Here is a 52,576-nt window from a genome sequence, read left to right on the forward strand (position 1 = left end):
GGCTTCGGGCAGCCCCCATGCCTCTGGACCCTGCGCCGCCGGAGCCTGGGAGGGGAAGTGCCCGACTGGGGTCTGGAATCAAGGGGGCTGCCTGAAGCCGGTAGCGCTCGGGCAGCTCGGCTCTTAAACAGAGCCGAAGAGTCCGGGGAGGAACAGAGCTGCCGCGGGAGGGGAAGTGCCCGGCCGGCATTTTCCTGGACATGTTCGGCTTTTTGGCAATTCCCCCCGGACGGGGGTTTGATTGCCGAAAAGCCGGACATGTCCGGGAAAAACCGGACATATGGTAACCCTAGCTAATATCAGGGTGTGCTCCTGCCCCCCTGCTTACACTATCTGCATAGAGCATGGGTGGGGGGGGGCACGACAGGGCTCAGGACGGAGGGAGCGTGCTGGCAGCAACTGCTGTCTCAACTTCCTGGTCTACTTAAAAAGGCAATGTACTTAGAGTGGTTCAGCATACTTAAAGGGACAATGCACATCTGCCTCTTACACACCCATAGGGTGTGTGTTTCTGTCTCTTGTTTGCCATGCTATCTCCCCTCCCTCCATTCATGCTGTCTTGTAGCGTATGAGGCTACAATAACAACAATGTGTTAACTCTTGACGGCTCAGCCAAGTTCTAGTTCATCATTTAGCAATAAGGTATTCCCTGGGAAATATCCCACCCTCTGACTCCATCACTTCAACCAATCATCATTGCTGTGTACAGTATTGAATTGTTTGTTTAAAACTTACACTGTGTATACATATATATATATAATATAGTCTTTTGTCTGGTGAAAAACATTTCCCTGGAACCTAGCGCCCCCCCCTCCCCATTTACATTAATTCTTATGGGGAAATTGGAGTCGCTTAATATCGTTTTGCTTAAAGTCACATTTTTCAGGAACAACTACAACGTTAAGTGAGGAGTTACTGTAATAGGGGGCCTGGAATCATTCATGGAGCGGTTATTTGCGGGGTGTGGAAAGTCAGGTAAATGTAGGAGTTATTGATGAAGTAACCCAGAGCAAGGTTGTAGGAAGGGCTTGAATTCTGAGATTTATGGAGCAAATCAGAATGGGGTCTTGATAACTTAGGAGGGTAACTGCTGCTGATTAGCTGAAGGAAGTGAACAGGGTAGCATATCTAGAAGTGTGACACCATTGGTGGCAGTGGCATTTTAAGTATCATGTCAGTCCTATTCTGTTCAGCATTGAATGACGTGATGTTTAAAATGCCAGCAGCAGCCCTGCAGCCCATCTGTGCTAGCAATATTGGGAGCCCTAACACTTTGGGAGCCAAACCACTGCTAGCAACAGTGAGAAATTTCCCTATTATAGAGAAGAGATGCAGGGCTTTACACAGCAGTTGCCATACTAGATCCATAGTCCATCTTGTCCATTGTCCTGTCTCCGACAATAGGTACTGCAGCACCAGGTACTGGTACCAGCACCAGGTACTGCAGAAGAAGATCAAGAAAAATGAAGGTTTCATCCTAATCCCTAATAGTTAAAGATTGATGTAAAACCTGAGGCATGAGGTTTTATATCCCTTCTGATATTCTGTTGGCATTAGCTATAACAATTCTGGATATTCTTGTTATCAATGTAAGTATCCAATCAATCTTTGGATCTTGGCCACAATGACATCTTGTAGTAGTGAGCTCCACGGTTTGATTACTTGTGTATGGGGACTGTTGTTCCCTTACTAAAACTCAGTGGGCGGTAGGGTGACCAGACAGCAAATTTGAAAAATCGGGACGGGGGTGGGGGGAAATAGGATCTTATATAAGAAAAAGACCCCAAAATCGAGACTGTCCCTATAAAATTGGGACATCTGGTCACCCTAGAGGTGAAGAAAGGGGAAGGGTCAATAGGAAATCAGGACCCTGAGACTGACCGTCCCTAGGAACAATGGGGATAGGCCAATGCTCCAGGTCAATTGGATTGACAGGGTGGGCAGGCTAGTCGGAGGCCGGGGGGTCCCATCCTCCATGTGAGCTGGAATTGCCTGGGTCAGACAGAGTGGGGCCGAGCTAAGGAGAGAGCAGGGGCCCAAACTGAGCTGGAGAGCAGAGCCGTGCCAGCCAGAGGGGCCAGAAAAGCAGCCCAGGAAGCAGGTCAGTGCTGGGAGCAGAGTCACAGAAGCAGCCCAGGGAGGAGAGCTGCAGCAACCAGAGCCAGAGGGGCCAGAGAAGCAGGCCAGGGAGCTGGAGGCAGAGCAGCAGCAGCACTGAGGGAGAGTGGAGGTGGAGCAGTCCAGAGACAGGTACAGTGAGCAGCTGGGGAGAGCGAGGGGGGACCCTGGGCAGTAGGCCCAGTGCAGGGAGATGCCCCCAGCCAAGAAGCCTTGCAGGACAGACTTGGATGGGGATCGTAACCCCAGCGGGTTGGGGGCAACATTGAGAAGAAGGGTCCTGCCACCTAAAGCCTGAGGGCATGTGTCCACCAAGTCTCTGACCCACAGCATCCCTGCAGGACAGCCAGGGCCTGAGGAAGCGGCCTGGGACTTGTGAGGAACAGACTTAACTTCCCTTACATTCCAGAGACTCTGCTTGTGGTTTCCGCATGCCACAGAGCAGGGTTATGAGTTTTCCTTTAACCTCTCTCATTTTTTCCTTATTTTTAAAAATTGATTGCTGTTTAATAAATTGTATTCGCTTTGAATTGTATGTAATGATCAGTGGGTCAGGGAAGCATCCAGTGCAGAGAGCGCACCCCAGAGTGGGGACACCCTAGCCCCTGCCCTAAGTGACCACAACAAGATTGGGGGTCAAGCCCCCCAGGAATCCTGGGCCCAGCCTTGTTGGTGTTATGAGGACTCTCCCACACAGAGGAGTGGAAGGGGAGCCCTTGAGATCAGGCAGGACTGAGGTAAAGGAAGTGGGAGCGAGGACTCAGATCCTTTCGCTAGCCCATTCCACCGGGGTAGTGTATAAGCCAGGAAAGTTCCCCACAATAGCAGGACCACTCCCACGCTTCCACTTGTTTAGTTAAAAGTTTTGAATATCTCCTTCTCCACAGATGCAGCCATCACCACCACAAGGATACCACAGTGCCTAGAGGTGGTCAGCAACTGGAATAAAAACATTTGATTCAAACTCAACCTGGGCAAAAATAAAGTGGTGTTTGAAAGAGGGAAAACTCTTTGAAGAACCAGCTGAGTCATTGTCCTCCCATTCCACCGAAAGCCTCTCGCCCAGTAGTGTTGTAGCTGGGTCCTAATTCACTGCATCATCTACAATGTACCAAGAAAGCTATGCTTCTCAGGGGCAATACAATTCAGAATGAAGCTCTGAGAGACCTGGAAACAAAGCATCATTGGTCCAAGGGGTTGGATTGTCAAACAAGTTTGCAGAGGAAATCAGGCTAATCCAGAATCTCAGTTTCAGGGCACATTCCAAAACCCTCTTTGACAAAGCTTCTCCAATAAAACCAGATTAATGGGGTGCAATGGGGTAGGGAGAAAAAAGGATGGAGGAGAGGGAGAGTAACAAAGAAATAGAAAGTATATATACCAAGCAGAGGAGCCTCCATCCTTTATATGGAAATGGAGAAGAACAGAATTGTATGACATCAATGTGGGGACCTTGCCCTGCAAACCAAATCTTAACTGGGAAGCAGTTAGCAGTTTTCTGCAGCAGTATCCATCATCATAATAACTAATAGGTAGGTGAACAGAAAGACAGGGAAATTACACAGAAACTGACAGAAGAATCTAGATCTTAAAAATGTGTTTATTAAGTGACATGGGCATGTTAAATGTCCCCGTGGATTTTGGTTAACAGGAATGTACTTAAAATGTCAGGGCTAGATGAAGTTTGATGGGGGCCCCCCTTTTTGCATATTCAGTTCCTCCCCTTTATTGTTTTGCCACCATCCGTGCCTGGTACCAAACACTCCACTGCTAAATTACCTTTATTTCAGTTCTGGTTTTTAAAAAAGTGATATACCAATTGTAAAGCTGAATTAAAGTTCAACAGACATTTTAATTTTGGCACATAACTGATAGTAAAACATAGTGGTGCTATGTCTTTAATTAGCTGAGTAATTGATATATATATATATTTGTGAGGGGGGCATCAAAATCAAAGGCCCTGGGCTGCAGCCCTTGTGTTAATCCGGTCCTGGGCCCAGATATATGTTTGTATACATATCCAGAAACTCCCAACCTGACACACTGTAAGGCTGATAAAAATTGACAAACAGCTAAGTCAAGCAGCCAAAATATAGTTAGAGAGCCAATTAATATATTTGTTTAGCTTCTTCTCTTGAAGTGTTGTAGTTCACATTTCATTTTTGAAAGGACACTGCTAAATTGAAGACAAGATGCATTAAAGGTGACTTGTATTCTTGGAAGAGCTGACTCACATGGAGGCTGAGTTGAATATCATACAACTCTGAATTCCCTGAAGTTTTAGGCAAACAAGTGGGATGCAATTCAATATTGTAGCAGTTTAGATAGTTTAGTGTCCTTTTTCCTTTGTAGAGAGACACCACTAGCTGTCACCTTCAGCCCCCAACTAAAACCTCTCCAGCGCATCATCAGAGATCTACAACCTATCCTGAAAGATGATCCTTTACTCTCACAGATCTTGGGAGACAGACCTGTCCTCGCTTACAGACAACCCCCCAACCTAAAGCAAATACTCACCAGCAACCACACATCACTGAACAAAACCACTAACCCAGGAACCTATCCTTGTAACAAACCCCGATGCCAACTCTGTCCACATATCTATTCAAGTGACATCATCATAGGACCTAATCACATCAGCCATACCATCAGGGGCTCGTTCACCTGCACATCTACCAATGTGATATATGCCATCATGTGCCAGCAATGCCCCTCTGCCATGTACATTGGCCAAACTGGACAGTCTCTACGCAAAAGAATTAATGGACACAAATCTGACATCAGGAATCAAAATACTCAAAAACCAGTGGGAGAACACTTTAACCTGTCTGGTCATTCAGTGACAGACCTGCGGGTGGCTATATTACAACAGAAAAACTTCAAAAACAGACTCCAAAGAGAGACTGCAGAGCTAGAATTGATATGCAAACTAGACACAATCAACTCCGGTTTGAATAAGGACTGGGAATGGCTGAGCCATTACAAACATTGACTCTATCTCCCCTTGTAAGTACTCTCACACTTCTTATCACACTGTCTGTACTCGGCTAGCTTGATTATCACTTCAAAAGTTTTTTTTCTCTTAATTAATTGGCCTCTCAGAGTTGGTAAGACAACTCCCACCTGTTTATGCTCTCTGTATGTGTGTATATATATCTCCTCATTATATGTTCCATTCTATATGCATCCGAAGAAGTGGGCTGTTGTCCACGAAAGCTTATGCTCTAATAAATTTGTTAGTCTCTAAGGTGCCACAAGTACTCCTGTTCTTCTTTTTGAAGATAATTATACTAAAAATTAAAAATGGCCAAAATCAAAACAATGTTTTGATTGACCTGGAGAGAATTTTTTTGGATTTCTAGTTCTTGAATATTGGAGAATGATTTTTTTATCCTCATTCAATAGCTCAAGTTTTCGCAGGATGAGAAAGTAGTTTCCCAACCAGCTCTAGAAATAAGTTTACTGTATCCAGACTGAAAAGTTCTGATGATGCTTCTTAATGATTAACATTCATTTCTTTTAATTTATAGGGGAGAGGCATGTTAATTGACTTCCATTTGGGTTGCATGAAAAATTAAATGGAAATAACACCCCCTGTCTCTTTTGTAGTACTGTACTTTTCATCAGTAGATCCCAAAGTACTTCACAATCTTTAATGTATATATCCTTACAACACCCCTGGGAAATCGGCTTCTCTCCTCTAAGATGGGGAAACTGAAGCTATGTGACTTGCACAGGGTCACATAGGAAGGTGCTAATAGAACAGAGAGTATAATCCTGGTCTTCCAAATCCTAGGCTAGTGCCCTAGCCACAGAATCACCATTCCTCTCTAATGAGATTTAGCTCTGGTCTATATTAGTTAGATCAATGGAATGCAGCTTACATCGACCTAACTCTAAATGTCTCTACTAAAATGCAGCTCCCACCACTGTAACTTGCCCACTACACCAACGTAATAACTCCACCTCAGAGAGGCATAGTGCTAAGTCAATGTAGTTAGGTCGATGCAGACACCTAACACTGCGTGACTTACATCAGCTGTTGCTGCCTTTCAGAAGCCGGCCCACAATGCCCCACACTGACAGTTAAATCGGTGCAAGTGCTCCTGGTGAGAACACACACTTCCGACAAAAGGAGTGTAGCATGGACATGCAAAAGTAGTTTAATTACTGCAGTGGCTGTAAGTTGGCGTAACTTAGGTTGACTTAATTTTGTAATTGAGACTTGCCATTAGTCACGTAGTACTAAAGCCAGAAGTGTACAAACACTTATTAACATAGCTGATTTCCTACTCTTTTCTAATAAGTATTTACCAGACTTCAGAGTTGAAGCAAAAGCCATACTTAATCCCCGTCCCCACTTCTACATTGTTGTGCTTGAACCAAATAAAGGTTATGTTACCATGAGTAAAATTGATCTGGTTGCTGTGTTGTTCCCAGACAATATTAACACAGATTCCTTCAGCTTATTGATGTCTTCCTGGGCGTAGTGACTCCTGAACATAACAGCCATACTGGGTCAGACCAATGGTCCATCTAGTCCAGTATCCAGTCTTCCTACAGTGACCAATCTAGTTCTTTTTTGAACCCTGTTATAGTCTTTGTCTTCACAACATCCTCTGTCAAGGAGTTCCACAGGTTGACTGTGTGTTGTGTGAAATACTTCCTTTTGTTTGTTTTAAACCTGCTGCCTATTAATTTAATTTGGTGGCCACTGGTACCATATGTTATGAGGAGGAGTAAATAACACTTCCTTATTTACTTTCTCCACACCAGTCATGATTTTATAGACCTCGATTATGCCCCCCAAGTTGTCTCTTTTCCAAGCTGAAAAGTCCCAGTCTTATTAATCGCTCCTTTATGGAAGCCATTCCATACCCCTAATCATTTTTGTTGCCCTTTTCTGAATCTTTTCCGATTCCAATATATTTTTTTGAGATGGGGCAACCACATCTGCACACAGTATTCAAGGTGTGGGTGTACCATGGATTTATATAGAGGCAATATGATATTTTCTGTCTCCTGGCATCTTCCCCGCCTATGGACTGTGTCTTCTTTCCTTTATGTAAGACAGAGGTGCCCCCACACACCATGAGAAGTTTTTACTGGTGGATTCAAACAGCATCTCTAGCCCCAATACTTTCAGGTTGAGTTCATATTTGATCAATATCCTGCAGCCCTGCTCAGTTCTGGATTTGTGATTCCCAAGGGCTTCTCATAGATGATTACTAAAATTGACTGGTCAAATAGCTTTAATACTATTCAAAAAAAAAAAAAAAAAAGATGTTCTTTCCCTTGTTGGTTTAACATTGATCAGCAAGGAAGTTTGTTTGGAGCACTGTTATTTTTAGTTTAGCACTTCAGTCAAGTTCATGTCACACTGAGGAAAAACAAGTCTTTCAGGACTGCAAATGTCTCACTTCCAGTCAGAGTTAGGAAAGCTGATCACTTTGTGACTCTTTTCTATGTTGACATAAAAGCATTGCAGCAGCCTTTGTACATAAATCTCAAAATCCCAACCTTTTTAATTACAGTGGAAAACATTTCTTTTGCTGCTGCTGAACTGTTCACTATGCTCTTTCAAAAGTGTCATTCATTACTAGTGAATTTGTTAACCCTAGATATGCTTGTCTCCCAAAATGCAATCAGTAATTCATGGTTTTTAATGTAACAAAACAATCTAGTTGGCACAGTGAAAGGATCCCAGTTTACAAACTACATCTGTCCACTGTCAATTCTAGATGCAACAAAATCCACTCCATTTCTGGATCCAGCCTTTAACTTCAATTCTAGATGCACCTAATTGCCGGTCAGTCTTTCTGAACTCATTCCAAAATATTCTGGACCTGACTGTGTGGTTAATGCAGCATGTTTCCTATATACTAAACTTGCTTTGAACATGAGGCAAACCTGCCTTTTTATCAAATGTAATAATCAGTCTGAATTACTTGGATTCTTTAATTTTGCTCATTGTATATTGCAGATTTTGTAAAAACTAGTTAAAGCCTAGCCACCATTAATCTTAATTAAGATTCCCTCTGATTACATCCCTTAACTACATCATTTTAGACTCTCACAGAGATTTGTAAGGGAGTATGCCTGACTCAGGAGCCAACTCAGTACCCTGTCACTAACCCCATTTACTCCAATTGAAAGACAGCCAGGAAACCAATTAACTGAATGAGGATTCATCTGAGGAGCTAATTTAGGGTGACCAAATAGCAAGTGTGAAAAATCAGGGGGGAGAATAGTTGCCTATATAGGCCAAAGCCCCTAATATCAGGCTGTCTGGTCACCTGGACTAAAGGGATGGAAGTATCCTCAGCAGCTAGACACAGACAGGAAGGATGTGTAGGAGGGAGAGTTGGGAGCCTGAAGGAAAGCAGAAGTAGGCAGGACTGTAACCTTCCCCAGAAGCAAATGGGGAGCTGGCAACTCACTGTAAATGTAAAGTACAAGAAGACAGTGGTGACTGAGGAGACCTGGAATGGTTGTAGTCTGCAGTTAAGGCCTGAGGTAACGCAGAAGACCACTCAGTGATAGGGAGACTAAGCTAATCTAACATATGCAAGGAACTGAGTGGTAGTGGCCTACTTTAACTCACATCTTATTAAAGCCCTGGTTAATTGTTTTTCATGCAGGGATTCTCAAACTGGGGGTTGGGACCCCTCAGGGGGTTGCGAGGTTATTACATGGTGGGGGGGGTGTGAGCTATCAGACTCCACCCCAAACCCTGCTTTGCCTCCAGCATTTATAATAGTGTTAAATATATATAAAAAAAGTGTTCTTAATTTATAAGGGGGGGGTCACACAGAGGCTTGCTATGTGAAAGGGGTCGCCAGTACAAAAGTTTGAGAACCACTGTGCTACAGTCCTCTTCTGACTCCTTGTTGGGGGACAAGTTGCTTCACCAACTTAGTTCCTTAAGGCCTGAAAGTCTCTAAGTACAGCAGAAAGGTGCTTCCTGTTCTGTCAGTGTCAGCCTCAATATATGTGAGAACAGCCTACAGGCCAAACACCAGCTGGAGATAGAGCAGGTGTGCTCCAGTTATTTTCCTTCCCCATGCAATCAGGTTGTATGCCAGGGCTGTGTATTTGTGCAGGACTCTGTGCATTGGTTCTGTGCTAGCTGAGAGCTCATTAAGACATGGGGAAGTTCTTTTTTTAATAAGAAACATGATATGTTTCAGGTGCAAATAAAAGTCCTTAGACTTTTCTGTGAAAGGGGAAGTGAGAAAAGAAAAGCATCTGTTTAGCTTTTTAGCTATTCCTCCTCTTTGAGTTTAACTGGACCAGTTTATATATAAATTTAAAAATCTTTTAGCCAGAACAGTATCACACTCTACTTATCCCTTAACACTAACACCTGATTTTAGGATTTGTCTACACAGGGTTTATTTTGCACTAATAGTGGATTTTTTAAATTAAAATGGCTTCTATCCACATGGCAATTTTTCTTCTGAGTTAACTGGCCATTTAGTGTGAAATGGATAATCCCCTTTGAAAATGGTTACGTTCATTTCCAAAGAGTGGAGGGAGGGGGACAGGGGAGCTTGTGTGGATGCATCTGTATTGATTAATTTTTCAATCCTCCTATTGCTATCCCACACTGTAATACTACACATTGGGACTGACCTGTCTGTTTATATGTACACCCTGCCCTCTATTGTTCTCTGGATCATAGTGACCAGATGTCACTTCCCTGGTGTGCAGCCAGGAACACTCATTTGCAGTTACTCACTACTGGAGCATTATAGCAGTGTTACAACAGCCACGTTTCATATATCTGCCACATGGCCACAATGAACCGTGTGGAGGCCATGGATTTCTTTGCTATGTGGGGATAGGAGACTATTTAGTCCTGCCTTAACAGCAACCACTGCAGTGCATAAATATGAGTATATAGCAAAGCAAATTACTAAAACAGAGTCACTCCCAGGACATCCCATAACAAAGGGACAGAGCTCTAGCAGAATTGTAAAATAAAAGGACAAATAGGACCACTGGTAATGTTCAACGTACCTGGCCTTAGAGGAGGTGCACTGGACTTTTGCTAGGGTGGATCCCAAAATGCTGTGGACAGTGCTGAAGGCATTAGGAGACCATAGTCCCTGACCAGGACTTTGAGAAGATTTGACCTGAAAGCCAAGATCTTTCCCACACAAATGCCTGAGATAGCCCAGCAGGAACAGGCAGCTCTGGTAACACAGGCAGACAGCCAATATTATAGCTTTGCCTGTATTATGTCCTATGTTATAATAAGACTGATCATGGAGTAGTTTCAACAAATTTCTTTCTTCTGGGTGTCAAATGCTGCCATTTTAGTTGGTGGTACACTAGAAGCCATTCTGATCTTGCACAGCTTCTAGCCCCTCCCCTTTTCTCCAGGCTCAAAATGGCATCTACACCAGGAAATTTTTGCTTTATGGGGATTATTACCTACAGCCATCATGGTGGCACCCACCCCCACCTTCCTTTGTTCCATGCTCCTCACACGCCATCTCCCTCCCAGCTGACTGTCATCTGCATGCGCACACGTCAAGCTAGTGGCACTGCTGTGGTTTTAAATAAAGAAACCTTGAAGTGCAGACATGTTTACTAAAATGTCAGTTAAAGGAAAAATAAATAATTCAATATAAAAAATACTTTGCTTCACAGTTTAACACTTTCACACAACTTAGCATTTTATTAAGTGTATTTCCCAAAGTAAGACACTGAAAATGCATAGAGATAGTAAGGCTGTTGGCAAGCTGTAATCAGACTCGAAACACTGTTAACCCCCTAGGTTCAGAACAATTACAGTAGAACTCTATGCACTTTGTGCATGCTTGCAGGTAATAAGCAAGAATTTAAGGCAAAGATAATGCTCTATTTTGGCACATTGCAAGGCAAAAGTCTACTTGGGGCTGTCTATAATAGATAGGGTGCCCTTCCAGTCCTGCAGCACTTCTTGGGGGGGGCAGGGGGAAGAGGCATTCTGGTGAATATCACTGCACAACTTTCTGGTCTGCCCATAGCCTTTTTAACAAGCCCCTTCTGTGCCTCTTGGTGACTTATCAGGGCAACATCCTCCAACATAAGATAAACTTGAAAAACTTGATGAGGTGCAGCAATTATTAACCTGCCCCATGGAAACACCCAGTCCTAATGCCCAAACCCGTTGCCCGCCCACCCACCCAGCCATCCGACCATCACACCAACAGCCTAGGATTAGAACAGTGTTACTACACAAAGGGGAAAATGAAGGTGGGAGGTGTCCTACCATTACCAAATTTTCCCAGACTGGCAAGAGGCTATGGAAGCATATTCCAAAATTGAGGGGAAAGTAATATTTTATTTTTGTGGCCATGGAGACTTGAATTACTACAATAAATATTGGTTCTTTTTCTCAGTTCCCATATCTGATGCCACACAGTCTCCAAGGACTAGTATCAGTTGCAGAATGCCTGACAAATCTCCAGAGCAGGAAAGGAAGACCAAGGATGAAATGTGTAGGGAACTCTTGTTGGCATCCCAGAAGGATAAAAAAAAACCCACACAGAGTGATGGAAGTTCTCCTTGCTGAAAGAAAGAAGGACAGAGACTTAGTCATGTCCAAACAGCTGAGAGCTAATGCAAAAATAGGCTTGATGGAGAACATGTTGCCATAGTGTTCGGGCCAAGCAACCCAACCCAGCTAGGTCCTGCAGCTCATAGAATCACAGAATATCAGGGTTGGAAGGGACCTCAGGAGGTCATCTAGTCCAACCCCCTGCTCAAAGCAGGACCAACCCCCAACTAAATGGAGAATAATGTGTATGGGGAGCAGCATTATTCTTCCCTTCTCCCTTCCACAGGATACTAAAAACAGTTAATACTGGGACTCTCCTTCACTCCTACAACCACAAATGATGGCTTCTTCCCACACCATTCTACACTCTGCAGCAAAGGCAACAGGCAGAAATCCCACACCTAGATGTGTGCGTGCCCAGTGCAGCACAAATGTGTGCGCTCAGCACTTGTAGGCATGTGTTTCACATCCTTATGGTACCATGTTGTGGTTGTGGCAATGGATAACAAGATTTGGCAGTTTTGTTCTATGTTTATTATTTGCACTGCTTGATGTTCATTAAGGATTTTTGACAAAAGTTCACTGAAGTTTCATAATTTACCACATATCCCACAAACCTAATAAAATGCCCTTCCCAAACATTGTTGTATAAATCACTTAAAAGCAAAATAAAACTTCTATTTCATTAAAGCCATGAACACAGAATAATGAAGCCATACAACAATGCATAATAAAACTACATTTCAGCTCCTAACCTCAAATTAGGAGCACAGGGCATCGCTGAGGATATGCTACAGTTTGCAGAGGCAGCCTCTCTGGCTGTTCATAACACTGTGAAAGTCTCAGTACCTTTCCCTTCCATCCCTCAGTGAGGCTCTTTCCCTTGCTGCCACAGCTGCTGGGCAGAATACAAGCAGTCATCACACGAGGCAGGTTGCTCAGCAGCTCTGTTAGGTAAAAACTTGTTAGTGTTGATTAATATGTTCAATTAGGTATTTTAATAATGTATTTTTGAAGTAATGTTAAGTAAATCACTGGCTTCAATAGAATTTAATATGGAGTATATGAACTATGACCCTTGGACTCTATCTTTATAAGCAAACTTGTTTACAACTTAGACACTGGAGTCCTCTGGCTCAAACCGGACTGAATCAGCTTTTCCTGCCAGAGCCAACCCCCAACATTCTATTCCCTCCAAACTTTTCCCGCCTTAGAGATTATATAAGATTTTGTTCAGCGCCTGCTCGGGGCTGCCCATTCCAGCGGCAGCGAGTGCACGGTTGGGTCTGCCCAACTCTCCAGAGCTAGAGAGAAGAGTACCATCTATCCCGCAGCAAGGTTAAGGAAGGAGAGGCCTGCCATCACCATCCCCGCGACAGCAAACCGAATCCATTTTACCTGTGGAGGATCCTGCTTTCTTGGTGTCCATCAGCCCAGAGGGTCTCCCCGCCTGCGACAAAATCCAGCAGTCATCGGGACTCCCCAGCGGTCCTCAAAGGCTTCAAATTAGCCGGAGGGTAGAAGATCCTGGGCCTCGCGTCCGTGCATAGTGTCCATTGCTCCTAAAGCATAGGAAAGGTTTCTGTATTGGGGTTTCATTTATTTTATTTTATTTTATTTTATTGAGTGCGAAGGGAGGTTTTGTGGGTCTGAGCTTCAAGCTCTTAGAGCCAGTCACTGAATCACTGTACAATCAAGTTTGTCTTTCTTCCCCACCACCCAGCATTTTCCCCAGTTTTCTGTACCTTTACCCTTAATAACACTTACCTTTGTTTGCACCGTATTACCTTGTCTTTTCTTCATTTGTATTACATCACACGGGGGAGGAATACCCTTATTGTAAGCTAAATCCACTGGTGACAGACAGGGAAGGGAGCCAAGTCTGCTTTTCTGAGAAAAGGGGCTTTCCTTTTCTATCTTTCCCCCTACCATTTCTCGAGTATTTTCTCTCTGAAGTGTTACCTTACTCCCCTTGGGGTAACAGCTCCCAGTCTTATCATAACAATGCCATCTCCCTCTCGCCCTTTCAAACAAACTCCAGTCATTCTGCAGTTGCTCAGGGTACAGTTGGACAGGTCCTTTCTCCTAACCAAGTACCCAGTAAATGGCTTCATAAGCCAGAAAAGCAGAGGGTCAGACAAATCCCCACAATGAGAGTAGGTATCACAACATCATTAGTGTCCATAGTGATGCTGGAAGCAAAAATTCCATTTTTCATTAATTACACAGGCACAGGTGTCAAATGAGTCTAGCATTATGGACATTTCCTGGACACCCCACATTAATGTTGCTAAACCTGAGTGATCAGCCAGGCCTTGGACCTTTTTCTGTTTATGAACTGAGGCCTGGTACAAGAGAAAGAATAGGCATAAGGGTCCCATCAATAGCCCCAGTACAATTCAGAAACCCCAGTCATGCAAATCCATCTATAATCTCCTGTGTATTGCCTAGGTTCATGAACTGTGCCATCAATATCTTCACCAGCACACATCACAACCACCATCCCAACAGTTGATCTACATACACAAAATTAGTTAGCTACTGAGCAGTAGCAATCAGGGATGGTGAATTTCCAGTGATGATGGCCATATGCTTCACGCTGAGGGGAGCTCTCATGTTAGCATGATGCCTCTGCAGCTTCAGAGTGAGCTCCATGCTGATCTCTAGGAAAGTGCCCTTTCTCATCCTGAAATTCTGTCTCCAGTACTGCCATCCCAGGATCACATCACTATCCTTAAAAAGCAACAAAGAGTCCTGTGGCACCTTATAGACTAACAGAAGTACTGGAGCATAAGCTTTCGTGGGTGAATACCCACTTCGTCAGACACATACTTCTGTTAGTCTATAAGGTGCCACAGGACTCTCTGTCACTTTTTACAGATCCAGACTAACACGGCTACCCCTCTGATACTTATCACTATCCTTGGCTACCAATCAGTGCTAGCTTTGCAAGCCCAGAAATAGCATGCAAATTAAGCTGCTTCAGGAAAAATTTGTCCATGAGTAGCTGCCCAACTTCATCTTCCTTCATCAAAATCAGCTCAGAAGCACAGTGGCTGATGTTCAAAGCACTTGGATGTGCACTTGCAAATAATACATAGACTCTGATGTGGATGTAAGTGCCAGTACAATGGTGCAAAGCAGTGTTTCCTCCATGCTGGCTAACAGCAGTTTGAAAATGGCACTGGCTTGCAAGAAACAATCATGGGGATGCCAGAAGAACCACCATGAAAATGTTAGTTTGACCCCAATTCCCAGAATGCCAGTGGCTTCTGGTAGGTATTTCCACCAGAGGAAAAACCCTGAATACAGAGATACCAGCAGTGGGACAAAGCATTGAGGAAACTTGCCCGGAATGCAGAGTGCTTTATTTTTTTCCAGCAAGTAAGTTCTATGTGTACACACTGATTCAGAGAGATTTAGGTAAAAAGCCAGCCATGTGATCAGTTATTTCCCCATAGTTATTCCACAACACTGTGTGCACAAACCTAATCTGGAAAAAAACGTGCCGAACAAAACATGTGTAGGCAAGCCTGTATGTAAGCAGATCATGATATTACATTTGTCAGTTACACAGAAAACAATGTTAGGGTTAAATTTGGTTCTCATTCTGCTCATAGGAAGTCAATGGCAAAACTCCCAGTGCTTTCAGGATAAAGCGCCTTGTCCCTTCCATTCCTTCCGCTGTCAAACTTATAGTTATTCTTGTTTTGATTAACAGATGGGATCTTTTAACTTTTGTTTCTATAGAAACAGGTTTGAATAGAGGAAGTATTTTGGAATTATATAGGATACTAATTTAGGTTTACAGACAGCAGGCAAACTGGATGTATGCCAAACACCCACAAGTCTCCTGGCCCTCATCATTATTTTTGGAGGGAGGCCCAAATTCAGGCAATCCAGTACCCTAAGCATACCATAATATGAAATATCTGTAGTCCCATCCCACAGCCTTGCACACATGCTTGGAGGCTAGCTCTGACTTGGAGTGTCATGGTCCTCTCCACTTCTCCCAGAGATGCAAGGGCAGCAGCTTAGTACCTCCATCTCCCCCACCACCAGGAGCAGAGGGCAACTCTACCTCTTAGAGCAGAGGTGGGAAAACTATGGCCCATGGGACTGTCCTGCTCAGCCTTTGAGCTCCCCGCCGGGGAAGCTAGCCCCTAGCCACGCCCCTGCTGTCCCCCCTCCCCTGCAGCCACTCTGGGCGGCGGGGTTGTGTGCTCCTGCCAAGCAGCACCGTGGCAGCATGTCTGGCTCCGGCTGGGTGGTGCAGCTGTCAGACATGCTGCTCTGAGCAGCATGGTAAAGGGGCCAGGGGGTTGGATAAGGGGCAAGGGGTCCTGGGGGGCAGTCAGTTGACAGGGAGCAGAGGGCAGTTGGATGGGGCGGAGGTTCTGGGGGTAGTGGTCAGGGGACGAGGAACAGGGGGGGTTGGATAGAGGGTGGGGGATGCCAGGGGGGTGGTTAGGGGAAAGGGACGAGGGGGTGGTTGGATGGGGTGGAGGTTCTGGGGGACAGTCAGGGGATGGGGAACATGGGGAGGGGGGTTGGATAAGCGTGGGAGTCTCAGGTGATGGGGGTGTGGATAGTTGTCAGGGGACGGGGAACGGGGGGGGTTGGACAGGCGTGGAGTCCCAGGGGCCTGTCAGGAGGTGAGGGTTTGGTCGGGGCAGTCAGGGAACTGGAAGCAGGGGAGGTTGGATAGGGGGTGAGATCCTGGGGGTGGTTAGAGGCTGGGGGTCCTGGGAGGGGGCGGTCAGGGGACAAGAAGCGGGGGGGTTGGATGGGTCAGTAGTTCTGAGGGGGGCAGTCAGGGAGAAGGAAGTGAGAGGGGTTGGATAGGGGGCAGGGGCCAGGCTGTTTGGGGAGGCACAGCCTTCCCTACCCGGCCCTCCATACAGTTTTGCAACCCCAATATGGCCCTCGGGCCAAAAAGTTTGCCCACCCCTGGCCTACACTTTAATCTGACACCAAGGCAGGCCCAGACCTCAAGGTCTTTGTTCAGGCCTGGCTTGTGCTGCCAAAATCTACCTGAAAGGAGCCCACTGCATAGAAGAAGGGGTCAGCAAGACTCCATGGCACCATCCTCCCCAGACCCTTTCAAGAACCCTGTGGGGCTGTGGTCATCACAGCGGAAGTAGGCAGATACAGAGTGGGCCAGAGGCAAGCAGTCTGTGTGCCCACAGAGGCCATGGGAAATCTAGCTTGGGACATGCATCCCCTAATTAGCCTAAATGAGTTTACCCATGGAAGGACATAGCAATCTAGCTCCAACATCTATTACCCTTACTGCAGGGCAAAACACACACACACACACTAGCCCCTTAAAGGAGGATGCCAGGAACAGCAATGGCTGGGATAGCTCTTATTAACATTGGACCTGCACTATCAGGGAGAAGTAGTGAGACTGGCACTCCATAGTGGCTGTAGAGGCAGAGGGCTTTTCACACAGATAAGCCAAGCTTCCTGCACATGCCCTGCCAGTGCTAAGGTTGGAGAGACAACACTTTCCCTGAGGCTGGAAGGGAGGCAAACCCCACATGCAACCCTGAGAATTACTCACAGCAATGGAGATTTTAATGGGGAGCATCTACATGGAGTTTCTCCTTCCTTAACTGCCTGGTAGGGCTGCTGGTCTATCTCCCCAGCCCAAGAAGAATAAATAGTACACCCAAAGTACACAGAAAACCAAACACCTTTGTCCCATCCCTTCCCCTTCCCCCAGGCCCTGCTCCTTCCTTGAGGTTTCACCTCCCTTGCTCGCTCTCCCCCACCCTCGCTCACTTGCTTATTTTCACCAGGCTGGGGCAGGGGTTTGGGGGGGCAGGAAGGAGTGAGGGCTCCAGCATGGCACCAGAAATGAGGGGTTTGGAGTATGGGAGGGGGATCCGGGCTGGGGCAGGTAGTTGAGATGCAGGAGTGGTGAGGGCTCTGGCTGGGGGCGGGTCCAGGCTCTGGTGTGGGGCCAAGGATAAGGGGCTTGGGGTGCAGGAGGAGGCTCCGGTCTGGGCCAGAGGGGTTCAGAGTGCAGGAAGTGGTGCAGGCTCTGGGAGGGAGTTTGGGTAATGAGGGGGCTCAGGACTGGGGCAGAGGGTTGGGGCACAGGAGGGGGTTCGGTCTCTGGGCGGCACTTACCTCAGGCAGTTCCCGGAAGCTGCCTGCATGTCCGGCTCCTAGGCAGAGGGGCAAAGGGGCTCTGTGCAATGCCCTTGCCTGCACCTCCACAGCTCCCACTGGCCATGGTTCCCAGCCAATGGGAGCTGTAGAGCCAGTGCTCGGGGAGGGGACAGCACACAAAGCCCCTTGGCCACCCTGTGCCTAGGAGCCAGATATGCCATCCACTTCTGGGAGCCATGTGGAGCCAGGGTAAGGAGGGAGCCTGCCTTAGCCCCATTGCACCAGCAACTGGACTTTTAGCAGCTTGGGCAGCAGTGCTGACTGGAGCCACCTGGGTCCCTTTTTGACCAGGCATTCCAGTCAAAAAAACAGATGTCTGGCAACCCTACTAGTAGTTCAGTGACCATGGAGACAAAGTAACAATTTGGGCTTGATCCAAAGGTCAGTAAGTGAAGACCATTTTTCCATTGACTTTCATAGATTCTAGGACTGGAAGGGACCTCGAGAGGTCATCGAGTCCAGTCCCCTGTCCTCATGGCAGGACCAAATATTGTCTAGACCATCCCTGATAGACATTTATCTAACCTACTCTTAAATATCTCCAGAGATGGAGATTTCACAAGCTCTCTAGGAAATTTATTCCAGTGTTTAACCACCCTGACAGGAACTTTTTCCTAATGTCCAACCTAAACCTCTCTTGCTGCAGTTTAAGCCCATTGCTTCTTGTTCTATCCTTAGAGGCTAAGATGAACAAGTTTTCTCCCTCCTCCTTATGACCTTTTAGATACCTGAAAACTGCTATCATGTCCCTTCTCAGTCTTCTCTTTTCCAAACTAAACAAACCCAATTCTTTCAGCCTTCTTTCATAGGTCATGTCCTCTAGACCTTGTTGCTCTTCTCTGGACCCTCTCCAATTTCTCCACATCTTTCATGAAATGCGGTGCCCAGAACTGGACACAATACTCCAGTTGAGGCTTAACCAGTGCAGAGTAGAGCAGAAGAATGATTTCTCGTGTCTTGCTCACAACACACCTGTTAATGCATCCCAGAATCATGTTTGCTTTTTTTGCAACAGCATCACACTGTTGACTCATATTTAGCTTGTGGTCCACTATAACCCCTAGATCCCTTTCTGCCGTACTCCTTCCTAGACAGTCTCTTCCCATTCTGTATGTGAGAAACATACAGGATTGTTCTTTCCTAAGTGGAGAACTTTGCATTTGTCTTTATTAAACTTCATCCTGTTTACCTCAGACCATTTCTCCAATTTGTCCAGATCATTTTGAATTATGACCCTATCCTCCAAAGCAGTTGCAATCTCTCCCAGTTTGGTATCATCTGCAAACTTAATAAGCGTACTTTCTATGCCAATATCTAAGTCGTTGATGAAGATATTGAACAGAGCTGGTCCCAAAACAGACCCCATTGTTCAGTGGTGTGTGGTTGCTGGCTAAAGCAAATACTCACCAGCAACCACACATCACTGAACAAAAACACTGACCCAGGAACCTATCCTTGTAACAAAGCCCGATGCCAACTCTGTCCACATATCCATTCAAGTGACATCATCATAGGACCTAATCACTTCAGCCATACCATCAGGGGCTCGTTCACCTGCACATCTACCAATGTGATATATGCCATCATGTGGCAGCAATGCCCCTCTGCCATGTACATTGGCCAAACCAGACAGTCTCTATGCAAAAGAATTAATGGACACAAATCTGACATCAGGAATCATAATACTCAAAAACCAGTGGGAGAACACTTTAACCTTTCTGGTCATTCAATGACAGACCTGCGGGTGGCTATTTTACAAGAGAAAAACTTCAAAAACAGACTCCAACGAGAGACTGCTGAACTGGAATTGATATGCAAACTAGATACAATCAATTTAGGATTGAATAAGGACTGGGAATGGCTGAGCCATTACAAACATTGAATCTATCTCCCCTTGTAAGTATTCTCACGCTTCTTATCAAACTGTCTGTACTAGGATATCTTGATTATCACTTCAAAAGTTTTTTTTTTCTCTTACTTAACTGGCCTCTCAGAGTTGGTAAGACAACTCCCACCTGTTCATGCTCTCTGTATGTGTGTATATATATCTCCTCAATATATGTTCCATTCTATATGCATCCAGAGAAGTGGGCTGTAGCCCACGAAAGCTTATGCTCTAATAAATTTGTTAGTCTCTAAGGTGCCACAAGTACTCCTGTTCTTTTTTTGGTAAGTTTGTGTTCTTTGTCGTCCAGCCACATTGTACCTGAAGGATGTAACTGGGAACCAGAGATCTCACAATCAGGTACACTGGGGAAATATGTCTAAGCAGCTGGGGGTTCTGGAGGGCTGTGACACTAGTTTCAGGGTCTAAGATGGCCAGACTGCAGGGTCCCATTGTCCAAGATGAGTGTCAGACACAGGGTCTGCCCGTGGGAGTGTGCCAGAGCTAGGAACAATGACCAATCACTTCCCAGACTCAAAGACGCTTAGAAGCACATGGGCCCGAGAGTTGGGTCCCTTTACAACAGACTTAGGCTTGTCCAGAAGAGAGGACAGGGCAAGGTTGTGACAGATGATTTGGGGCACTGGGCGGGACAGAAGCAGTAATCCTTCTAGGTTATATCCCACTTGTTCTAAAATTGATTCAGCTGAACAAGAATTTAGAACAGTGGGAGTCATATTTTAGATAAGGCAGAGGAGCAAAGACCACAGGGATCCAATTCTGCAGCCACTGAATACTAGTTCAGTGTAATTAACAGAATTTGAATATGTATGTCATCCACAGAACCAAACCTGAAAAGTGAGCATCTGCTGCTTCTCTCCTGTGGAGTTCATGAACTCTGTGGGAGAGGGCAGAGATCCCCCATCATCACCTCTGGAATTTCTCAACTCCACAGCAGGGAAGTCTGTGCTGCTTCTCTTCATAGAATTGCGGGAAGCCTGCAGGAGAGAAGCTCTCCTCCCGAGAAGCGGAGCCTTGTAGAAAACACACAAATATAAATCCCTTACCATGTCAAGTGTGGAAGTAGTGAAGCTGGGGATAGGTGAGTCTCTGGGGAGTGATGTATTTCGGGAATGAGGACTTTTAGGGATATGGGTGAGTTTGGGGGTAGCAGCTATGACAGGGTATTGGGGGGGCATAGAGGACTGGGAAGGGGGTAGCAGTGGCTGCAAGGGAGCCTTTGGGGGGACACAGAGGACTTTGGGAACCTACCTAGCAGTGGCTGTGAGAGGCGATGCAAAGGACTGTGGGAGTGGGAGCAGCAGTGGCAGGGGGCGGAGCGGGGTGTCTGGGAAGTGGAGCTCTTTGGGGGGCGGCTCTGGTTGCTGGGTGGGGGGCAGCGCTAGTGAAGGGGAACCTCGGAAGCGCCTTGATTGGCTGATCGCTTGAGCAAGGCCATGCCCATCCACCCCCGTTCCGAGCCGCTGGCGGTGTAGCGGGCAGGGGATATAACGAGGCGGGGCGCTCAGAAGCGCCTCTCGGTGAGGGAAAGGAAGTGCTTCCAGCCTCCTGCAAGGGGCGGGCGTTCTCACTCCCCCGGCGTTGGTTGGAGGCTGGGGGAAGTTTGTCTCCGCTGATGCTAGCCCGGCTCAGCTCGTAGCTGAGCAGCAGCAGCTCGCGTTGCTCCTGAGCCACCGGCCGCTTGCTCCAGGTAACTGCTCGGGCCCCTTTCCTCCGGCTCCCCGCGGGCCGGGCTGTGCCAGTCGCGTCCGACGGAGTCTGGCAGGGCTGCTGGCTGCCGCGCCTCTCCGGCTGCGCTGCGGTGGGAGGAGGGGTGGCTGGAGCGCACTCCCTAGGTTGCAGCGGGTCGGGGGCGGGGTGTCGTTTGTTCCCAGCCCGGGCTTTACTCCAGCCAGCCCCTCTTTGTTCGGTCGCCTGACCCGGGCGCCCTGCTTGGGTCCGGCAGAAGTTGGTCCAGTTAAAGGTCTTCCCTCGCCCACCTGGGTTCTCCATTGACTGGAACACAAGGGTGGTGGAGCCAGGGACCGAGCCCCATCCTGGGTAGCTGAGTCTGTTTGGCCGGGGCAGGCGGTGGTGAGTGAAATGGACGGTCTGTTTCGGTTTGTAAGCCTCCCTTGGTGGAACTCGCATGTTGTTGTAAAGGGCTGCGGGATAACACTTTTTGGTTCTTCGCTTGTCCTGGTAGAAACAAGAACCGCTCCAATGTGAAAAAGTAGCAATAGGGAGCTTTTTAATAACTGCCCCGGCTCCAGTTTCTGGGCCAACGGTTCGTGCTCTATCTCCCTGGTATTATTCTTACTTGGAAAAAACACTCTTTCTCCACAGCACTATGAAGTAGAAGCTATTTTAATGAAGTTGAAATTTACCAGGTTGTTCATCTGCTATTGTCCGAAAAAAATATTTCTGGAAACTTTGTTCTGTTTCAAATAGGAGTGCTTTTAGCCGTTTAACTAATGGGTCTCCAGGTTTGTTGTTGTTTCTAACACTGTTGGCAACTTGAATGAATGAATAAATCGGGTGAACCGTACAACAGTCAATCTTCTCCGCATATGAAACCTTGCAGAGGTATAACAGACTTTTTACATGAACTTTTTTTGATCTAAGGTTAAACAATAATAACCCCTTTATTTCTGGGATTTCTGCAAACATTGCTATCTACTTTGAGCCAGGCCTACATAATATTATTTAAGGGCTAAAACATCTTGACAATGGGCATGGGTTAGAGAACAGACTTCTTATTTTTAAGGAATAGCTTCCTGTTTTCTGTCAAGGTTGGTGAAACAGAGCAGAGTCTGAAGAAACAGATTTGAGGGCAACAGTTTAGAAGGTTCTAAGTGGCTTTCTGGGATCTAAGCCTGGTGAGTGGTTTCAAACCTTAACAGGCAGCTCAGTATAACACTGGCATCTTGCCCCCTTTTCAAGGCTGTTCTGAAAAGTAAATCTTTTTGCTGGAAGGCAGTAAGGTCAATGACTTTTAAAGAGCAGTATGAGTTACCTGTTTGGAGTATTTGCAATTCCAAACAGGTTTCTTAAATAGGGGGTTTCAGGTAGCTGATTTCAAGTTTGGCAAGAAATAACACAGAGGCTCTGTGGAACCAGAAAAGGGTTTTTAGCACTGTAGCTGTTGGATATTTTGTCATTGAGCTGAAACCTCTCTTGTCTTTAAAAGACGATAAACACTTTCTGCCTCTGTGAAGTAGGGAAAAAATGTACTAGTGATGGAAGTCAAGTTATAGTACAAAAATTTTTGTCAGAAGGTAAATATTTTGGAAATATATATGTTACTACTTAACTTTCTATCCTCTTTGGGAGTCTCCAGTGCCCTGTAAGGTTCACAACTCTTTCCCACTCTAACCTTTCTAGTGTCCTCAGATGTCAGATAATGAGGTGGTACCAGAAAGAATCTGTACCATCAGTGATGGGCTTCAGTTGCTTGGGGCACTTCCAGTTGAGTGATATGTAACACTCCTTTCCCTGAGGCTAAGCACATCTCAGAGAATTTTTCAATGCTCCATTAGCCTGGTTGAGGATAAGACAAAGATCAGAGGCCAAAAATCTGCTGTTTTTACACCAACTACTAACTTCAGTGAAGTAGACTGCTCAGTGGGACTAACTACATGAATAAAAATGTTCACCAGTTTGAGCAAAGGGCTTAGAATCTGCCCTGCTGATTTTACACTGGTATGCTGGAGCAAAATTCAGTTCTTAAAATCTTTCATCACAGGGGAGAATTTCCTACCTGTCTTTCAGACAAAGCTTTTAAAACCTTCCTCTTGCCACCCCTCCCCCCCAAAAAAGAAATCTAAAGGTTCTATTCGAACTGCAGCATGTCAGATTTCAGTAATTTAACTTCCTAGAACTGCTGCTGCTACTGAGGGCTTGTCTACACTGTGACTTGTCCAAAAATTTTGTCTTTCACAGGTACTTAAAGCCCCCCCATAAAAAAGTCCCCCCAAGACAAAAGTTTTGCTGATGCAAGTGGCAGTGTGAACGTGGCTTTGTTGGCAGGGCGACAAACCTAAAGCCGCGTTGGAAGTATTTTGTCCTCAAAATGCTGACAAAATATCGATAGAGAACATTTACACATGCTGACTTTTAGGGACAAGGCTGTGTCGACACAGCCTTGTTGCTAAAAGCTCCATTGTGTAGACAAGCCCATAGGAGAGGTAATTCCCCAGGAATTCAGCATGCCAATTAGCAGCATTGATGTAGTTTATCAGATACTTGTCAGCATTATTCAGTTCCAGGAAAGCTTACTGTGGTTTTTAACCTTATCACTAAAAATAGCATAAGGAAACTAATTGGGATCCTTAATTAAACAAACAAAAGTAAAAGTGAGGGAGAGGAAAATTGAAAGCAGAAAAAAGTATCTCCATACCCTTCAACAGAATATAGAGCCTTTCAGAATGCCAATAGCATCCAATGAGCCAGAGTTTTGCAAAACACATAAATGCTATCCTGGAAAAGTCTGGCTTGCTGACAATAAAATTTTCTAAAATTTCATTTAATCTATGATAATTGTTCACCTCTTTCATAAGGTTTTAGGCATTCTTCACTTATGCATGTGCAAGTATGCTGCAAATGTCTGTTAGGAGGGCAATAACAGTAAGGCAAGCACAGTTTTCCATATAGAGAAAACTGGAAGTTTTCACTTGCGTCTGATGAAGTGAGCATTCACCCACGAAAGCTTATGCTCCAATACTTCTGCTAGTCTTAAAGGTGCCACAGGACTCTGTTGCTTTTTACAGATTCAGACTAACACGGCTACCCCTCTGATACATGAAAGTTTTCAGATAACTTTTGTTTTGTTTTAAGTATGGTTTGCCTGTGGATGCTAAGAATGGGCCAACACAGATTTGCATGATCATGCGTTCAAAGAAATACTTTGGGACAGGTGGGTTACATAAAATGTCTAATTTCAAAGCTGTGTTTTCTTATTAAGTTAATGTAGGGTTACCATACGTCCGAATTTTCCCAGACATGTCCGGCTTTTTGGGCTCCAAATCCCCATCTGGGGGGAAATCCCAAAAAGCCGGACATGTCCGGGAGAATCGGGACATGCGGGGCCGGGGGCGGCGGGGCGGGGTGGCGGGGCCAGGGGGTGCTGAGCGGGCCGGGGGTGCTCGGCCTGGGGCCGGGCCCGGGGCCGGCACCCCAGGGCCCGAGCCGACCCAGGCTGGAGATGCCGGGGGGGGCCAGACTGGGCCGTGCCTCCTCCCCCCACACTCCCCTTACTTGCTTCAGGCTTCCCGTGAATCAAATGTTCGCGGGAAGCAGGGGAGGGGGTGGAGTTGGGGAGGGGGCGGGGCCCCATGGAGTGTCCTCCTTTTGGAGGATCAAAATATGGTAACCCTAGTTAATGAGACTTCTATTTCTTGCACTGTTTTTAACTGTCTTCAATTGGTGTATAAGAGGATGATAGACCTGTGTGAATAACTGATTTCTTCAGTTTGCTGGCAGTCCGAAAAGTCAAAAGAGAGAGTGGTTTGGGTTGAACTGAAATGTTTGGGCATTTTCAATAAATCAAAAAAAAAATCATTTCATTTAATCCAAAACAAAACATTTAGGTTTGGAGAATTTTAGCCTTTTTTTAAAATAAAAGCAAAATAAATGAAGAGCTGGATAAGATGGTGGTGGTGCTGGTACCTTGCCTCTCTCCTGTTTACCCAATAGCCTTGTGGTTAGGGCACTCCCCTGAGATATGGGATTCAAACTGCTCTGTAGCAGGGACTAGCCAATGGGCCCTACAGAAAAGGGTGAAATCCTGACTCCATTAAAGTCCATGGCAAAAAGTTTCATTCATTTTAATGAAGCCAGGATTTCACCCCAGATATCTGGATATGCACCTTATAAGAATCTAGATTTTGAGAGTGAGGGGCAATATTAATTTAAAGAAACTCATATTTGCTGCTTACCTCCCAGGTGCAAGAAGTATGGATTTGTATTTGACAGTTGTATCTTTTAGCATTGCTGCAATTAAAGTTGGAGGTACCTATGTGATGTTATTGACATAAACTGGGACCGTATAGATCATTGTTGCAACCAAGGTCCTGTAGTGGCACCCAAATCTTGTATAAAGGGGGTCAAATGGGGTGTCTAGGACAAGGTTATGGTTTACTGGTTATGATTATGCTGTCTATATGTGTGTATCAGTTTTGTAGTCGAAGTTATGAATATTGGCTCTATACTGTCTGTATGGCAAACTTATGCTATGCTTCTGGGTGACATCCCAGACAAGCTGAGATTAGCTCTGCCTAGCCTGCTTGATGGCCCATTAAGGACCATCAGCTATACAATGGACCCATTGAGGGAAGGCAGATACGCCTTGTAACTCAGCAAAGTATGCAGGGACTGGCCCATGTGACTCCAGACTCCATTTTGCTGTAATTTTCCACAGTAAGAACAAAGAGGTGTTCTTACACCTGGAAAAGACTATATAAGGCTGATGCCTCATCTCCATCTTGTCTTCAATCCTGCTTCATACCTCTGGAGGAACTTTGCTACAAGCTGAAGCTTTGAACAAAGGACTGAGGACCCATCCCAGCGGGGGATATATTCCAGAGACTTGATTTGAACCTGCAGTTTATTCCATCGCTGCTGCAAGCCTGAACCAAGAACTTTGCCATTACTGTATGTAATTGATTCCATTTAACCAATCCTAACTCTCATCTCTATCTTTTTCCTTTTACGAATAAACCTTTAGATTTTAGATTCTAAAGGATTGGCAGCAGCGTGATTTGTGGGTAATACCTGATTTGTATATTGACCTGGGTCTGGGGCTTGGTCCTTTGGGATCAGGGGAACCTTTTTTCTTTTACTGGGGTATTGGTTTTCATAACCATTTGTCCCCATAACGAGTGGCACTGGTGGGAGTACTGGGAAACTGGAGTGTCTAAGGAGATTGCTTGTGAGACTTGCGGTTAGCCAGTGGGGTGAGACCGAAGTCCTCCTAGTCTGGCTGGTTTGGTTTGCCTTAGAGGTGGAAAAAACCCCAGCCTTGGGCTGTAACTGCCCTATTTGAGCAATTTGTCCTGAGTTGGCACTCTCAGTTGGGTTCCGCCAGAACCGCATTGTCACAACCTACATTAGAAATTTTTTTGGAAGGAAAAAATCCCCACTGTTTCTACTGTTGGTGTAGCTCTACTGGTGCGAGCACTGGTGTAGAAAGGGGTCTTAAACACCATGTTAGGGTAGTCAATGTTTTAAACAATGTCCTCTAACTAGGCTTAAAAAAGAAGGCCTATCCAGCATTGTACTTAGGGCACCAGTGGCCACTGACATATTATCTAAACTAGCTCTCTCACTAGTGATATTTTAGCAGTAATTCCTTTTATATAGATAAGGACACTGTGTTGGTGTATATAATGGCCATTGCCTGACAGAAAGGGTCAATATTTATTTTTTAAAGCTTAACGCCTTGTCTTTGTTGCTAAAAAACGCATACCTTTTACCTTGCAGTAACTATTGTGTGAGAGAGATCCTGAAGTGAAAACCACAGTGAAAATGAGCCACTCTTCCTTATGATAAAACTAGGGCTGTCAAGCGATTAAAAAAATTTTTTTTTAAATCCTGCGATTAAACAATAATAGAATACTATTTATTTAAATATTCTGGGTGTTTTCTACATTTCAAATATATTGATTTCAATTGCAATACAAAATACAAAGTGTACAGTGCTCACTTTATGTTTTTATTACAAATATTTGTGCTATAAAAAAATATTATTTTTCAGTTCTCATACAAGTACTGTAGTGCAATCTCTTTATCATGAAAGTTGAACTTGCTGTTGTAGCTGGTGTTGCAAGATACTTACGTGCCAGATGCAATAAAGATTCATATGCCCCTTCATCTTCAACCACCATTCCAGAGGACATGTGTCCGTGCTGATGATGGGTTCTACTCGCTAACGATCCAAAGCAGTGCAGACCAGTGCATGTTCACATTCACCATCTGAGTCATATGCCACCAGCAGAAGGTTGATTTTCTTTTTTGATGGTTCGGGTTCTGTAGTTTCCGCATTGGAGTGTTGGTCTTTTAAGACTTCTGAAAGCATGTTTCACACCTCGTCCCTCTCAGATTTTGGAAGGCACTTCAGATTCTTAAACCTTGGGTTGAGTGCTGTAGCTATCTTTAGAAATCTCCTATTGGTACCTTCTTTGTGTTTTGTCAAATCTGCAGTGAAAGTGTTCTTAAAAAGGAACAATATGTGCTGTGTCATCATCCGAGACTGCTATAATATGAAATACATGTCAGAATGTGGGTAAAACAGAGCAGGAGACATACCCCAAGGAGTTCAGTCAAAATTTAATTAATGCATTATTTTTTTAACAAGCATCATCGGCATGGAAGCATGTCCTCTGGAATGGTGGCCGAAGCATAAAAAGGAAAACAAATGTTTAGCATATCTGGCATGTAAATACCTTGCAATGCCAGCTACAAAAGTGCCATGCAAATGCCTGTTCTCACTTGCAGGTGACATTGTAAATAAAAAGCCAGCAGCAGTGTCTCCCATAAATATAAACAACCTTGTTTGTCTTAGTGATTGGCTGAATAAAAAGTAGGACAGAGTGGACTTGTAGGCCCTAAAGTTTTACTTTGTTTTGTTTTTGAGTGCAGTTATGTAACCAAAAAAAAAATCTACATTTGTAAGTTGCACTTTCATGATAGAGATTGCATTATGGTACTTGTATGAGGTGAATTGAAAAATATTTCTTATTTTTACAGTGCAAATATTTGTAATAAAAATAATATAAAGTGAGCACTGTACACGTTATATTCTGTGTAATTAAAATCAATATATTTGAAAATGTAGAAAAACATCCAAAAATAGTTGTTAAATTTCAATTGATATTCTATTAACAGTGTGATTGAAACTGATTAATCATGATTAAGTTTTTTTTAATAGTGATTCATTTTTTGAGTTAATCTGTGATTAATCAGTAGCCCTACATAAAACAAAAGTGTCTTGTCTTCACTGTGGTTTTCACCTCAAAATAGCTCAGATACATTAGATAGGGCAAGGTAAAAAATAAATTTTTTTAAGCAGTGAAGACAAGGGCATGTTCTTCAGGAAAGGGCCTGTTCTCTATGACCTTGTCTCCACTAGTGTCTTGTTCTTAAATTTCCCACTGTTCTGGCAGGTGCAGCTCTACCAGCACAAACAGTAGTGTAGACAAGGCACTGGTAACTGCATATTAACTTTTGGTGTTGTCTAGACCCTGTTCTGAGCAGGATCAGATGATGCAATAGTTAAAATACCCACTGTCAGTCTGTTATTACTTTTGGCATAGCTGCTCTTGGTGGAGTTGCACTGATAGCTGCAGTAATGGAAAATTAAGAGGAAAATGTCTAGTGTAACTAGACGTTGATCCAATAAAATATATTACCTCACCCCCATCCCACCCTTGTCTCCTCCTTTTGGGTTGGACTAATCAGATGCTGTTCTACAGCTGCATCATAGAATACATTTTCCTGAACCAATCCTATAGTCCCAAGATTTATAAAACATGAGCTATCTCCCTCCTCCCCTATAACTGCCTTTTTAATATCTTAAAAAAACAGACTCAAGCATCTTTCCTGCCATGTAACACTTTTACACAGGTGCTTATAATGATTAAAACCATAAGCAGGGCTGGCTCCAGGCACCAGCTTAACAAGCAGGTGCTTGGGGCAGCCAAGGGAGAGGGGCAGCACCTGCGGCAATTTAGGGGCAGCAGGTCCCTCACTCCCTCTAGGAGCGAAGGACCTGCCACTGAACTGCTGCCACCGATCGCGGCTTTTTTTTTGCTTGGGGCGGCAGAAATGCTGGAGCCGGCCTTGACCATAAGCCCTTAGTAACAAACAGTTTTTAAAAAAAATTTCCTATACTTTTGGTGAGGACAATTTGAAGCTGCAGCAAAAGCAGCTTTGTTAGCCAGTGAATTAGGGATAAGGAAGGCTGTTAGCTGTCCAGAACATAGAAGAGAAAAGAGGTTTGTTTCTTTTCAAATTTTTGAACAAAAGCTTGTAAAAGTTGTATCCTTTTTTGTAAAGGAATAAAACTCTATTTTATAATCACTTGAAAAGACAAGCCCTTTATTTATAGGTGTTTTATTAAAACACGAGCATACAGAAACAGCCCAGGGTTAAAACCACAGACAACTAGTTTATCAAAGTAAATTATAGTAATAAGTTTTCCCCTATGCTTTTGCTAACATTGATTATTTTTTAGTGAGGACAATTTGAAGAAGCCTTTCTAAATTAGTGGATTAGGCTGGTCTTTCAAAGAGGTTTTCTTTTCTATCTGAAGACACATCCCTTCATTTAGCACTTTTGCATATGTGTTTCAACAAAAAATGAGCACACAGAAGCATCCGAGGGTTAAAACCACGGACAAACTGTTTCTAAAAGTAATTTATAGTGATAAAGTGTATATAATTCACTGAGTATCAATGGACTTCCTTTTGTTTTGTTTGTCCTCAGTACATAGTAGCGGTAGGCACTGAAGCTGTTTAACCTACTAAGTAACAGCAGCTTGAAACTGACATGATTGTTTCATTGTTACTACTCAGAAAGCTTTTGAGCAGTAATGGAAATTACCATTTTTTAGGGCTTATTTACACTTGGAAATTTCTGAAATAGCTATTCTAAAATAATTCCCCACATGGACCTTTATTATTCCAGAATAGCTATTTTGGTAAATTTCCAAGTCTACTTATCCTTACCAATGCTGCTGCTGTTTCACTGAGACATAAGCAGGAGCACCACAGCATTCTATCTGCAGACTCAGGAAGACAGGACTGCATTGGTTTATACTCTGTTTCTATCTGGAAGACTATCCTGGTAAATATATATGAATGACTCTAAGAGCTCCTTTATGCCAGTTGGCAAAGGACACGTGCAATACACTGTTGTCAGAATATTTAGCCAAATAGTATCTTGTAAGTTATCGTATAATTAGTTACATATGGGACATTAATATCATTCTGTGTTGTATGTATGGTTAGTGTGTAAAGGGTTATGTAAGTATGCTGGAAACATGTTACTAAAATATGACCAGACAAGGCAATCTGAGTGGATAAACAGGTTTATTCCACACAAAGGAATGTGGATTTGCCAGTGTCTCTGGTATACAAAGCTTGAACCTGGCAATGAAAGTATATGTGCATCTAAGGTAAACCAAGTAGTCAAACCAACAGAAAGAGCTAGTTCACAATGAGATGAAGACAGCATGCATGTGCTCACCAGCAGGGGAGAAGAACTTTTTTTTCTGGGGATACTCTTCAAAAGAATACATTTCAAAGGTTTACGGGACTATAAGAAGAAGGGGAGGGAAGCCCTTAGTTATCCATCACTTAAGGGACAAAAGAAGCCAGCGTTCTTGGAAACTGTGGAAGGTGAATCTTTCAGCTGTGTGAGTTGAAGATGCTGAGAACTGACTAGTGAGAAATTGCCTGAGACCAGGATAGTAAACTGTTACATTTTAAATGCTAGGAAGTATGTATTTTTTTTACTTTTTGTTTGTAAATATAGCTTTTTTCTCTTGCTTATTATCACTTAAATCTGGTCTTAAGTTTATTACTAATGTTTAGTTTTATTATTAACTATGTCAATGTTGTGTGTTAAATTGGAACGTGTCCTCCTCAGTGAGCCAGTAGGCTGGTCCAGGTATATCGTCTCTTTGGAGACAGTGGACTTCATAGTTTATGTGACTGTTCAGTGAGACAAAGTGGACACTACAGAAAGACCTCTCTGGGAGAACTTGGGAAATGGAGTTCACTGAATGTAACCTGAAAGGTAAGATTTAGACTGGCAGTGTCTCAAGGAGTTTTCTGACAAGGCAGACTGTTGTGGCATAGATTATAAATTGTCTATAAACAAGTTTAGTCTGGAAATTACTCCTGTGATGGTTAGAAACCTTCACCTAAAGTTCTGGAACAGCCTTCCAAGGGGAGCAGTAGGCCCAATAATCCTAATAGTATTCAAGACTGAGCTTGATAAGTTTATGAAGGGGATGCTAAATCAGACTACCTACAATGGCATGTAGCTGATCTGTGACTGTTAATAGCAAATATCTCTGACCATTGATGGGACACGTGAATGGGAGAGTTACTACAGAGAATTCTTTTCCAGATGTCTGGCTGTTGGGTGTTGCTGACATGCTTGGGTTCTAGCTGACTACCATATTGGGGGGCCAGGAAGGAATTCTCCTCTAGGTCAGATTGGCAGTGACACCCTGAGGGGTTTTTTGCCTTCCTCTGCAACATGTGGCAACAGTTAAAAGTAGAGTGAGTTGCAGAGAATCCATCATTTAAAGTCTTTAAATTCTGATTTGAGAACTTCAGTAACACAGCCAGATATTATAGGGCTATTACAGGAGAGGATCAGCGAGGCTCTGTGGCCTGCAATGTGCAGAAGATTAGACTAGATCATGATGGTACCTTCTAGCCGTTGAGTCGGAGTCTTTGAGAGCTGTCTTAAGCTATGTCTACACTATGCAACTTTTAGCGACACAGCTGTGTCACTAAAAGGTGCAGTGTAGCTGCTGTTTGTCAGCAGGAGAGACATCTCCCGCTGACAAAGCACAGTTCACACTGGCGCTTTTTGTCTGTAAAATTTTTATTGCTCAGGGGGAGAGGGAAGCTTCACACCCCTGAATGACAAATGTTTTTACTGACGAAAGTCCAGTGTAGACAGGAGAGGCACCAGGGTTTTTGGTACCCTAGGCAGGGGTCCTTCGGTGCTCTCAGTCGTCGTCGGCAGCAGTTCTGCGGCGGGGGGGTGTCGTTCCATGCTCCTGGTTTTCGGGGCACTTCGGTGGTGGGTCCCAGAGTGAGTGAAGGACCCGCTGCAGGATTGCCACCGGAGCACAGAAGGACCGCCCACTGCCGAATTGCCGCCAAGGGCAGCAAAATACTCCCCCCCCCCCCCCCCACACACACACATCCTAGGTGGTCGCCTAAATGGAAGCGCTGGCCCTGAGTGTAGACAAACCTTTGTTTCAGCTCCAGCAAAGCTCTCTAAGGCAAAGAGGTAACACAATGGGTTACAGTTTTGGGCTCCCAGAGGAGAGCATCACAATATATGGGCTAGAAATATAACTTTAATCCAAATTTAAGTTTGTTTGTTTGTTTTTGTTTTTAAAACTAATACTTAAATCCTGCCAAAATGGTGGTGTAGAGTCCCTTACTTACAAGGCACACTTATCTGCAATGGTGAATTGATATTTTAGGCCTGCTCTACACTACAAAGTTACGTTGATATAAGCTGCCTTGTGTCAACCTTCTTGTGCATGTGTCTCCACTTAAGATGGCTCATTACACCAACATAATAACACCACTTCAATGAGCAGTGCTGAGCCAAGATTGATATACGGCGTTTGACATTGCGTTACTATGTCGACCCTAACAATCCTCCAGTAGCAGCTTTCCCTTAATGCCCAACGACTGCTCTGGTCTTCATTGTGAAGCCCTTCCCATCCCTGCCCCCTTTTCAAGCCCTGCGACTTTCTGAAATTCCTTTTCCCGATTACCCGGCTTGGAGAGAGAACCTAGCACCTCTCTGTTGTTGCATAAAGCTGTGGGTGGCCATGCAAATGTAAACAAACTGGTGGCCTGCCAGTGGATTACCCTGACAGGCCGCAAGTTGCCCACCACTGATGTACATGCTCCAGCCTAGAGTAGACAAGAGATACTAGCTCCTGGGCCTGTGGGGAGAAAAGGCTGTGCAAGCACAGCTCTGAGCCAGCCATAGAAATGTGTATATCAAAGAGCAGAGATTCCAGCACCATCCTGCACAACACTGTTGATGCATCCGAGGGCCCCGAGTCACAGGCCCCTGCTGTGAACAGCAAGGAAGAGGATGGGGCGGGTGGGAGAAGGTGACCAGGGGATCCAGCTGTAGAGTGAGCCAGGATATTTTTGACTCCACTGCAGTCCAGCCACATGGCATAAGGGGCCACAGTGCTACCTCTACAACTCCGCCCCAACTTCACATTAAAGACGATCACAACTTCATATCACTGACCTGTGAAAGCCAAGATTGGTGTAGGTGTAGCTGAAGTGGACATGAATTCTTTCCCCTTCATAAATTCTGTTTCAGTAAGTTTTGAATATATTTGTTTTAAAATGTCAAGGTTTCTTGTAGGGATGTCAAGCGATTAAAATATTAATCATGCTAAACAATAATATTTTTGGATGTTTTCTACATTTTCAAATATATTGAATTGCAACACAGAATACAAAGTGTACAGTGCTCACTTTATATTTATTTTTATTACAAATATTTGCACTGTAAAAAACAAAAGAAATAGTATTTTTCACTTCACCTTATACAAGTACTGTAGTGCAATCTCTTTATCAGGAAAGTGCAACTTACAAATGTAGATTTTGTTTGTTTGTTACATAACTGCTCTCAAAAACAAAACCATGTAAAACTTTAGAGCCTACAAGTCCACTCAGTCCTACTTCTTGTTCAGCCAATTGCTAAGACAAACAAGTTTGTTTACATTTACAGGAGATGCTCCTGCCTGCTGCTTATTTATGTCACCTGAAAGTGAGCACAGGGACTCGCATGGCACTTTTGTAGCCGGTGTTGCAAGAATTTATGTGCCAGATATGCTAAACAATCATATGCCCCTTTATGCTTCAGCCACCATTCCAGTGGATCTGTATGCTTCCATGCTGATGATGCTCGTTAACAAATAATGAACTCCTTGCGGAGAACTATGGGTCTTCAGCTCTATTTTACCTGCATTCTGCCATATATTTCATGTTATAGCAGTCTCAGATGACCCAGCACATGTTTTGTTTTAAGAACAGTTTCACAGCAGATTTGACAAAACACAAAGAAGAGGGGGACCTCTTCTCCCTCATCCCCTGCAGAGGAATTCCAAAGAATTAAGAAATAGCTATGATGACTAATGCTAAATGCTTCGGTTTGATTTTTATTTTAAAAATCAGCCTGTGAAAACACAATGTCTTTTTGTTTAGATAGACATCTGCATAATAGGGTCAAGTGTGGTGGGTTTTCTTTAAATTATGAGACAGAAAACTCATTAGATGCTAAAGCTTCAAAAAAAAGTTTCTATTTGAATTGAACTTGTAAGTTTTTGAGGAAAATCTAAGGCCCTTTGTCCTGCAATGGAATGCCAGGGGACACACCTCTGTGCCTATGTGGAGACTAGTGACTTCCAAGTGGTCTGCCCTCACATCTCATTAAAGGACTGGGGCCTAAATCTGTAACCTAATAGTAACTGATATAATTCTAGTTATGACTAATATTTGTACTTCCCTAACAGAGATTGAAACCTCTGTAATTCAATACATTCACGTGTAATGAACTGCTTATCTCTCTAAAGTCATACCTAATTCATGGCCATTTACATCTGTATTGTGTAATGGAAAATGCTGAGCTGTATTAACATATCTCCTCTCTGTGGCAACACACATCCCATCAGATGACATTGCTGCTGTGGTTCACCAATTAGTTTTTTTTCCCCCTTCTGAAGAATAAATGTTCTACATAGTATGCTGCAACCAGCAGCAATGCAAGATTTCCACGGTATGTGTTGTGGTACACCAGTCTCCTCGGTGCAGGTTAGCATGCTAATGTGTAACGAGTTCAGAGGTGAGCTCTTGGGGCTCCAAATGCTGTGTTCAATGGGTTCTAGTCCTTGGTGGGTTCCTGTAAAAACTCAGTTTCCAGTGAAATAAATAAATTGTGCAAATACCGTAGGTACAACTTCTTCTGTGATTACAATAAATGACATAAAAACTCTAAGTCAGTCCAGTCCAGGGGTAATAAAACCAGAGTCTGACTGGAACACCTTCACATCAGTTTCTTGCCTGCATGTTGCAATCCTGTATACTTCAGCTGCTGGCCTTCTTCCAGCAACAGGCAAGTCTCTGCCAAGCTCAGAATCTCCCAGGTCCCAGCTCTCAGGCTATCCATTGTTTGGTCTTTCCTCAGGAGCCATCTTCCTGAGTGCTGTCTCTAGTCTGCTCTCCTGTGGGGTCTGGCAGTGTCCTGAGCCAGGTCTGTTCTGACCTCAGGATGTACTGATCTTTAATACAGTGCCCAGCCATGAGCCAGCAGTTTCATTACAATACCTTTGTATTTTTCTGCTGGTCTGAGAACACACTTTGTTTTGGTTCTTTATCGGTATTAACCGCTCACTGTGCCAATACCCCATAATTCTTAATATCCTCATGAAATGGTTTAAAAGTGACATGTAGAACAGAATGCTCTGTTTAATTAATCTCTTCTAAGGAAGAATTTTCATATGTTTTATCTCAGTTTGATTTAATCACTTATTTATTCTTGTAACCACTGGCAACAAAGCACCGGGAATCTTGGAACATCATGGAAGTGTGGTGCCTTTTGCTTGGACTGTTATAGGGTAAATACAGTGGTGAGAGACTTGTCTGCGCAGATCAACCACTGACATCCTTATTAGGTATTGACAGACAGCAACAATGTATAGACAGAGAAGTGTAATAAGTTGGTATTCTCTAAGGGCGGGTAAATGAAGCAAGTATTACTAAAGGGGATGTTCAGAGTTGTTAACCTTGTAAAAGTACAAACCTTGGAAGGAAGTGGGACATTGCCATGGATTGAGAGAAAGTGGTAGTCCCAGAGAATATTAATGAACAGTTCTTTCTGTCCCCAGACATATAAATCAGGTGAAATTAGTAAAGGAAATAACCATCTTAGGGCTTGGCTACACTTGCAAATTAGAGTGCATTAAAGCATCCCCGGGTGCCCTAACTCCTGAGGTGTCCACACTGGCAAGACACAGAGAGCGCCTGGTCTCTACAGCTGGAGCGCTCCTGGTAATTCACCTCCACGAGAAGCATAAAGCTTGCTGTGCCCTGGCTGAAATGCCCTGGGCATCAATGTGGATGAGGTGTTGCACTGTGATTGGCCTCTGGAAACGTCCCATAATCCCCTGAAGTCAAGTGGCCACTCGTCTCATTGTTTTGAAATCAGCTGCAGGCATGCAGATATCCCCTTTCAAAGAGCCGGCATGCTTATCTCCTCCAGGACAAAGCAAACCATTAGTGTGGAATGCTGCTATTGTGAGTGTGTGTGAGGGGAGGAGAGGGAAGGAGGTATGCTGCTGTCTTAACTTACAGGACAACATGTTGACACTCTCAGCTCCCCAAAACACTGTCTCTTTCCCCACATACACACAACACACTCCCTGTCACACGCCACACGCCCCCCATTTGAAAAGCACATTGCAGCCTTTTGCACACTAGGATAGCTACCACAATTCATTGCTCTTTATGGCATTGCAGAAGCTGCTAATGTGGCCACACCAGTGTGCTTGCAGCTGACAGTGCAGCGTTTTCCCTGCTGCCGTCTCTGAAGGCTGGTTTAACTCCTAGCACTCTACGTCTGCAAGTGTAGCCAAGCCCATAGACTGGTTTACAGGATGAGGTAAGGCCACTTGCTAACTTCAACTTGATACTCAAAGCAAGATGTGAGTTGGCAGGAAAGAGAGTCAAAAGCTAACTAAAGTTTTTAGAACATTTTTGCCATCTTAAAATTTATGGCCCAGATTCAGTTCCAGCAGAATTCAGGGAAAAGGCTGGCACCGTTAAGTGATTTGTCACATTGTACCCCCCTATATTTGGAGTTTGGACCCTTGCTCAAGATAGAGCAATCCTTAGGCTGCTTGCTGTTGTATTAAGCTGCCTAGGTCCCAAAGGACTATTCCAGCAGCTGAGAACAGTTTGAGTCCAGCAGGGCTCCACCCATGTACCCTACCTTTGGGACTTCATGGGGGAGAGATGTAGAGCCATTATACTAGTTTTACACCACCTCAGGAGTCTCCATGTATCTGGTAATCCCCAGTGTCTGGATCCAACACTTGACAGCCCCTTAGTGCTATCATGATATAATTAGCAATTAGGCCCTGTAATTGTAACCTAAAACTGGTCTTGGTGAAATTATATTGGTCTTTTGAGTCTTTATTTTAAAACTACTAGTGAAGTATTTTATTGAATGTTAAACTTACTTGCTTTTGGTTTTTATAGTGGGACAAAGGATCTAATCCTGAGGCTGAAGTAGTTATGGTACATTAAGTGGCATGATACTAAATCTCACTACTTAAACACTTTTTGTTTTACCTCACTTATGCTTATTATATTAGGATAACTTCAAAACTTTTACTACAAAAATATTTGCAATACTTGGTGACCAGTCATGAACAGAGACCTCAAGCAGAGAAGAGTAAATGAGATTTCTATTAAGTAGTGGTCCCCTCCATAGCCCCACTTTCCAAGATTGTGAAGAGGCCCTCTAGGAAAAGATTTTTGTGACGCACCTGATAGGTGCAGAAGGAGGAGCGCTGCTGGAAGTTAGACTGAAAGTTACATTTTAGTCGATCTATGTATTCTTTCAGGTGTTAAGTACCAACTATGCCCCCACTGGAGTTGATGCATCTACATTTGACCTTTTATTCTTTTTAAAAGAAGGTACCAATGTGAGATTTCTAAAGATAGCTAAAGCACTGGACTTAAGGTTTAAGAATCTGAAATGCCGTCCAAAATCTGAGAGGGACAAGGTGTGGAGCATGCTTTCAGAAGTCTTAAAAGAGCAACAATCCGATCCGGAAACTACAGAACCACCAAAAAAGAAAACCAACCTTCTGCTGGTGGCATCTGACTCAGATAATGAAAATGAACATGCATCGGTCCACACTGCTTTGGATTGTTACCAAGCAGAACCCATTATCAGCATGGACACATGTCCCCTGGAATGTTGGTTGAAGCATGAAGGGACATATGAATCTTTAGCGCATCTGGCATGTAAATATCTTGCAATGCTGGTTACAACAGTGCCATGCAAACACCTGCTCTCACTTACAGATGACATTGTAAACAAGAAGTGGGCAGCATTCTCTCCTGCAGATGTAAACAAACTTGTTTGTCTGAGCAATTGGCTGAAGTAGGACTGAGTGGACTTGTAGGCTCTGAAGTTTTTTTTATTTTATTTCTGAATGCAGTTACTTTTTTTGTACATAATTCTACATACGTAAGTTCAACTTTCATGATAAGGAGATTGCACTACAGTATTTGTATGAGGTGAATTGAAAAATACTACCTTTTGTTGTTACAGTGCAAATGCTTGTAATCAAAAATAAATATAAAGTGAGCACTGTACACTTTGTATTGTGTTGTAATTGAAATCAATATATTTGAAAATGTAGAATACATCCAAAAATATTTAAATAAATGGTATTCTTATTGTTTAACAATGCAATTAATCGCGTGATTAATTTTTTTTAATCGCTTGACACCCTACTAGGAATCTATTTTGAATGAAGTGTGTGGATATGACTTAAGACTTTGAACTGGTATAAGTGAAATTAAGGGTGCAATTCATGCCAGTTCCAAACACTAGAGCTTTTACATGGAGCATTAGCCTGTATGCATAGGCAGTGTGCAGAATGGCTATTGCCAATTGAAGAGTTCTTAAAAAATTGAAAACAAAATACAGCATCGCGTAAAGGTGACTGGAACTGTAAAAGGAGTCTTCTCAAACTGTGGGAAAGAAACTATTCAGCAAGCTATATTCTTTGTAAACTGGAGAATATGTTGAGGATATTAATAGTAACATTTAATTTTAAGGCTCTTTGGTTCTAGACACCTGTCAGTATTCCATGGTGAAAGGTGTTTACAATGGTCTGTTTTCATCTTTCTGAAGGGAAGGCAAACAGTTTTTTTTGGTAAAACTAACGCTCATGCAGCTCTATCAGTACTAGCCACACTGGGAGTGCTATTGTAGACTGGCCACTGGCATTTTTATCATAGCACCCTAAAGTCCTGCTCTGAGTAGGTGTGAAGCTCTTGAGCAGATAAATCGCTTTTTCTATCAACTGAAACTTGACACATGCCACTGTACTTAAATCATGTTCTTCTAGTCTTCTTGGAAGAACTGGTAATTCTTCCCTTCAAACATGTTCTACATTTCTAAGCAAACAAGCAGAAATGGTGGTTTGAGGGTAATCTGTAACAGGCTTCAGGTATTGGTTTCTGTAGTAAATAAAAATAATCCATACTCAGTTGACATTCTCTAGACCCTAAATTCATTTGTTACATAAGAGATACCATTATTGTTTTAATTAGACCACCCTTGTAAGTCTACTAGATGTAGGTATCTGGATATGCTTCTGGTATGAATTTGCCAAATTAAAAAGTTAAAACCAGATTAATGTATCACTGTCTTACTTTGTGAATTAGTCATTTTCTTTTTAATTACCGGATATTTAATCTACTACAAGTACTGTAATCGCTTATGAAGATAATGAAGTAATATGCCACCTCATTACAACAGTGCCTTATGTAATAATTTGCTGTTAAGTGGGGCCAAACAGTGCAGATGAGCTTCTGCAATTGAGACCATAAATTAGTAGTGTTGGTATACACTAAAGATCTATTTGGGTAACCCTCTTTTTAATCATGAAATGCTACCAAATGATTGTAACCAAATTTGTAAAACTTGGAAAAGCTACAGTAAGGTGCATGTGTTCAGTAAAGATTTTATGTGTGTTTGACTGGATTTTGAAGTCCTCAGTAGTAATCTGGAATTACTTGACTGGGGGCATCTGAACTATTTTAGAGATAACTATGACAAAACTGAAGAGCTTTGTAGGAAATGGGTGGAATGCTTTTTGCCTCCAGTATTGTAATGATGGTGTAGTAGAGTAGACTTGCCCTAAGTGAGTAAGAGAAGGTGGTCCCCTGGCCCCACCTGCACTAAAGGAAACTAGCATCTTTTTTTTTTGAGTAGTTCTACTGAATATCTATCTTAAGTACCAAGATTGATTTCAGTAGGGCTACTCAGTGAGCAAGTTACTACTCAATGAGGTGAGAGTGTCAGAACTTGAGCCAGTTGGGAAAGGGTGGGTGGGGTGGCGAGTGCTAAATATTCCTAATGAAAATAGGAAGATGCTCTGGATAATCTAGCTGCATAATGTCTGTGAGGATTTTAGTAGGGTAGGCGGTAAATATAATTTGGGATTTGTCTACAAAAAATCACTATGTTCTGAAATCATCTTTAAGAATCAGTTATACGTTGTCTTCAAATAACGTGGCTATACATGCTAGTTGGGGTATGTCCTAATACAGCCAAAACTTTTTTAAATAGGTGCCTAAATCAAAGCTCTTATGTCCATATTCAGGCATTGAAATAGATGGCCTGATTTCTCCCCCTCCTCCCCAAAAGTATTAAACATTCAACAGTTGCCACTGACAACCTAACAATGTCAGAGCTCTGCAGAAGGATCATTTTGGAAATGGAGTGTAAGCAAAAAGGGTCACAGGGTGGCCTCTCATGAAGTACTGCAGCATCTGCTCTCTAAAGGAAAACCAATTAAATAAGGAAGGTCCCAGAAAGGGACAGAAGAGAAAGGGAGAAAAATGCTGATGTCAGTGGACGATGCTGTGTGTTCAGCACTTTGCCAAATGAGTCCACTTAGATGCTTAAATGTGGACTTATACTTAGGCTTTAAACAAACTCCCCCTCCCCCCAAAAATTTGAGTTTTCCATGCTTACACTACAACTGGTGTAGACTAAGCAATAGTGGATTTGACTTATTGTTCTCAGTAGACAAGTTTTTATATGTGAGACGATTGCTAAAAACATCTTGTTCCTTTCCACCCCCGCACCCCATTCTTCCTCTTTTCCCATTGCCAACTTCCACACCACACTCATAGTCTGTTTTTTAGCTTGTTTCCTTCTTGGTATCAGCTTCCACAGTGTAATAGCAAATCACTTTTTTTTGTTTATCGTACAAGTAGACACCCACGGTTGGCCCGTACCACCTGACTTGGGCTCCGGGCTGTTTCATTGCTGTGCGGACTTCCGGGCTTGCTCTGCGCCCCCCCCCCCTTCCTCCCAGGGTCTTAGAGCCTAGGCTAGAGTGGGGGGGGGGTCCCATACCTTGGGCTCCAGCCCAAGCCCAGAAATCTACACAGTCACCATGAATAAATTGCAAACCTGTATTTAAGTTTTTAATTACAGCTGACATTTTCATGTCTTGTGCTGGAGGCGACAATCTTCTGAAAAGTGATTTCTAGCGGGAGAGAGACTTGAAGTGGGAGGCATTATGAAAGGCTCTAACTAGGGCTGGGCCTGAAGGCCACATCAGGGAATAGAAATTGTATGGGAGGCCATGAATGCTCACAAAATTGGGGTTGGGGTGTGGAATGGGATGAGGGCTCTGGGGGGGCTGGAAATGAGGATTTTGGGGTGTAGGAGGGTGCTCTTGGCTGGGATGGAGGGGGATCAGGGCTGGGGCAGGTGGCTGGGGTGTGCGGAGAGGCTCAGGGATGCAGGTGCTGAGCGACACTTACCTCAAGTGGCTCTGGGAAGCAGTGGCATGTCCCTTCTCCAGCACCTACACGTGGAGCGGCCCCCGACCCTGCTAGAGCACCGGAGCAGGGCCATGCAGCTGCTTCCAGGAGCTGTGTGGTGTGGCCCCTGACCCAGTAACCACTTCAGTTTAGCCCCATTACCTTAAAGGCATTTACTGAGTGTTTTGTATAGATTCCTACACTGTGTTCATCACCATAGTATCTGAATGCCTTCCAGCAGTGCATTGAGCAACAGGGCTAAGAACTATCACCTTTCTGTTCTCTCCTCCTTTCCCCAATGGAAGTGTGTGCATAATAGAAACATATATTTTATATCATGTGTGTTTTGATTTTGGAATTTGTGTGCACGTGTGCATAATATAAACATATTTAAAAACACATGTTGCTATATCTTAGTGAAGACAAGGTCAAATAAATGTGTCTTGCACTTATTGTGGAAGGTGGAAAAGTAGTGATGGTTCTTATTTCCTGTGAATATTCATTCCAAAGTCTTGGGCCAGCTCCCAAGAGAGCTCCAAAATTCAATAGATTACTTCTGTAACTACTGAATTTTTCAGTTTCTTACCAACACTTGATTGATTGAAATGGGTTAAGAACTTTAAATAGCTCTCCAAAAGGAGAGGAGGGGGGAACCTCTCTACCACATACTTTTTCAGTTTTAAACTATCATTGAAGCCTTCAAACATTATTTTGCATTTCCACTCTGTTAAAAGGAAATGCTTTCTAAAGAGTCACTCTTCCTGTCTTTTTGCTTTTATGCTGTTTTGGTCTTCTTTAAAGCAATTATCAATGTATATCTAATTTGCAAAATCTATTTAGGATTAACTGTCACAAACCAGTATTATGCACAAACTTCATCATCCTTGTATTGTATGTGTGGGCTCGTGGGACCCCCACTACGAGCCGGTTCTGAGAGCATGCGGAGTCAGTCGACGCTATGCCCGGCTCATGAGACAGCTCATGGTGTCTGACACTATCAGGTGGTCCAGAGACATTTATACGGAACACATCACAGGACACCGTCAATACTACATTGAGGGTATGGCTACACTTGCAGCTGTACAGCGCTGTGAGTTAAACCTGTCTTTGTATAGCTGAGTAGGGAAAGCGCTGCAGTCTGTCCACACAGACAGCTGCCAGCGCACTGTCGTGGCCACATTTGTGGCACTTGCAGTGGCATTGGGAGTGGTGCATTATGGGCAGCTATCCCACAGAGCACCTCTTCCCATTCTGGCACCGTGGGTTGTGGGAAGGGGGTAGGGGGTGTGGGGCATTCTGGGTCTTGTCCCAATGCCCCGTGATGCATTGCTTCGCATCCCAGCAATCCCTGTGTTTCCGTCCACATTTGGCGCCATCTTTCAACAGCTTCTGTGCAGCACGATCTGTGTTCCGTTTCGGTCTGCAGGTAATGGAGCCTGAACTGCTGAGGAGTATGCTGACGAGTCTCGCCAGCACGTCTCATTTGGCAGTCGAGCTATTCCTTAAGATCCCAAGTGACAGTGAGGAGTCCGATGATAGCGAGTCACATAATGCATACGACACAAAATTGCTTGTGGCATTCACGGACATGCTCAGCACCGTTGAACGCCGCTTTTGGGCTCGGGGAAACAAGCACTGAGTGTTAAAGCGCTGCCTCTGCAGAGTGCTGGGAGAGAGCTCTCCCAGCGCTCTTAAAAAATACACCTCCGCAAGGGGGCGTAGCTACCAGCGCTGAGAGCCTGGATCCCAGCGCTGGTGCACTGTCTACATTGGCGCTTTACAACACTGAAACTTGCTGCACGCAGGAGGGTGTTTTTTCACACCGCTGAGCAAGAAAGTTGCAGCACTATAAAGTGCCAGTATAGGCAAGCCCTTCTGTTACATTCTACATTGCTGTTAGTTGGACCAGAGACTAGACTATATCAAAACCTATACACAGGGCCGGCTCCAGGCACCAGCTTAGCAAGCAGGTGCTTGGGGCGGCCACTCCAGAGGGGAGCAGCACGTCCAGCTATTCGGTGGCAATTCAGCAGGTCCCTCACTCCCACTCGGAGCGAAGGACTCCTGCCAAAGTGCCGCAGATCGCGATTTTGGGTGTTTTTTTTGGGGGGGGGGGGGGGAAGCTGGCCCTGCCTATACAGCACTGAGAGTATTTGGGAAGAGCTGATCAGAAACAATAAGCTACATTGCTACAAACCCTATAGAGAAACTTGACACTCTATATGCTAATCAGAATGGCAGAGTTTCACACCTCTTTATACTCATGTGAATGACTGCACAAGTGCAAAGTAGTAGAGATTTGAGACCTTTGGGCTTCACTGAGTGGAGAAGGCAGTCTTATTTCTCTGATTGCCTTCATTCTACGAAGGGAACCATATAGAGCCCTTTTGCAGAAACTTGTGATAAGCAATAATGGATCCTGGGAAACTTTCTGTAGAAAAGTACCTTGAACAAAAGAGGAAGAAAAGTTGCCACCTCTACACTATACATTTATATCCATATAACTAAGTCGCTCAGGTGTGTAAAAAATCCTCGCCCCTGAGTGAAGCAGTTACACTAAGAGCTAGGTAGTGTAACAGCACTATGTCAATGGACAATCTTCTCTGAGCTACTGCTTCCCATGGAGGTGGATTAATATGTGGATGGGAGAAGCTCTCCTGTCAGCAGAGTAGCATCTTCACTGAAGCACTACATCAGTGTATCAGGGGGGTTGCCGTGTTAGTCTGAATCTGTAAAAGCAACAGAGGGTCCTGTGTCACTTACTTCGAAGTGAGGTTCTTACCCACGAAAGCTTATGCTCCCAATACTTCGGTTAGTCTTAAAAGTGCCACAGGACCCTCTGTTGCTTTTTACATCAGTGTAGCTGCACTGCTGCAGCATTTGAAGTGTAGACCTGCCCTAAGAAACTGATGTAAAGGGCTTTAATGTTATGGGAGTGATTGATAGCAGTTCTGTGGGTTAAAACTACTGCTTCCCTTCACCTTCCCTCCTCCCACCCTCTTTAGGAAGATGGGAAATCTCCTTTGTAATCCTACTCTACACAACTGTGGAGACCCTTGTGGATGAGTGGAACAGCTGTGTCACACCACCAGTGTAATGAAGAGCTGTAGACTTTATTTTTGTCTGTTTATAAAGCCAGCTCTTTGCTTTATGAACAGCTACTGTAGACACTAGATGGAAACTGAACCAAAGAGTCACCATCTTGTTTAATTTCCCTACTGCAGAATAGAGAGTTCTTAGCTAATTTGAGTTTGCAGAAAACTATTTTAACTGTTATATAGATGGTTGCACATCTGAGGAGGCATGGATGTGTGTCAGATGAGTTATTTAAATAAGAGTATGAAACTACTGCTGTTTAACTTCAGAGGACACAGTATAAGTGTGTACATGTAGTTGGAGTGAGCTATTTCTAGTCCAATTCCATGTCATTCTACTACCATGAAGGAAAATCTGACCCAGAGCACTTATTTCCTATAAAATTTTATATAATCACTCAACTGCAAATGCAGTGGGACTAATGAATTGTTGTGCAATTCATTTAGTTTGGAGGATGATGGAATCCTAGTAGTCAGCATGGAGAGTAGCATTGGTCCCTCAAACATTTTGTTTTTTGGCTACGTACAAGTGGCCTAATAAGAGCAAACTTTACTTGGTTATTCCCTCTGCTCCAGCACTCTACCTGACTGCTATCTATTTCCTCTCCCTTGATGCAGAATGAAACTTCTCTTGCTGCCTGGAGCTACCACTACTTTAATCTCTTCAATGTCACTTTGCAGTGTGAGTCTGCTGTCCTGTAGATTTGCTAACTCTCTAGTTTTGTTGTCACGTGCTGCTAATTTAAACATTTTTGACTATACATTGAAGAAACTACCCAGAATACATCACTGGGGGGGGGAGGAACGCGGGGGTCAAGACTGCTTCTGAGAATCATGATCTGGGCTGCAACTAGTAAGCATCCCCAAATGAAGACTGACAGGCATCACCAAGTAAGCTTAGAAGCCACAGTTTGAGAATCATAAATTAGAAGTTAAAATTTTAGCAGACTTATTAAAAATTCGTACTGAGCAGGTTACAGAAAAACAGGCTTAATGAAGTTCTTGGGTTATGGAAATCTCAAGCCTTGATCATTTGTCTCTGTTTAAAATTCAAAAACAAATTGTTAGAAGGTCTTCCAGAGTGCTCTCTAATAGTAGTTAGTAAAAAGTTTTAATGCTTTAGTTTCCAGATTGAAATATTGGCACGTGTTCTCACTGAAAATTATGGACTCCCATCACCATCCCTCCATATACATTGAGCATTTTGCTTCCTATTAAATAAAGCAGTGGTTCGCAAACTGTGGGTTGGGACCCCAAAGTGGATCATGACCCCATTTTAATGGGGTCACCAGGGCTGGTGTTAGACTTGCTGCAGCCTGGGGCCAAAGTCCAAGCCCCACCGCCCAGGGCTGAAGCTGAAGCCCATGTCCCATTGTCCAGGGCCAAAGACCAAGGTCGTCAGCCCTGGGTGGCGGAGCTCAGACTACACTCCCCTGACCCTTGGGCTTTGCCCCCTCCCCCCCCCCCGCACCTGAATGAAGTGCAATGAAGTTTGAGAACCCCTGAAATAAAGTACATGAAGCTAAAACCTGAATGTTCTTTAGAGTTAATTAAATGATGTATTTAAAAGTAGAAGTGGCTATTTAGTATGTTAGATGCAACATAATTGTTTATAGGCCTCCACGGTCTTATTTATTGAGTTTGCATTATTTTTCCCTTTCATGCTGTCTCAATATTGTTTACATGTAAGCCTGGAAGGGGAGGTAGAGAGAAGAAAGAAAAGGAAAAACAAAGTTTTTGACCAAATGTAGCTTTTAATTTTTTGCAAGCATATTTGTGAATACAAATAAAGTGCCACTCTTAAACTATTACCTGTTTAGTTGATAAAGGGTACGTCTTCACTACCCATCGTATCGGCGGGTAGCAATCGATTTATCCGGGATCGATATATCACGTCTCGTTAAGACGCGATATATCGATCCCCGAACGCGCTCACCGTCGACTCCGGAACTCCACCAGAGCGAGCGGCGGTAGCGCAGTCGACGGGGGAGCCACGGCCATCAATCCCGCGCCGTCTGGACTCCAGGTAATTTGATCCAAGATACTTCGACTTCAGCTACGCTATTCACGTAGCTGAAGTTGCGTATCTTGGATCATTCCCCTTCTCTTCCCCCCCCCCACCCCCCAGTGTAGACCAGCCCCCAGATTCCAGAGATTCTTGGCAAACTCTTCTGGGCAGTTATACATCTGCAGATGTCTCCAGATTCTGTCCATCTATATACAAGTCTCTTCAGTCAAATTTTCTATAAAAATATATAATGGAGAATGTTCACATGGGTAGGGGTTAAGATATTTTAATTAAGAGCTAATAGACATAAAATATGTACTGTACATTACAGGTGAATACACAGATATATACCATAGTGCTTTGAATTTATAACAAACTCAGATTTTCATTTATTTCGTTCTTAGCGTATTGGATATTTCATATGAAATCCATGTAGTTGTATCGAGAGAGAAATTAGGGCTATTCCTATATTTCTGACAACATTATACTTCTCTCAACACTCTGTAGTCCATGCTTATCTAGTAGCCAGCTCTCTAACAACTAAGTAAGCTGTCTTATGCATAGAGTGATATGAAAAACAGTTTCAAAAGTGCAATTTAAATACCTGTTTAAAAATAGACCACAAAAATAGCAATACCATGTCAATTAGAGAGCTGTCTTCAGGAACTCTCTGAAAGCTAGATGACTATGTAACACTAGATTATATTTTTCCCCTTCTCTTTTTCAGATCTTTCCTGAAAGAAGCTCTAGGGTCACATCACTACTCATTCTTCAGTATGTTTAAGGGTCTGTATCACAAGAATAAAATGCTGAATGTGCATGTGGGCTGCATTTCAAATGAGAGGATGAAATGTGAATAGTTTCCCCAGTAAATGAGTTGTAAATTGAAATGCCAACAAATCTTTGATGGAGTGTGTGTAAAATGTCCTTGTTAAATTCAGGTTGGAATATTTACTATACGTACTTAAGCTACTAACACTTCACATTCTCTGTATTGCACAAAACCCCAATTAGATGAAATAATTTAGTGAACCAATATGGGTGAACCAGTTCTGTCTAGGGGACAAAACAATTTTCTTCCTATTGCATTTTAAAATGCCAACATTTTTAAAACGTATTCAGTGGATCTAAGTAATCTATCTTAGACCAGCCATACCAGAATTAACACACTTCATCCAATAATGCAATAGAAAAGATGGTATGAGGGGAAAATTAACATTTGAATTGAAGCTTCAATACTAGAGCTGGTCATAAAATGGGAAAACAGTTCCATGAAAACTCAGACTATATCTAAACTTTCAAAAGCCTAAACTTTGACCACCCTATTCATTACATTTTCTAAATTTCAGGAAACTTTTAACTAAACCATTCACCATTAAAGCAAAGACTTTTAAAAGCCACTGGTAAAATGTAGAATTGAATTGCAGAATAACTGTACTTATTAGAAATGACTTATATTTTATTTTTGTTTTAGGGCTTTTCCTCCAGTGTCCAGTGCATATACGCACACTTTTGAGAAATGAGAACAGATGACTCTGAAGCTGTTGAAGTGGGTTTGAGATCATGAGTACAAAGAAGCTTTGTTTAGCCAAGTGAAGGTATCTGATGTCTGAAATGCTGAGAAGAAAATTTTGTTTTTGTCATATTTTACGCTACAGGCACCTCCTTGTGCTACTTCTGACTTTAGTGGCCTTTTCGGTTCTAAAAAATAACCAAAAGCCGGACTTCTTGAATCACAGACATCTAGAGCTGACTGGTGAAGATCCTACCACTAATATTAACTGCTCTAAGATACTGCAGGGTGATATAGAGGAAATTCAAAAAGTAAAGCTTGAGATGTTAACTGTGACATTTAAGAAACGCCCTAAGCTAACAGCAAGTGATTACATTAATATGACAACAGATTGTGCCTCTTTTACCAAGATGCGGAAATATATTATGGAACCTCTCAGTAAAGAAGAAGCTGGATTTCCAATTGCCTATTCAATAGTGGTATATCACAAAATAGACATGCTTGATAGACTTCTAAGATCAATCTATGCTCCTCAGAATTATTACTGCATTCATGTTGACAAAAAGTCTCCAGAATCTTTTCTGGCAGCAGTTAAGGGAATTGTGTCCTGTTTCAATAATGTCTTTATTGCCAGCCAATTGGAGAGTGTAGTGTATGCTTCGTGGAGCAGGGTACAGGCAGACCTCAACTGCATGAAAGATCTCTACAGGAGAAGTACAAACTGGAAATATTTGATAAATCTTTGTGGTATGGACTTTCCTATTAAGACCAACCAGGAAATGGTGGAGAAATTGAAAGCCCTAAAGGGTGAAAACAGCTTAGAAACTGAGAAAATGCCTTCCATCAAAGAAATACGATGGAAAAAACACCATGAAATTGTTGATGGTAAGCTAAAGAACATGGGAATAGACAAACAACCTCCACCTCTTAGTACACCTGTTTTCTCTGGCAGTGCCTATTTTGTTGCTAGTAGGAGATTTGTAGAGTATGTGCTAGAAAACAGCAAAATCCTTGAATTTATTGAATGGGCTAAAGACACTTATAGCCCTGATGAATACTTGTGGGCTACTATTCAAAGAATCCCTGAAGTCCCAGGGGCAGTTTCTTCTAGTGACAAGTATGATGTTTCTGACATGAATGCTCTTGCCAGATTTGTGAAGTGGCATTATTTTGAAGGGGATGTTTCAAAAGGTGCCCCCTATCCTCCGTGCAATGGAATTCATGTGCGCTCTGTGTGTGTGTTTGGTGTGGGAGACTTGAACTGGATGTTACAGAAACACCACTTATTTGCCAACAAGTTTGATACTGATGTTGATCCCTTTGCAATTCAGTGCTTGGAAGAATATTTGAGAAAGAAAGCTTTGAATCAACACAAAAATTAAAATGCTATCTTGTGTATGGTATGACAGCTTCACACCAATAAGGCTGTCATGCAGATAAAATATTAAGTATGTAGTGATGATTTACTAGTGTGTTGCACCTTACTCATCGCCTTGGTATGAGCATCAGAAACTCCACTTGGGGTATATATGAGATGTTCGTTCAATTGAGTCTCACCTAACTACTTTTTTCCCTACAAATTTCCATACCACATACTCTATTATTGGAAGAGATCCAAGCCTCAAAATGCATATTTGGGGTCAAGAGAGTAGGTCCAGCTATTCTTGTGTAACGTTTCAATATTAGCCTTTCAGGGTTTTTTGATCTCTGCTACTATTCAATCCAAAGACTTAAAAACCAGATCTTGTGTGGCCATAACTAAATCCTTTTTCATAATCTTAAATTACTGTTGGGCAAGGGGTGGAGAAAAAGCTAGACAGAGCAAACATGTAGATGCAAAAAGATCTCAGGGAATGCACATCAGGAATTCTTTAAAAAACCAGTTAAAAGGGAATTGACCAATATGCCAATGTTAAGGCTTTTGCAGTGGTTCCACGTGTATTCTGGGATACATACTTCTGAATCCTCTTTTCAGAAAACTTTGAATTTAAGTTGAAATATTCACCAACCAGCTAAAAGGCTTTGTGTTTAAAGTACACTTCTTACAGTAATGTTTTGTGTGCTTGTTTTAGTTTGTTAAACTTTAAAATAGTTTTAACAATTAGATTTTAATTTCAGAGATGACATTTATAGCTCTAATCTGCAATGTCCATCTTTTCAGGGGAATTTATTATTCTGGGTCTGTTAGGATATAAATGCTGATATCAAGTTTATTTTGGTGCATAATGTCACTTTTCTACACTTGTAATTTTTTTTAATTAGTTGATGAGGATTGAATTGAAATTCTTTTATGTTGCAACTCTAACTGGCAGAGCAGAGCTGCTGGGCTCAACTTTCAGAAAGAGGTAATGTACATCAGTCTACCCACTTGTATTCCAGAACATTTAAACATTTACTGAATATCCAGAAAAATAAATTTATTTTTCTAAATGAAACTGTTTTCTCTTGACACTTGAAAGTCCTCTCTCTTAAAGCACTGTCAAAGTATAACTCACTGTGATAGTTATATTTGTTAACTTGGGGCCAAATCATGCTGTGACTGGCTTAGGTAGGTGGCCACCAGTCAGAGTAAATTCAGTGGGGCTACTTCTGGGAGTAGAATGGAGGATGTAACAGGACTGACATAAAAGTAGTTAACCTTTTAGTCCTAACTCTTGAAACTATTTCCAAACTTCTTGGGATGAAGAAGAGATGGTAGCCTAGACTGAAGCTTAGTATGCAGTGGGTTGTACACCAATAGTAAGAGATTAAAGTTAAAAAATGTGTATATACTTTTTATGGTTTTGATCCTTTAAATATGTGCAGATGAATAACATTACTCATGGGAGAAGTTCTATTGAAACCAGTGTTGCTGTTTGTGTGTGTAACTATGGGCTTGGGTACACTTGCAGATGTAGAGAGCTGGGAGTTAAACCAGCCTTCGGAGACCGCAGCGGGGAAAACGCTGATGTGTATTTACACTATCAGCTGCAAGCACCCTGGCGTGGCCACATTAGCAGCTCTTGCAATGCTACAAAGAGCAGTGCATTGTGGTAGCAATCCCAGTGTGCAAGTGGCTGCAGCATGCTTTTCAAATGGGGGGGGGGAAGTAGAGTGTGACAAGGAATGTGTTGTGTGTATGTGGGGGAGAGACAGTGTGTTTTGGGGGGCAGAGTGTGCCAGCATGCTGTCTTGTAAGTTCAGACAGCAGCAGATCCCCCTCCTCCCCGCCTCTCTCACACACACTCACAGTATTCCACAGTAATGATTTGCTTTATGTCCCAGAGGAGATAAGTATGCCGGCAGTCAGAAATGGAGCTTTGAAAGGGGATATCTGTATGCCTGCAGCAGAGTTCAAAACAATGAGACAAGTGGCCACTTGACTTCAGGGGATTATGGGATGTTTCTGGAAGCCAATCACAGCATAGTAATACAACACGTCATCCACACTGACACCAGTGTGGCATAACCAGGTTCTAAGTGCAGGGGGAGCAAACCTAAAAAAGGCGCCCTCCTCCTCTGGCCATGTCCCCCTTGGCTCCTCTGGCTGCTCTGTGCCCCCCCCCCTTGCCTGGCTCCTCTAGCTGCACTGCACTGCCCCCCCCCCTTTTGCCTTCTCCGGCCACGCTGCAGCCATGCTGTGCCCCCCCTCAGAGGGGCTCAGTCGGGGGGGGGGTGAGGAAGGGGTGGCAGGCGCATGCTGCTCACTTCTCCTGGGGGTTGGGGGGAGCAGAGCAGTGGGGCGGGCAGCAGCTGGCGAGATCCCCTCTCCCCGGCAACGTCCGCGGGCAGCCTTGCTAATGCAGGAAGCTGCGGGCTGCCCAGGCCAAGGAAAGCAGGAAGCTGCCGGGGAGAGGGGATCTACCCGCCAGCTGCGGAGTGCT

The 52,576-nt window shown here is 43.6% G+C and overlaps 1 protein-coding gene and 1 long non-coding RNA gene across 4 annotated transcripts in view; both read left to right on the forward strand.

Moving 5' to 3' along the window:
* Nucleotides 1–3,973, forward strand: part of LOC117878969 — a 14,093-nt gene extending 10,120 nt beyond the window's left edge. The window contains exon 2 of the long non-coding RNA XR_004646153.1: nucleotides 3,006–3,973. This is a non-coding gene — a long non-coding RNA (uncharacterized LOC117878969). The remainder of the gene's footprint in view (nucleotides 1–3,005) is intronic.
* A 17,249-nt stretch (nucleotides 3,974–21,222) lies between these two features.
* Nucleotides 21,223–50,199, forward strand: GCNT1 (glucosaminyl (N-acetyl) transferase 1). 3 transcript variants are annotated; one of them, XM_034774430.1, is made up of 3 exons: nucleotides 21,223–21,444; nucleotides 47,928–47,986; nucleotides 48,675–50,199. In XM_034774430.1, exon 3 carries the CDS (start codon nucleotides 48,806–48,808, stop codon nucleotides 50,093–50,095), a length of 1,290 nt encoding a protein of 429 aa, XP_034630321.1. In that variant the 5' UTR covers nucleotides 21,223–21,444; nucleotides 47,928–47,986; nucleotides 48,675–48,805; the 3' UTR covers nucleotides 50,096–50,199. The 3 variants fall into 3 exon arrangements, with proteins under 3 accessions (XP_034630321.1, XP_034630323.1, XP_034630322.1); XM_034774431.1 differs by lacking the exon at nucleotides 21,223–21,444 and adding an exon at nucleotides 21,640–21,827; XM_034774432.1 differs by lacking the exon at nucleotides 47,928–47,986.
* Nucleotides 50,200–52,576: the final 2,377 nt, after the last annotated feature.

Source organism: Trachemys scripta, chromosome 6 (assembly GCF_013100865.1).
Source record: "Trachemys scripta elegans isolate TJP31775 chromosome 6, CAS_Tse_1.0, whole genome shotgun sequence".
NCBI classification, from domain to species: domain Eukaryota; kingdom Metazoa; phylum Chordata; order Testudines; family Emydidae; genus Trachemys; species Trachemys scripta.

Excerpts from the sequence above, each read along its gene's own strand:
- GCNT1 (XM_034774430.1), top strand. The coding sequence starts at position 48,806 with ATGTCTGAAATGCTGAGAAGAAAATTTTGTTTTTGTCATATTTTACGC.